The following is a 72,089-nucleotide window of genomic DNA, read 5'->3' on the forward strand; positions in this document are numbered from 1 at the left end:
TGGTTATGTAATTCAATTCAGGCCAACACCCACGTGTTCAGTGGGGTTGTTCCGAAAGACTTTCTGTTCAGGAAGCCCTGTTTTTGATTCTGGAAATTAATTTTCTCTTAGAAAAGGGGCAATAGAGGAGATTCTGTTGGGGCGCTGTAGACGATGGTCATCCAGCCTGCAGGGTTTGGATGGGCCAGTGGTAATATTGGCACATAAACAGTCTAGTGATGTTCACTGTGCTTTAAAGTTTTTCAGGACAGTCATGTCCTTATCCAGTCGGACAACAGGATGGTGATGTCCTACATCAGTCACCAGGCAGGACTTCTCAGGCCATTCTGAGGGCTGGCATGTTGCATTCTGCTGTAGGCACTGGAAAATGTGCTGTCTCTAAGAGCCATGCATGTTTGGGGCTGGTTGAATTTGGGGGCAGGTCTCATATTCAGACAGAGCTTGATGCACAGATAGTGGACATTACATCCTCATATTATGGAACAAATCTGGAGAATGTTTGGCAGAGTGGAAGTGGATCTGTTCACTTCGAGCGAAACATTGCACTGTCCCCACTGGTTTTTCCCTCTCACCCCCGGTACCACTGGGCATCGATGCATAGGTGCATCAGTGGATGACAACGCGTCTTTACGCATTTCCACCAATTCATGCAGTTCTGCAGGGAGTTTGGGAGGATCGGGTTTAGATTCTGTTAGTGATGCTGTTTTGGCGTGATGCTGATAAGAGTTTTAGACCATGTGACACTCAGGGCATGTCCCAATGCGATTCCGCAGCATCTCGTTCCCACTCAGGGAACCAGCTTCCTATGAAGAAAGGTCCTTTTCTTGAAGGAATACTTTATCATATTTTTTACGCTTATGCCGAGTTTACACTACACTATTTTAAGCCTGATTTGATACTCTCTGATTAGAGAGTGTAGCATTAAGTACAGTAAATGTTATATCACCCCCTTTTGTTATCCCAAATCTGTTACACCAGACTACATTAAACTGAGGTCCAACTGACTGTGAATTGGAATGCACACAAATTAGGCTTCTAATTTAAATATCAGCTAATGATAATATATTGGTGCCTCAAAAATATATGCTAATCAATAATAGATTTATCAATATTTTATGACATTCCTACATACAATCAACAAACATATGCTGTTCACATGTTTTAAATGTACATCTTTATGTAAAACATACAAGCTACCTCGTTTTTTCCCCTATTTTGGAGGGGTAATTTTTATACTGGAACAAATAATTTAAAATTAGGATTACCACCATCACCTGCAAGTACACATTGCATGCAGTGTTATATGCTAAATCATTACATGTTTTATGAGGTCGTAATATGATGCATATATGACATCATATACAGTATACTCTTTAATGGAGAAGGGAATTTTATTTACTCACAATTTGATTTAACTTTATACATTTGAACTTGTTTTATTCCTCCTTTCTGTATAAATCTGATAAATAAAAGCATCAAACTGGGGAAGTCACCTTGATGATTTGTTGAGAAAATATTAAATAAATGTTCTTGAAGAATGGCTTGTATTTGAATCATAAAGTTTAGTTTATTGAGTCTTTCTTTTTCTATTCTTTCTTTCAGTATTGTAGGGTTACCGCTTAGGATGGCCTTTTCACCAACTCTACCATGTGGATATTAGCCATGTTTTATTATAGTTTTGTTGCACATGTAGTTAGTTATTGAATTAGAAACTAAAAGGCTTTGTACTTGTATTCTGGACTGCATTTTGCCATAACAAAATGCTTTTGTGTAACAATAAATGTTTCATGTCTTAAAACGTATATTGAACAGTAGGCCTACATATAGGAGAGAGGCCCTACAGAATATTATCATGATGGTTGTTTGGGATATGGCTAATTTGAACAAGAAATGGCTGACTGAGAATGTAGGGCAGTAGCAAGAGCAATGCTGAGGGTAAAGAGGCTGTAGTCAATGAGAAGACCTCCCTCTGCTGGCCATAGTAGTGATATGAGTGCATTTAGATTCGATGTTTTAAAAAATAATGTTTGTGTGTGTGTTGCAGGGACCAGCTGCGCTCGGCTGTGGTCTGGGTCTTCTCGTCTGCCTGAGAGCATGCACAGGAGGTATCACCTCCCGCCATACACAGGTATTAAAACACATTCTATGTATATATTAGTAATATATCATTGTCGGAGGCTTGTATACAAAAATGGAGGGGAGTCTGTGTGGATACTGTGACTCCCGGGGCGGAGAGGTGCGGTGGTACCAACGGATGTAGCTCAGCTGTGCAGTAATGGCAGGCTCAAATCGCGGCAGCGGCACTTCCGGTGTCATGCTCAGATGCCGCTGACTTTTCAATATGTAGCCTACCGCTGTTTGTGGCTGGTGCCACTGAATATAAACGGCAAATGCTTCTGTTTATGGATGATGGCAGTGAATTTCTACGGCATCTGCTGCTGTATATGAATGATGCCAGTGAATTTATATGGCATCAGCTGCTGTATATGAATGATGCCAGTGAATTTATATGGCATCAGCTGCTGTATATGAATGATGCCAGTGAATTTATATGGCATCAGCTGCTGTATATGAATGATGCCAGTGAATTTATATGGCATCAGCTGCTGTATATGAATGATGCCAGTGAATTTCTATGGCATCTGCCGCTGTTTATGAATGATGCCAGTGAATTTCTACGGCATCTGCCGCTATAGCTATGAATGATGCCAGTGAATTTCTATGGCATCTGCCGCTGTATATGAATGATGCCAGTGAATTTCTAAGGCATCTGCAGCTGTATATGAATGATGCCAGTGAATTTCTAAGGCATCTGCAGCTGAATATGAATGATGCCAGTGAATTTCTAAGGAATTTCTAATTATTTCAGGGATCCAAACTCATTTTTGTGATTGTGAAGAGCAATGATTAAATGTGCAGAAGTGAGTGATATTTATACGTGTTAAGGGTCTTTCAAATGACTCATACATTGAAGTCTTTGAAGTGACTTTACACCAAAGTGTTTTTCACACCATTTTGCTTCACCAATAATGTCTTTGAGAGTATTAAGAAACAAGAAATATTTAAAAACTTTTAATGACCTAAATTAAAAATGACCTTATCGTTTACGAATATCAGAGACCCCATTTATTGAACTAATTTAAATTCACAAAGAAAACGCTTAGACCTAAACTTAAACGAGTCCTTTTATTACTTTCTGCTATCAAAGCAACTGCAAGCTTTTTTTTCTCTATTCCAAATGTTTTCAATGTTTTTTTGTGCACACCTCCTGCTTTTTTATGTGGCAAAAACCCCCTGTGATGCTTTCTGCAACTCTTGTCATGAGAACGCTGGGTTCAGCCTCCAGAACCAAATTAAAACTGTCACTAGAAGTCGACTGTCCGAGGTAAAGATGCTAAATCTATTGACAATTACCTCAGCATCAGTCTCCTTTGATGCGTTTGATTATGCACAGGTGAGCACACAGTTTAAGTCGATGCGGACCAGGAGGAAGGTTTGAGATGTCGATTGAGTTCTGTTCAGTTCATCTTTTACGTGTTTTGTTCATATTTTAATCGTATTTGTTTTTTGTAATATTGCGTTGTTCATATGTCCTGTTTTAGTGGCCTCTGCTGTCACTGCGGGGGAAAAACATTAATCTGCTTCGTGTGGTCTCTTTGTTGTTCATCTGTTCTCTTCATAAATAAATAAATGCATAATCTGCTATATGCTCGTCAAGTTCATGATTAAAAATTAAAATGTGAATGAAAATAAAAGCTATTAAATGTCTTACTATCATTAAATTATGAGAATTTAAATTGTCTTGTAAGAGTTTGTAGAGCAAATAAGTCAAATACAAACTTGAACTGTGCCCAAGAGCAGGTTTATTGACACTTTAGAAAAATATCTTCTACATCCCCATGAAGAGAGGAAAGCACACAGATAGTGCTCCCAGAACTGTGACGTGCTGCTGCTCCCAGACATGAAACAAGTTCTTTACAATGTTTTTTCTGTGTGCTCTAAACTATATATATTTTTATTTAAAAAAGAATCACAGTGGTTACAATTTCTCCGGAAGTGACGATTATGTTCTATTGAACACATGGCATTGAAACACGGCTTTATTCACACATTATTTTTTTATATTATGTTTGTTTGTTTTTTTGCATAAATTAAATTTGCAACTTGGATAGAAACATAGCGATTGATCTGCAGACCCTGACCTATTTAGACTATATGTTTTAAGACATGAGCAGTCATAAAAGCATTGGGGGAAATTTAGGCTTACATTATATTTGCAGGGCCTTTACTAAATTGGCTGTTTTGACAAGCTCAATTCATCATTTTCTGTTGTTGCCCAGTGTGTAAAATGCACCGCAAAAGTTGAAATGCCAAATACGGTTCGTATGTGGACATTAACAAGAAAATGCAAGATCTTGGTTAAATGGATTAATCATTCATGTCCCATTGTCAAATGTATGTGCACAATAAGTGCAGTACCACCCTTTTAACTAAGGAAGTTATATTTGCACTGTAATGACCTGAAATGATGGCATGAATGAATATTCCAACAATTGCACAGAAAAGATGAGACTCTTTTTAGAAGATAAGATTTTAAACTGTGTTCATCAGTACGGATATTACACCAGATAAAACTGGGAAACTTCAAAGGCAGACAGTCGGGATAATTTGCAGAGGAGAAACACTTTTTTCCCCACAGTGACTGTATCCTACATTGGCCTTTGTTATGTGGTCTATTTTTGTATGGATTGAATTATATTATGGTCTGGATTGCCACGTTGCCTGTCAAAAAAAATATGAAAGTGATTTAGTTGCATTCTGATTCACTTTTACCATCTGTGTGTAATAATCAAATAGAATGAAGTAATTCAGTAAGACAATGGCAATTAAACTGATTAAATATCCACAGGATGAGCTGAAGTGGCCATGGATATTTGACCATATGGATTTCATAGATGTATGAGACCTTTTCACTGATTATGTACAAATTTCTCTCCTTTTCCATTTCTGTTCTCTTTCTCTGACTGTCCTTCTCCTGTGCTTGAAGGACAGCAGTAGTTCAGAGTCTCTGGATGGACGAAGCTTGGACTGTGCCAATAGTTTTGATGTGGTGGTTTTTGACATGCTTAAAGTGACACCTGAGGAATTTGCAATGAGTTTATAAATGCTCCAATTCCCATACACAAACATCATCAATTTATGGTTCAGTAAAACCATACCGATTCATGTCAAGAAATCTCTTTGGTTAAACCTTAAGTGCACAATGGCCTAACTATGATATTTCATCATTTAAAATGTATATATATTTCCAACTCGTAAATATAACATGCCAGCTCAAGAGAACCAATTAATTACTCATTCATTATTGCTCTTTTATATTTATGGGAACCATTAAAGGTCCACTAAGTAACCTTTCCCACTGTAATTTTTTTTTTAACCTTAAACTAAATGTATAGTACTTTAGATACTATGCACTTTACACTGAAGAGATAATACTCCACTCATGTTAGTGGCCTATAAAAAAATGTGGTACTATTCTACATGGTGTGGGTAGTCAAACACTGCTGACTTTGTCTCAGTAATTGCCTTTTAACAGACATTTTTGGTTGTGGATAAAATGTATCATGGGATTCTAATGCCATTTGTGCATGGTAACCAAAACATTTTGCTTTTGCTTGATGCTGCCTCCATGCATGTGACAGTATGTGTCAGTATGAAGTCCTATACAACTCTTATCAGCCAGTGAAACATACAAAATACTGCACTTTAAAGTATTCTCTGTATGTAAAACACATTTAATATTAGTATTTTGTCAATTTAACAATATAGATTTATTTTTATTTATTTGTTGATTTGTTGCAGAGTCAGATCACTTTGATGGATGCTCCTGTATTCAAAGCAATACAGCCTGAGGAGAGACAGATATCCGTGGCAACTCAATACACGTCCTCTGATCAGACCTGTAAGGTTTATCAAATGAATACAGGGTTTCAACAGTCATAAAAAACATGGAAATATCATGGAATTTAAATAATTTTTCTTTAATTTAGAACTTGCTCGCAAGCCATAGTGATGTCCATTTCATGAGAAAATAGCTCGTTTTAGCTGGTTATTTTTAATGAATCTATCTAAATGGTTCACAGTTTAGATTTCTTATACAGATGACTAGAAAGGTCATGGATATGTATTGGTCAAAATGTGTGGGAACCCTGAGCACAAATTTACACAGTTACACATGAGCACATTGTACAGAGGGCATGAACTGCACCGTTTCATTAGGACATTTAAACTGAAGCCACACACGCAGTTCTAAAGAGCCCTACAGATGTGTACTGATCTCATATGCACTTTGGTGCTAGAGATTAGTATGACGTGGCAGCCCTCACTATAGCAGTGCAATAAATGACACGCACACAGTTCCAGCAGACCACAGTACCCACAGCATCGAGCTCCACTTTCTTCCATTACATTAGCCAGAGCTAATCCTCTGCTCTGAGTTACAGGGGTCTCAGAGCTTTCCTTAATTAACAATTTATGTGAAGATGAAAATGGAAAGGCACTCATAACATGCATGATGTAGATTTGGACTAGAATCAAATTGGATTCCCAAAAAGAGTAAAAGTGCTGGGTTTTTCCACTAATGATGAAAATAGGTTTGCCAAGGCATTTTTAAAGATTCTGCAGATTACAGAGTTAATAAGGTTTCATAAACATTTACATTTAAATGCCTTTAGAAAATGCTTTTATCAAGAGTGTCTTACATAAACTTGTTTTATTTGAATATGTAAGACTGCCACATAGTGGCCCCAAAAAATATTTGGGCTTTTAAATCCGTTTGAATGTGGCTTTAACAAAATTTCTAACAAACACTGTAAAACTCGTTAAGTTGTGAATACTCAAAACCTTTGTTGTAACCAATTACCCAAGAATATTTAAGTACCTGAAATAATTATTTTTATTAAACTGTAATTCAAAAACAATACATTTTCAGCTATTTTATTTTTGTCCTTTTACAGGCTTTTAATGACAGAGTTAGTGGAGAGGAGACAGGAAATAACAGGGGAGAAGAATGGAATCGGGAAAGGACCTCATGAGGTGGGATTCGAACTCGGGTCACCTGCGATGTATCAGCACCACATGTCATGAGCGCAGCCAGCTAAATGTGAAAAAGACGTTGTGACATCAGAAGCTGCGTGACTGTATATGTTAATAAATTATGATGCAGTTGGCAATGTTTGCTCAAAAACATAGATTCAAGAGCACTTGTGGCTCAACCTTGCGGAGATGCATGACGTCCACTCCCGGTCCTCAATCATGCAGCGGATGCGCTCTCACGACAGGTAATGCTTCGCAGAGAATCCACCTCCATGCAGTCCAGCTGATTTTGGAGAGATTCGGGGAGGCGAAGGTGGATTGTTTGCCTCACAAGAGTCCTCTTATTACCACCTTTGGTACTCCCTGTCCGAGGCTCCCCTCAGCACGGATGACTTGGCACACAGCTGGCTTCGGTGGGTGCGGAAGTACGCGTTTCCCACAGTGAGCCTCGTTACACAGACATTGTGCAAAGTCAGGGAGGATGGGCAGCATGTCCTGATGGTTGCACCGTACTGGCCCAACCAGACTTTGTTCTCAGACCTGATGCTTCTGGCAGTAGCCCCTCAGGGGCAGGGCACTCTCCGACACTCGTGGCCAGACCACTGGAACCTCCTGGATGGGAGCAGTGGTATTGTGTCCTCCTGGGCACTGGCGAGGGTCGCCTCTCTAACAGACATATGCAGATCAGCGGGTTGGGCAACACCCAATACCTTTGTGAGGTTCTACAACCTCTGCATAGAACCGGTTTTGACCCGAGTGTTATGGGGTAATAACAGGTAGGCCAGGCAGCTGTTTGGGCCACTTAATTTAGTCTTTGTCTAGCTGATTGTCTGCACCTATCCCTCATGTGTTTCCCTCTATATATTGTGCCTTCTTCCCTCTTGTGTTTGTTGAATAGTTTTGTTAGTTTGCGTGTTGGTGAGTCTATTCCTGTTCTAGTGTTCACTTCTAGTTGATACTTGTTGTCAACCTGTTCTGTTTGTTTTATTCTAGTTTGTTGTTTTTGTTGCTCAGGGCCCGGCTGCTCGGTCATTGCCCTGGTCACCTGGTCTTCCTCCAGCTCTGCCCTGGTCTCAGTTCTACCTTCTGGTCCACCTACAACCTGGCCCAGATCATCCCTCTGGTCTCCCCCACCTAACATCCCTGGTCTGTCATCTGTCCCTCGGCCTGGCCCATTCCTTTCCCATAGTTTCCCCACACACCCCCTCCTAGACCTGCTTTCGGCCCTCCTGGTCCTCTGCCTGCTCCCTGGGCTTATCCAGTCCTGTCGAGTGTGGACGGCAAGAGCCATCCGTTGGGGGCTTTCACGACATTGGTCTGACAGCCCTCTCATTGTTATCTGTCAGTGTGTCTGTCTCTGTTTTGTGTTTGAGCGCATGGCTCTGTTTGTGTTTTTGTCTGCATTGTGCTCTTCTGACCCTGCCTGCTTGTTTTCCTTGTCTTGTTGATCGTCTGCACCTGTCCCTCATGTGTCTCCCTCTATATATTGTGCCTTCTTCTCTCTTGCGTTTGTTGAATCATTTTGTTAGATTGCGTGTCGGTGAGGCTGTTCCTGTTTATTTTTACTCATTCCTGCATTTGGGTCCTCATTCCTAGCTAATTATGTGACAGTTAAGGCCTTGTGCAGGCATTGGCTGATACAATAAATGAATTAGGGTTTGGATTGGTTGTAGGAAAAAGCAAAGAAGTTTGTCATTCCCTCCTTCCAGGACGCATCAGTTGAGGGTGAAAATGGGTTTTCTCTTTCGCTCCAGTGCAGCAGTTTTTGACTAAAAAGTGGTTTTAATATGTGTTCAGGGAGATTATATGATTTTGTGTAGTATGAAAACTTTTTTATGTGAGTAGAACATGATGGATTAATCCCCCATTGTTGCTTTAGACATGTTTGTATTGCTTTCTACACACATAAATCATTTGGTTAATTGATTTTGTAAAAAGGTACACAAGACATCTAGTGTTCCATCTGTTAAAAAGATTTTTCAAGGACACTATAGAATCTGAAGCACATTGAATTAATTTGCCTAAAGTAGGAGATCCCACTGGAAAAGAGCTAATTTTAAAATAGCTGAGTTTGACCTCCCCAGCCACTAATTCAGGACTAATTTGCAGCCCTCTGCTTTCCCCATGTCTTTCCAGCCATGACATTTTTGACAATGAAAGTGGTCTTGTTTTTGTTGAGACTTTTGCCTGTACATTTCTATGGTCTGTGGAAACACACATATAATTACTTTGTAGTTAAATTTTTTGTTGCGTTTGACCACGCACACCTATGTTCATTCATCAATATTTCAACCGCATGCTTCAAAGATTTTTGTGGATTTCTAAAAACAGATGTTCAGATGTTCAGAGTTGACACAGGCAACCAGATTAATAGATTTAAGATGTACATTGGCTCTTGAACCACCACAAAATTATTAGTGCTGTGTTAGCAGGCAGTGTCCCTTTTCATAATATAATGTAATATAAAGGATTCTTGAAACCAAGACATTTCACAAAAACTGTAAATTCATATTAAATGATAGTGTGACAGTTTTTGATGTGTGACAGACCAAATGAAAACTGATTGATAGCGTCACAATCTAACTCTCGGCACATAAAACAAACTGAAATCCTCACCACTTCCTTTGACAATAAAAAACTTCACTCGTCTGTCACTCTGTTGCTAAAGCTTTCAAGTTCAGGCTCATTGATGAAGATTTCTATAATAAAGGTACATTTTTAAGGTGAATTTTAGGCCAACATCTAAAGTGAAGAATTCATTTTATTGTCAGTTCAACGTACATTCCCTAACTGCATTGTTTGAAACTGTGTACAGTTTACATTTATAGTTTGATTTATGTTGCATTTTTATGTTAATAATTGTTCTGGTGTTAAAGAGTATAAAAATCCCCTTAATTGCCATTTTGGATGCTTACATTCACACAAAATGTATTTTTACATACAAACAGTTTGTTCCAATACATATAGTTTGTTCCATACTGTAAAAGTGCATAAAAGAACTAAGGAGGATTTATAAAATATAACTTCAAAACAGCACCAATTTTCCTTGGTACACCTGGAGACAGTTTATCAGTTTTATCTTCTGTTAATGCCTGATCTTCTGTAAAGCTGCTCTGAAATGATTTGTGTTGTGAAATGCGCAATACAAATTAAAATGACGACTTTTTTATAAGCATTACAGAAAAGACCACGAACAGATTGCTTTTGAAGAACACTGATTCTGTTGCACGTGGCACTTAGTCTTGTAAATCTCACCGCTGAGTTTTGCACAGACAGCAATCAGTGAGGTTTACAGCGGTTTTCATTAAATCATTGGTTCAGAAAAAAGTGATTGGCAGGCCTCATCGAATCACTGTCATACATTAAATAAAGAAATTACATCATACTGTGATTCTCTAAGAAGTGGTGGTGCTCAAGAAAAACTGCCGGTACTTTGTTGACTAAATCCCGCTTCAAGCACTGGCTCTTGTGTATGTAGATGCATTCACTTTTTTAATTTTCCGACAGGTCGGTTATTTCCCATTAAATCTGCATGTAACCGGCATAGTTCCTATTGTTTCAATTGGGTGGTGCTTTGTGCTAATTTGCAAAGGAGAAAAATATATTATATTATATATTTTATTCTGTTTTGTTTACTTTGTTGTTATTTTAGGGGTCTTCCAGCAATGACTCGCAGCAGATGCATCTGCTGCTTGCATTGTTTGGACAACACTTCCTCACTGATCAAACCTGCAAAAGTGTTGAGACAGGAGCTTAAAATCTGTTTAGAACTAGAAGAGCATGTTTTAACTATTTTGTGGAAATTCACTGCAGCATTTAATTTGACAAATCCATAGATGATGGAATTCTTGAGTTAATGAGCCTTTGGTAAATCCTAACAGGCATGTTGAAAATCTTCATCCCCACTGATGTTATTCAGTAACGCATGTGCTGTTGTATGAAAGTGTTGGTTCTTCTAGATGCTAGAGTCTTTTCATATGACAATGCTCTTCCCATAAATGAGAAATATATCCTGTGCCATCAGCACATGTTTGTTTGTCTGGAGTTTAGGCCCTGAGATCTTGGAACTTCTCTCCTAACATTAACCTCCCAATAAGTTATATATTCCCTTTTCATATTCAATGTGTATGCAGATGTCAGACATTACACTAGTTTGATTTAGATGTTTCACAGTTGATAAATAGCCCTGTGCTGTTTGTAATTTGATGAACGAATTACCTGTTTGTTTCTTGTTTGTTTTCCTACATTCTGAACAATTGATCAGTCGAAAAGACAAGACCACATTTGAGAAACTGGACTTCCTGACGTCAAAGGAGGAGAATTACAACCGCATGAGGGAGCACATCAGATCCCTCAAAATGGCTCCCTGCATCCCCTACCTAGGTGAGTTTCAGTACACAAATCTCTTCTGGCCATAGATTTTCAGCCTAAACAAAGACAAAGGTCAAGGGTCCCATGATATGTGGGACACTTTCATATTGTCAGTTGTTCTTGTGTTAATTGTATTTCATCAGCTCAGCTCATAATTGGTCAAATAAACATGAAAGGTGAATTGAGGGGAAGGAAAATAAGAGAACTTGGTGACACCAGCTGAAAAGTAAAGTGGTTCCAGAGGCAGAACAATCATTAAATTTTTATGAAATTGATTACGAAGGCTTAATTTGGAATACTGTGCACATGAGTTTTACTAGATTTGCGAATTGTCGAAATTTTCATTTCAGAGAGCAGAAGATACTTTTGTGAATCTTTCTCTTATAGAACAGTTCACTCAAAAATGAAAATGTCATAATTTACTTTACTAAGGCCATGTTCATACTGATACGTTTTTGTTTGAAAACGCATTCATTTTGCTACATTTTGTTCTTCTGTCCACACTGAAATGGTGTGTATTTTCAGCAAAAACTGAGCTTTTCAAACATTTTCTCAAAAGTGGATACATTTGAAAAGTACATCTTCACGTTGTAGTGTGGATATGGAAAATGGAGATATTTGAAAATTATGATATATTTGTTGTCATGTGACGCAGATATTTGATCCATTCAACCCAAAATATTATAAATGGCGGCCCATGTTGTAGTGGTGTTGTTGTACCTGTTTTGCAATTTAAAAGCATTGTTAAAGATAATTGTTTATTTTGTACCACCTTCACATTGCATTCCTTCAAATGAGACAGGATGTTTACTCAGAATTGCTGTCCAGTGGCAGAACATGAGGACAATTGCATTTCAGACCTTACATGGAAATGACTTGTTTTCGCATACACAGTAAGGGAATTTAAGCATTTTCAGACATACTGTGTCAGTAGCCTGTAGTTTCCATCCACTTTTCACGCTATTTTGTTATCGAAAAAGTGAAAATGTTTATAAAGTTTTTTGCAAATTTTGCCTCTTTCCATTCAAATGGACTTTTATCAATAAAATTGGTGTGCTTGATGACATCATGCCTAAAAAACACTTTGTCACATAAATTTTGGTTTATCGCAACAGAAATATGCCCTTAAGCCATTTCCATAATTCACCTCCCAGATTATCAGAAGTTTTGGTAAAATGGGGAGATAATTGAAAACATGTATTGAAATTAGCCAGCTTACTGTCATTTTAATTTCACAAATAAATGCAATCAGAAGAGGAGGAATTGTAATCAAAAAGGAACTATTGCCCTTCTGATAGGACTGTAATATTGGTCATGATGTTGCGTCTATTGCAGGTTTGCCAGAGGTTCCGACTCAAAATTAGGGATGCACTGATACCACTTTTTCTCTTTAAACTTGTATCTGGACTTTAAAGGATTCAGATCTCTTTTTTTTGTTCAATTTAGTTATAAGATATCAGCTCACTTTTAATTCACACAGTTATTTTTTGGAACCCATTCAACTTAAATATTATTATCATTTGTAAACAAATGATAATAATAATAATAATAATAATATATTATAATAGTAATATATAGTAATATATCTTAATCATGCACCTTTAACTTTAAACCCTCACACTTTTATTTTGACACGATCATAGGTGAGGGACCAGAGTCACCGCCTTCCTCTTCCACCCTCCGACCACCGGCAGGTTTCAGAGAAATACGATAATTAGTAGGTAACTGGAGGTGATATGACACAGGATTCATTTGTCTCAGAATTTTGAAGGGACCCACATACCTGGGACTGAGTTTCTTGCAGGGTAAGCGAAGATGAAGGTCCCAGGTTGAAAGCCACATCCACTGACCTGGAACGTAGTTGTGACAGGGACGGTGATGGCGGTAAGCGTTCTCCATTACCCTGTTTATGGCACGTCGTAGATGGACATGTGATTGATCCCACACAGCCTTACTTCGTTGAAACCAGTCATTCACAGCGGGCACTTCGGACGGTTCACCATAACATGGAAACAGAGGAAGTTGGTAACCCAGAACACACTGAAAGGGCATTATTTTAGTGGAGGGTTTGAGGATCGAGTTCTTTGCATATTCAGCCCAAGGAAGAAAATGGTTCCAGTCAGTTTGATTCTTTTGACAGTACATGCAAAGAAATTTAGTGAGTTCTTGATTTCCGTCTGGCCTTTAGACTGAGCGTGGTAACCTGAAGTGAGACTTTAACATTAAGTGATCGAAAGAAGGCTGTCCAAACCCTAGAAGTCAGAGACAATGTCTTCAGAAAGACCATAGCAGATGAACACATAATGGAAGAGGTGTTCTGCAGTTTAAAAGGCTGATTGGAGCTTATCCAGGTGTATTAGACAACATGCCTTAGAGAAACTATGAATGACAGTTAATATGGTGGTGTTACCCTGAGAGATTGGTAGATCGGTGACTAAATCAATGGTGATGTCGGACCATGGACATTGTGGTAAGGGTAGAGGTTGTAGCATCCCTGCCGGAGGTTGTCTGGGAGTTTATTTTTTGCTGTGGTGCAGGTGTGACAAGCATTCATGAAAGTACTGGTGTCTGCCTGTAACGTCTCCCACCAGAACCGTTTCCTTAACAAACATACTGTGGAAGTACTACCTGGATGGCCAGAGCTTGTGGAGGAGTGTACCGAATGGATTACCATTTCTCGTAGATTTGGTGGCACAAACGTTCAGTTGGGTGGGCATTCTGGAGGAGGCAGGTCTTGTGTGTGGGCCTGGGAGATTTCGGACATGATATCCCACTGGACTATAATCATTGTGGGTGAAATTATGGGTTCTGGAGAGGGATTCTGAGGAGTGGTCATATTGATGGGAAAGTGAGTCGGCTTTGACATTCTTTGATCCTGGAAGATAAGTAATTGAAAAGTTAAATCGAGTGAAGAACAGTGCTCATCTGGCCTGTCTGGGATTTAGTCTTTTGGCTGAGCACAAGTATTACAGGTTGCGATGATCCGTTAATACCAGAAATGGGTGTCTGGCCCCTACCAGCCAGTGTCGCCATTCTCCAAATGCTGCTTTCATAGCTAACAGTTCACGATTGCCCACATCATTATTCTGTTCAGCAGAGAAAATTTTGCGTGAGTAGTAAGCACATGGGAAAAGTTTAGGAGGATTACCTTGTCGTTGAGAGAGGATAGCGCCAATATCGGTGTTAGATGCATCTATGTATACCACAAAATGTGCGTTGGGGTCAACATGATGCAGAATAGGAGCAGAGGTAAAGCGATACTTTAATTAGTTGAAGGCTTGAATGGCATCAGTAGACCAGTGAAGCTTGGTGTTTCCTCCCTTTACCATGGCAGTCAGTGCTGAAGTTTCTGATAAATCTTCGGTAATAGTTAGCAAATCCTAATAATCATTGGAGTTCCTTTACAGTAGCTGGTTGAGGCCAGTTTAGAGCTGCCTGTACTTTGCCCTCATCCATAGAAACCCCTTCTGGACTGATGATATAACCAAGGAAGGAGATTGATGTTTGGTGAAATTCACATTTCTCTGCTTTGGCATACATTTGGTGTTCCATGTGACGCTTCAAAGCTGCCTGGACATGTTTGATGTGTTCCTCCAATGTATCTGAATGAATCAAGATATCAACAATATATATTATTAGGCACTGGTTTAACTTGTATCTGAATACATTGTTTATGAAGGATTGGAACACAGATGGACTATTGGACATGCCGAATGGCATAACGAGATATTCATAGTGCCCTCTGCTGGTGGAAAAGGCTGTTTTCCATTAATTTTCCTCTCGAATAAGAATGAGATTGTAAGCACAGTGCAGATCAAGCTTGGTGTAAAATTTAGCAGATCTCAGTTGTTCAAAAGCTGCAGGGACCAGGGGTAATCATTACCGTTATATCATTAAGACCACGATAATCAATACAAGGATGACGGCCCCCATCCTTCTTACCCACAAAGAAGAAGCCGGATGATGCCGGTGAAGTGCAGCTGCAGTCCCATCATATATATCTGTCTATCGCGCCAGGAAATTTGTGGATTATGGTCCTGCAGCCAGGGTAAACCGAGGATGACTAGGTTGTGAGGAGAGTGGATGATGAAAAGATAAGTAGTTTCAGTGTGTAAAGCCCCAACATGCAGAGAAAGATCCATTGTGGTGTAAAGTACCTGGCCGGTTCCCAGGGGACGCCCATCTAGCGCTGCCACTGCCAAAAAAGAGTTGCAAGGAATTAGTGGTATCTTATGCTGTCAGACTAATCTTCATCAATAAAGTTGCCCGCTGCCCCCGAATCCAACAAGGCTTTGAAAAAATGCACGAGTCTTGTGAACTACTTGTGTGTGGTGTAACTCACAGTATCGGATTTGGATCAGGCTTGTAGTGTCAGAGGTCAGTATCAGAGCGATACCGATCCAGGTATCGGAACGGTGCATCCCTACCCAAAAGCATATCGTCATGACCCTGTTCAAGCTGGCAATCTACACCAAGTAGCAGTGGAAAATTTCTGTATTAGTATAAGCACCATCATTCGATGTGTATATGCTGTGTGCACAGCTATTAAAGAAAAAATGATGCAGTGTAAAATCAGGGTTTACATATATGATACATTCCTGATATTCAACAGGCTATTTTGAACAATCATCTAATCTAAAGCATTACCATCTAAACTGCATTATGTTCTGCAGCTTTTAATGACCAACTGAACTTTATTATCATCAAAAATTAATTTTTGCGTCACAGTGCAATTAATGTTTTCTGAAGAAGCTCGGCAAATGCGATCTGAGGTAAAGAGGGTTAGATTTAAAATATTTTAACGATATAAAATGTTCAAAAACTTGTTTTCTGAAAGTGAACTCAGCATTGGACAAATAGTTCTGATCATTCTGAGAATGTTATTCAGCCGACTTTTTTCATCTACAGAACAGGGTAAGGCAAATATGAGTTTGTGTAAAGAAAAGCCATATATAGGTCTAAAAATATAATTTAATTTAATTTGGTAATTTATTTTATTTAATACAGGGAATTTTGTTGCCATTTTTTCAAACGTAAACTAAACAATAATTTAATAGAATTGGGCTGTTCCAAAAGTGTTCCAAAAAAAACAAAAACACACTGAACCTTTTCTCCTAGTATTGTGTATTTATTTTTAATTTAAAACTTCTTTGTGCATAGAAATTATATGTTTTCTGTTTTGTGGGCTAATTCTGAGACTACCATCTATTATTTTGAATGGTGTGGAAAAGAAACTTTAATAAATAAACGGATGGCTACCGCAATTAAGTTAATCACAAACAGTGGCCAGTATGGATGGTTTTTTGTTTGTTTGTGTTCACATTTATCCTGATTAATGTAGATGTAGCCTAAAAATGTTTAGCGCTAACACAATGCAAGTTCCCGCAGGAACATGATCTCTTTGTTCTTGGTGTGTTTTGTATATTTAGTTTCAGTGACGTGAGACACTTTGTTTGTTTGTGCTCTTTGGCTATTTGATGGGTTTGTGTCACCCACGTTGTTTCTTCAGCTGATTGAATACAAACGTTGTTTGTAGCGCTATTGTTTTGAATAATTTTACTCGCCGTTTTGGTAGAAGATATGCACTGGATTTAAGAAAGATCGATCTGTTTCTATTGTCCCGGTTGTTCTGTTTCGGGAGTGAAAACAGAAGATGCACTATTTGCATGGTTTACTTTAATTATACTTTGGGTCAATTTTTTTAAGCTTTAAAGTTTTTAAACTCTCAACTGCCATTGAAGCAGAATATTCATTTAAAAATGTTTTATTGCATTCCACAAATGAATACGTTGGTTTGGAACAACATAAAGGTGAGTAAATTAGGACAAAAATTAATTAATTAATTAACACATTTCTTTTTTACAGTGAATTTGTCCCGTAATGGCACCTTTTTATTTCAGTTGTTTTTTTTTTTACTAGCCTGCAACTGAATCTTCAGATGCTTTCTTTGAACAAATGTTTAATCTGGATCAGTGAGAGGATGCTAACATGGAACATCTCTATTGGAGCTAAGCAAACCTTGCAATATTTTCCTCAGTCCTCATTTAAAATGTGTCCATGCTTAAATTGCTTTAAAGATACAATGGTTTCTAAAAAAAATTAAGCTGTAGATGATTTTTGTGATGACAGGTTTCATTTCAAGTTGGTTAATTTAGGTCTTCCCTGTGTCCATTTCCTTTTGTGTCCATTAGAGGGCATTTCAGAATGCTCCTCCAATTCAGTACCCAGTGAAAAGTGTGCTTTGATCTTTAAAACAGCAGAGGGTTCAAATGGGTTTTCATGCAGTAACGACCAGTTTCAAGTTTTATTTACTTTGGTGCTCTTCATGAATTCATGTAAAAAATATTTTTATTTTTATTATTATTATAGTTTGATACTATTGCTTCATTTGAAGTCATGACTTGACCTGGCAATCTTACGTTTCTGTAAGAATGTAACACAATAGATGACCAAATAGCAAATCTATAGTGCTATGCATATTGATACAAAGGACAAATTGATTTTGTCTGCCATATTCATAATACTAAGCTTAAAGGTGCACTCGGTAATATTTCCCTTATTAAAAAAGTTGTATTCCCTGTGATGACACCTGCTGGGCTCCTGGTTTTTCTTCTCCCTGGTGTTTGTGGGCTGGTGCCTCATTTTGAGTTGATGAGCCCTGCTCATTAAGCCTACCCTGATTCACCAGTGCAGAGGGCGGTGAGGGCTTTTAAAAACCGACACACACACACACACACACACACACACACACACACACACACACACACACACACACACACACACACACACACACACACACACACACACGTTGGTCTACCTATCATTATGAGGACTTTCCATAGACATAATGACTTTTATACTGTACAAACTATAGATTCTATCCTCTAAACCTAACACAACCCCTAAACCTAATCATCACAGAAAACTTTCTGCGTTTTTACATTTTCAATAAAACATTGTTTAGTATGACTTTTAAGCAATTTGAATTATGGGGACACTAGAAATGTCCTCATAAATCACATTTATAGCATAATACCCTTGTAATTACTAATTTGTAACTTACAAAATTGTCCTCGTAAATCACAAAAACACGCACACACACACACACACACACACACACACACACACACACACACACACACACACACAATCTGAGCCTGTACCCATCATCTACCTTATTGCGACTTATGGCAAGGGGACAAGCCATTGTCTGGGATTTTTGTGGTTTTGGTGATCCCTTTGTTCTTGGTGTATTTTGTATATTTAGTTTCAGTGACGTGAGGCTGTTTGTGCTCATTGGCTATTTGATGGGTTTGTGTCGTTTCTCCAGCTTTATCTGAAGTTGTTGATTCTCCAAAGTTTAAAAGGTAAGTGATCTTTTTGGTTTAAACAGTGGGGGATTTTAGTAGCAGCTTTGTTGCTGCGGTTTTGTTCCCCTGTAAGGTCTTTGCAACTTGTTCCCTTTTGGGACAAGTTGAGCTCATTGTAATTTGTTTGTTATTTTTGTGTGGTGACTATGGGAAGAACGGTTGTCTTGAAGGCACATCTGTGGCATGGGAGAGTTGCCAGCTTCCTGTTTACTTGTACTGTGCCAGTGGGCTTTAGTGCAGAAATACCCACCACCAGTAACCGCACCAAGACTAGGGTGAAGAATAGGGTGAAACGCTTGTTCCTCAGATGCAGCACACCAATGATTGAACAAGATGGTGAGCTCTCTGGCAAACTCAACGTGAGCTTCAATCACCCCTTTGGACAATGTTCTAAACTTTTGGTGTTATGCATCTGGTACCAGTTCATAAGCTTTTAGAACAGCTTCTTTAACCATTGTGTAATTTTCACTCTCTGATATGGGCAGAGCAGTGTAAACCTCTTGTGCCTTACCCATAAAAACACACTGCAAAAGCGGTGTTTGTTATTTATCAGGCCAAACTTTTGCATTACCCACATGATCTTTATCATTAAATTTCAGTAACAACTGCAAATCTCCAACAGTGTCATATGTGGCATGGTTAACTGAAAACTATTGCATCTAATATTAGAGTATTGTGAGTTTTCTGGCTTTTAGTCAATGTATTTTTGCTTAAAGGCCATCTATATACAAGTGTATTCCTAAAAGTAGACAAACTAAATACACACACATTTTAATGCCCTTTTTATTCCCTTCCGGCCCAATGCACCAAAATATTGATAACCTCATCTCCTGCTCATAGCGTGACCAGAAGACCATGACAAACAAGTAGGGAAACATTTATTTATAAATTAATAAACTGTCAATTACAAAATAAAAGATAAAATAAAACATTGAATTAACAGCGGACATCTGTAATGTTTATAAACTATGTCTATAGGTGTGTCTACTGCATTTACACTGCCATTTCACATTATTGATCTATCAGGAAATGTATTTAGCTGTGCTGCTAATGCTGTGGTGGTGGCGGCGTAGTGGGCTAAAGCACATAACTGTTAATCAGAAGGTTGCTGGTTGGATCCCCACGGTCACCACCATTGTGTCCTTGAGCAAGGCACTTAACTCCAGCACTTTGCTCCGGGGGGATTGTCCCTGTTAATAAGTGCACTGTAAGTCACTTTGGATAAAAGCATCTGCCAAATGCATAAAATGTAAATGTAATGGAGAAAATATTAATAATATGATTATTAGAAGAACGTTTTTGGAATATTTGGTGAAAATACAACCGATTGTAATGCTGTATTTCTCTCCTGAATTAAAAAGATGGTCAATCCATTCACATTATGTTATTATATTTGTTCTTCTGGAAAATATGTCCCAAAATATGGAGCTTCACTTTTCCTAACCAAAGGAATACACGATCCTTTCTTTCTCTTTAAATAAATAAATGCTCGACCGCATATAATGCTTGAGGAAAAACATGCATGAATCCACACAGGCAACAGCCAGCTTTATACGAGAATGTGAAGCGTGTCTTCTCATTCCTGGTTTCTTTGACCAAAGACTTCAGACACGAAGATCTTCAGAAACAACGAGTGTACAGACAGCAAAGTTTCACTGGCTTTTTACCAGCATGTCAATTTGCCGTGGTCTTCCTTTTACGGGTGGTTTTTTCAGCGCATTTTATATAAGATAAAAGATGATGTAGCCAATTGTTTTTGGGCATGGGAACCTGCAGTCTGGACAGGTCAGGAAAAAAATAATGATATGCCCTTTTTGGATGGGATTAAAATCAATAAGAACCTCTGGTAATTATTACATTTCCATTACAGAGCCATGTGATATCATAAATCCTATTCTGATGAGATTAGTTTTATTCCAGGAATAAATATTTGGGTTTTTTTCTGTAATAAAACGAATCTCATCCGAAGTTTGATGATATCACATGGCTTGTTGAAAAACAGGGTTGCGATTTTACTGACGGTATGTCAGAGGATGTTATAGAAGGGGAATGCATTTTTTTGTTATCTGATTACCTTGACCTGTGCTGTTCTACTATTATCATCCCTCCCTCCCTGGTTTTTGGCTTCTAGCAGGTGAGTAAACATTTCTTATGGGCTGACTGACAGCAGCAGATTTGGGAGGGGTGTTTAGGGGAAAAGTTTGCACAGCGGAAATGGCCCAGCTGATTCTGAGACTGCGAGAATTAAAAAACATTTCATTATTCCCTGCAAGGTTCTCATTACAGAAAAAACACAACACACATGTTTGTAAAATATTAGGCCAAGGCTGATTATCGGGATAAGCGTCACGACTGTAACTCCTTATGCGGTTCGTAAAATCAGGACTGTCCCGGTTTTATCAGGACTTGTGTTCACTTTACCAGCTAAGAAGCGGTTAATTTTTTGTCCAGTGAAATGCTTTCTAGAATTAGACTGTACCATTTCCCCTTTACTACCTGCTACTGACTAGCAATAGAAAGTAGCAAATCATGGTTTTGTCAGGCTGTGACATTCTAACATTCTGTGACAAATTCGATTGACTCTTTAACAAACAGAGGAAATGGGGTCTTTCTGCAATTCTGCTTCAGCTCAAATAAAATTCTCTGTGCACTGTACTGCAAGTGCGTTGTGAATTGCATGAACTGAAAAGTCTTTTGACATTTTCTCTGTTTAATTTAATGGCCTTGGAAATTTGAAGAATGCTGTTTTTGTCAGATGAATATACAAGAAAGTCACAAGTACCAAATTTTAGGTAGCTTTCATTAAGCAAAAACATCCAGTCTCTCCTTTTGAAGCTTTGTTGAAAAGAGAGCCAAAAGTGGCTGTCCGGGCTTGCTTGGTGACCTTAATTAGATAAGACACTTTTTTTAACAGCTTTGTAATTCTTTAAGTGTGAGACATGATAGTCTTGTGGTACAATTATTGACTCCCCACATTCAAAATCCTGACCTAATATATTTTATTGAATAAATCAAGCAAAACTACTCACCATTGCTTTATCATTTAATAACTATTCCCATGTGTCATGGGGAAAAAGTCAACTTGAGGGTGGGTAGATTATCATTTTTAATTTGTTGCAAATTATCTGATCAAATTTATTGTCATTAACATTTTATGTTAGTATGTGAATGTGTTTTTTTTTTTTTGCCATAGTGTTTTAGACTTTCTCCATCATATATTTATTTGAAGTTGGATGTAATATCCACTTGGCACTGAGTGGGCACATGCAGTTTGAATGTTCATGATACTTCTGTCTGTTAGACATCCTCATCGTTGTTCAAGGAACCCTGTGCAAGATGATTTACAGACACATCTGTCTCCTCTAAAGATTCAGAAGTCAGCAATGACACAACTTGAAATGTATGCCTCCCTCAGGATTTTCAGAAAACCATTGCTATTCTGGGGAACAGGGCCCAAATCCCTCATTCAATTACACTCCATCATACTCACCAACAGCAAGATCCATATGAGTATTCCAGCTGTTGTGCTAAGAACCCAACACATCAGAAAGGGATCAAGATGCTTTAGGAGGCTTGTGGACCTGTCTTATTTTACGAGAGGCCTTGTTTGTGTTTTTTAGACATGGATATTTGATTTTATGCAGACCGTATGTCATTGCCTCATGCTTGAGTCCCAGGCTCATGGTCAGAGCTGGAGTTTTCCAGGTGCTCCCATTTCATTGTGGTACGTGAATAACTGCCAGCCAAGAATAAATTCAGTGGGTTGTAATACAAATTGTCCCTTGTTCTTGGTCGGTTACATGTTTGTTTAATTTCACAGAGGTTGAAATGCACAAATAGCCAGATATTGTAAGAAGGTAATTGTGCACATAGAACCAGGGTAATTATAGTAAATACAATTTCTGGTGAGTATTGAGTTTTTAATATCATTTTTTTTTCTGTTTTGTTTTTAATTTTTTCATTTAAATTCTGTTAAGTTAGTTTTAATCTATTTTCATTCTTGTTTTAGTTTAGTTTTTTTTTTTTTTTTAGAATATTTAGCTTTAATATATAGTTTTTATTTGCCATTTATTTATTTACCATTGAATGCATAAGTTTGCATTCCCCTTTTGTCTCTTGGTTTTACATATTTTACACTTTCAGAATTTAAACGAATATGAGAGATACTTGTTATCATATTTTATATTAGTATTTAGTTCAACCATTTAGGAACTACATAGCAGATATTGGCATACTGTATATTCCACAGGACAAAATGATAACTGAATTTAAATGCCTGAACGATTTATCTGTTGGCCGAAGTCATTGCGGGCCACTCGCATCCCAGGCAGACTCAGCGACAGGTGACGCTCAGAGGAGAGTGGAGACTCTACCCCCAGGTGGAGAGATGGAGTCTCTTGAAGTCGATTCAGCGAAGCGCAGGTAGACCTGTTTGCTTCCCATGAATCCTCCCACTGCCCACTATTGTACTCCCAGATGAGGCCCTGCTCTGTACAGACACGTTGGCATACAGCTGGTCCTGGGACCTGCGCAAATATGCGTTTCCCCCAGTGAGCCTGCTTGCAAAAACTCTGTGCAAAGTCAGGGAGGACTAAGAACAAGTCATGCTGGTGAAACCATACAGGCTCACTCAGACTTGGTTCTCGGAGCTCATGCTCCTCACGACAGCCCCTCCCTGGCAAATTCCCCTGAGGAAGGATCTCCTTTCTCAGGGACAGATTTGGCACCCATGCCCAGACCTATGAAACCTCCATATCTGGCCTTTCGACAGGTTGCGGTTGACCTGAGTGGCTTACCACCGGTAGACACTATCACGCAGGTCAAAGCTCCCTCTACAAGGCAGCTGTATGCTTTGAAGTGGCGTCTGTTTGCGAATTGGTGTTTTTCCCGAGGTGAAGACCCACAGAGATGCACAGTCAGGTTGGTGCTTTCCTTCTTTCAGGAGAGGTTAAAGGATCGGCAATACCCCTCCACCTTAAAGTGTAAGTGGCCACCATAGTGGCACACCACATTGCGGTAGAAGGTAAGTCCTTTGGGAAGCATGACCTGATCATCAGGTTCCTTAGAGGTACCAGGAGGTTGAATCCTCCTAGTCCACGCCTCATTCCCTCGTGATGACAAGAATTGTGTCACGCATCCTGTACACGAACACGCAGCATGACGCATGTCTTCTCCCATCTCTCCCACACACATCTTTCTCATTAGCTGAATTTCCTTTACATAATCCACAGTGAGTATCTGCTTCCACTTGGCAAGCATGTCAGGAAACTGCCTCTGTCCCTCTTGGTTTCATTTGCCCTCCCACTCAAACAAAAAGCCTTTTCTCTGTTGTCATAGTGTAGAAACTACGGTTTTTGTTCCCTGTACTCTGTGGTTTAGTTGCAGGGAACTCCATGCTGCTGTTTTTTAGCAAAGAGAGGTCTCTTAGCAGCAGGCCATTGAAAGCGGGATATACCGCAGGGACAGAAAGACTGTCTGGCATGGCTGAGGTTTAGCAGCATGTCACTTCTTATCTGTCAGTTTCCAATTCACTTCTCCAGTTGCCCATTACATTTCCCATTGGGACAAAGGAAAAATTAAATTAAGTTATAGGGATTTTTGTCATCAACCTGTTGATGGCTTTTTTAATAGATGCAGTGAAATGCAAGTTGTACGCACTGAAAGCAATTATGTGTGTGTATTTTTTTTTTCTAACGTTTTGATGTTTCAAATTTCCCAGCCTAATATGCAGACAACTATCAGTAATCCAGGTTGAGATTGGGGTGTGATTAACTGTTTGTCCAACCAGTGGTAGAAACTTATCTTTGTAGTTCTGTTTGCAGACATTAGTGGTGCAGAAAACAGACACTTCAGCTTTAAGCTAAATTAGCATTTGTGGCCTGCAGATGATATGTGCAAAGATTTGTCCAATCTTTCAACTCATGTCATGACCATGTAAGCCTGGTATCTTTCACATTAAATGCACAAGGATATGAGGGAGCAGCATGGCATAATTATCCATAGAACCATTTACCTGAAGGAAACTCCACCCACAGGAAATGGCTGTAATGCATAACCAGATGTTTTTCCATCTACAAAAGTAGTACCACCTCAAATGGATGATTTAGAACAACTTTGCAAAATAATAAACTTATTTTTTTTTCAGAACAATTAAAATGCTTTTCAAGCTATCCTCAGATAAAATCTGCTCAGACTTCCATTGTAACTGCATTAAAAGTGCATTACTAGTTTGCACGTGTGTTGTACTGTTTATATTTTGCCATGCAAGATTGTTATGTCAGTATACGCCAAGCCATTACAACTCTGTGATGAACATTGATGTACATAAAAGCATCCACTGCAAACAAAACCTGTAGCTGTACATACTTTATTGCAGCAGTTTGAAAATACTGAGAGAAATCTGGTAAACTGACAGTATATTACAAATTACACCTTACTTTCAATAACATTGAGGTTATATGTACAGTACATATCATGTGTTGGGTCATTTGATACCAACAGCTAATTTACACAGTAAATACAGTTTTTATATGGACTAATAAATGAAATGTTTCTCTGTTTTCATTCACCTATTACATTTATTTAAATATTCAAAAATGATATCCCTGAAATAAATGATATCTTGAGGAAACATATTGTATATTCTCTTACTTTTGAATAAACTCCTGTGTCCTGTGTCTTATTTGTAACATTGAATGAGTACTGATAATATTTATCTACACAATTTCATGGCCTATTTAACAAGATAATGTAAATCTAGTCAAGACAACTGACAACTGAATATTTAGTGATCAAACACTATATATTCATTATATTTTTTTGTTCAAATGACTTCTGAAAAAAAAATATTAAAACAAGGGAAACAGGTCAAACCATGGAACACCCCATTTCTGTTTATAGAAGTGAGTTCCAAGGCATCCCTTCGGGTTTCTTTGTCCCATGCAGTTTCAGTTATGTCAACCATAACAATTCTTGTCCTTTAGCCACATACAGTATATTATCTAGCATTTAGGAAGCAAAACCATTTTAAAAACACAGTCTAAATGAATTGCACTTTATAAAGTGGAAAGGGGTCATGTGGTATAATATTAAGTTAATTCCCTGTTTTATGTGCTGCTTAGTGGAAGGAATTGGGGTTGGGTCGTATCATCATAACAACCTTCTTGAGGGAGTAGGCGCCTCCTCTGAATTCAGCCCAGTACACTCCATCCTGATACCGGCTGCGGTAGTTCCCTCCCCTGTACCACACACCGTTCAGATTTGAGTGGGCACAGGCATTGTACCACCAGCCTCCCTTTTGGTAGTGGGCACAATTGCCTAAAAGAAAAAAATGTAAATGCTTACTATGAAATGTATGCTTTAAACAAGCTTACGTTAGATTAGTGGTTCTCAACTTGTGGGTTGCGACCCAAAAATTGGCTTACAGACATGGTGAATGGCACAAAAAAAAAATTGCTATATTTGACCAAACATACAATTGTGCATAGTTTGGATAGCAAAATATATAGACTTTTCAAAGGAGGAGAAACTGCATCCAATAGTTTGTTCCCTTTACAAAAAGCTTCACTATGATGCTGCGCTGCTAAGCGCCTGCTAAGCGCTACGGGGAACAACCCTAGTTGTGACCGAGCTGAATAATGTCTTTGTTCAGAGCGATTCTGTTTCTGTGTGTTTTACAAACCCTGTCAAAACTTTCCTTCCTCTGTTAGGAGTTAGAATTGGTTAGACAGTGTGCAGTAAATATTTTTCTCTTTTCTCTTCTGTTTAGAAAATATTATATATATTTCTAAAAAAAGAAAAGAAAAAAAGAGAGAATGACTGAAAGCCTCAAACACTGCATACGTTTTTGCTCTGTTTGTTTGGGGGTAAGAGCACGCTGCTCTCGCGTTGCAGCAGGGCGGGTGCGAGCACTGCGATTTGCTTTAACAGGCAAAGTGCTTTGATCTCGCCTCGCTTGCTTCCGGGAGTCAGCACTCACGGAAAAAAAAAAAAAAAGATCGTTCGTGGGGCTCTTGCATGGATTTGGCTGAGGAGCAAGAGACGGGTTGATCCCTTTCTCTCACTCTCTCTCCAAACGCAGCTGGTCCTTCACAAGATCTCGAAGCGCATTCCGACACTTCTTCGGATCATGAGGAGGATCGCGATTCTCTTCCTGCCTCCGAGCTTTCCGTCCGCGATAAAAATCTACGCAGGAATTGCTCGATGTTGTTACTCGTGCGGTTGCCAGATTGGACTGGCCACGCGAAAAAGAGACCCCCAAACGCTCCAAATTAGGGGATAGATTTTATCTTCCAGTCTAAGAAAGGGAACCTTTCTGGGTCCCTTCCCTTCTTTGATAACCTCCATGAAGAGCTTTTTCGCTCATGGAGAACCCCTAAAAAAAAAAAAAAAAAATATATATATATTTTCTTCCCGTGTTCACATACCCTCGACGTCATTATATTCGACTATCGTGGGTGCTGAGGCACGGGGGTATTCAGTGATGCCGCCAGTTGAAGAGACGCTTGCGGGCTATCTCTCGCCGGGCTCGGCATCGTCACTTAAGAAGCCCTCTTTCACAAAAGCCTTGTAGGACAACCTCCACTTTAGTGTGAAGGGCTTATCAAGCAGCAGGTCAGGCTGGTGCTGCTCTGCACACTATGCTGTTTTACAGGCGTACCAGGCTGACCTCCTGGACGACCTGAGTGTGGGTTCTGCGCTTGATGAGCAAGCCTCTCTACCCGCCTCGGTCCTGACTGAAGGGAGGCTCAAAAGCAAAGCGTGGTGAGTCGTGCTCCTCCTCCCAGGGATTGGGGACAGTCTCGCCGTCCTCGCCAGCCCCCGAAGCAAGACCTCAGGACTATAAATTCTAATAAGAGAAAACCCTGACGGTCTTGCACCTAGATTATGGGGTAGCTCCCCTCGGGACGGGGCGCGTGCTTCACTTCACCCCTCCCGGTACCCCCTCGAAGCCCATCCAGTCCTGCCACCTCCCGGTGTTCGGGTTGCAGAGGCTTCCATCAGAATTGGGTGTTTTCGCTGTTCCTGCATTTTGTTCAGGACGCAAAACACTCGACAACCCCTCAACAGGAAGTGTTAAAATATAATACCCATCTCAGAGATCCTGGCAGCGTGGAACCTTCTGCCAGATATATTCTTTTCTGTGGGTCTTATAAGGGCGTCAGGATTTAATTCACTCGCCGCTTTTCCGTGTTTCAACGGCGTGTTCTCACTACCGTAAACCGGATTTCTTTTTATGTAAAAAATACCCCTCAATCTCCTGGTTAAAAGGGCCATGGTATGTATTCCCCTTCCAGAGAGAGAGTTAGGTTATTACACTAAATACTTCCCGTTTCCCATGGAGGTTGAGGGGTGGCATCTGGCTTAGATCTTAAAGCTTGAACTACCCGTGGGTGTTCAAGTCAAAGATGATGCCTGTCAAGATGGTCAGGTCTCAAGCCCTACAACTCGTTTGGCTGGTCAACATCGATCTTATGACGCACTTCTATACTTCATTTAGAAGTTCTGCCACAACATGGAAAGTTCCCGAGGTTCGCTTCCGGGGGCGAAGTCTTCCAGGGTCAGGTTCTTTCACTCAGCCTAGCCCTTTTTACCCGCACATTCATAATGCATGATGTAGTGCTGGCTCCTTGTGACTCCGGGGCATCTGCATTCTGAATTATGTAGACGACTGGCTGATCCTAGCGTAGTTCCAGGAACTTGCAGTTCAGCACAGGGACATCGTCTTAGCTCATCTGTTTCTCTGGGGTTGAGGCTCAACGCCAAGAAAAGCGTCCTTTCTCGCACTCAGAACACCGTCTATCGGGGCATCTTTTGGAGTTCAATCACAATGCGAGCACAACTGTCTCCCGCTAGGATTGAGTCCATTCAGATCACCCTGAGCAAAGTCAGGCTAGGTCAAGTTTGCACTGTTATCAGTATCAACGATTTCCAGGTCTCAGGGCGACCGCGTCCACGGTGATCCCTCTGGACCTTCTGCTCATGAGACCCTTTTTGTTGTGGCCAAAAGCCAGGGGAATTCTTCCAAGGGCCAAAACCCCTAGGCTAAAAAGGGTTACGCGCCTCAGTCTTCGTTCCCTTTCTATGTGGTTCAGACCCCGGTTTTCTGCCTTGGGTCCCACTCTAGGTGCGTCTTGTTGTCGCAGGCTGCTAACGACAGACGCCTCCCTGACGGGCGGGGTAGTGGGCTTAAGTGGTCGTCCAGCTTAATGGGATAGGAGGGTCATCAGCTTGGTTGTCACAGTAACTGTCTCGGGTTGATGGCTGTATTTCTGGCCCTGAAATACCTCCTCCTGAGGCTGCCGTGTCTTGGTGCGGGTGGACAATACAGCGGTAGCCTCTTACATAAATCATCATTGAGACCCATGTTCTTGTCAGCTGTATTTCTGACACGTCGGGTTCTCCTTAGGGCCCAGGGCAAGCTCCTGTCACTCAGCTCAGTTATATCCCTGGATGCCCGTATATGGGAGCAGATTTACGGTCCAGACAGAAAATACCGACGGGGGAGTTAAGAACTCCACCCTAAGGTAGTAGTTACCCAGAGTTCACCAGCAAGGGTTTTTGCCTCTTACTGATAGCACCGCGCTGGCCGAACAGGGCTTGGTTCTCGGAGCTAATCTCTTCCCTTGACGGCTCGCCTTGGGCGATTCCGAACAGGAAGGATCTTCTATCTCAGGCACAGGGCAGTATTTCATCCCTGCCCCAAATTGTGGAATCTTTCATGTTTGGCCCCTAAGGGTACCAACTGAGGGACACAGGGCTCTCTCCTGAGGTTATCGACACCTTTTTTAAATGCCAGGCTTTTTCCACTTGGAACAAATTTGGGTGAGATCTTAGGGCAGAACAGGACCTCTTCGCCTCTATGAATAGCGCAATGTCTCCTCTACTTCTCCCTGAAATCACCCAGCCCCCTTGGGTCTGGACGTTAAGACACATACATGACCTAGAATGCGTCTGTATGTGTTTCTTTCCCCAGTTTCTCTGCTCCCGGGAGTCTTGGCAATGTTCACCAGCAAGGGTCTTGCCTCCTATTAATGGCGCTGCGCTGGCCGAACAGGATATGTTTCTCGGAGTTAATTCCTCTCCTCGACGGCTCGCCTTGGGCAATTCCAAACAGGGAGGACCATCTCATCCTTGGCCCGAATTGTGAAACATTTCATGTCTGGCCCCTAATGGTACCAAATGAGGTTCACAGGGTTTTCTCTTGAGGTTATCGAGACCATTTCAAGTGCTAGGGCTCCCTCCACTTGGAACTGATCTGGGTAGATTTTACAGGGCAGAAGAGGACCTCTTCGCCTCTGTTGATAGTGCAATGTCTCCTCTACTTCTCCCCGAGTCGCCCAGTAACCCCCCGGGCTCATCGTAGTAACGCATTCATAGCAAAAATGCGCCTGCATGCGTTTCCTTCTACTAAAGTTCTTATTACAGAACCAGCTAACTGCCAGTTTGCTTCAGTTCTGGAGTTTCTGTAGAAAGAACTGTCACCGGGCACTTGCCTCGCTACTGCCAGGTTCTATGTGGCCACTGCGGTTTGCCACGGCTTGGTGGGCGGGGTGCCCTCAAAGAGGCATCCTCATTATTTCCCGGGCCTACGAGGCGCGCGGTCAAGCTTCGCCAGTAGGTTTTAGGGTGCACTCTACCAGAGGGCTCTCCTCTAAAACCTTGGCTAGAGGTCTCCCTCTGCAGCAAGTTTGTGATGCGGCAGGTTGTCCTCTCCGCACACATTCATTAGATTTTTATAGTTTGGATGTTCTGCCACTCCAGGCTCTTATGCCCTGAGTCGACATCTCAGCCCATGCCTAAACAAGTTTGTGATGCGGCAGGTTGTCCTCTCCGCACACATTCATTTGACATTTTTGTTTGGATGTTCTGCACTCCGGGCTCTTATGCCCTTGAGTCGACATCTCAGCTCATGCCTGAACAAGTTTGTGATGCGGCAGGCTGCTGCTCTCCACTCACATTCATCAGTTTTTATGACAAGTTTGTGTTGCGATAGGGTTCTCTTCGCACACATTCATCGAACTTTATGGGCTAGATGCTTTGCTACTCCGGACTCTTATGTCCTAGAGTCGACATCTCAGCCCATGCCTAAACAAGTTTGTGATGCGGCAGGTTGTCCCCTCTGCACACATTCATTGGACTTTTTTAGTTTGGATGTTCTGCACTCCAGGCTCTTATGCCCTTGAGTCGACATCTCAGCTTATGCTTGAACAAGTTCGTGATGCGGCAGGCTGGTCCTCTCCGCTCACATTCATCAGTTTTTATGACAAGTTTGTGTTGCGATAGGGTTCTCTTCGCACACATTCATCGAACTTTATGGGTTAGATGCTTTGCTACTCCGGACTCTTATGTCCTTGAGTCGACATCTCAGCTCATGCCTGAACAAGTTTGTGATGTGGCAGGCTGGTCCTCTCCGCTCACATTCATCAGTTTTTATGGCAAGTTTGTGTTGCGATCGGGTACTCTTCGTACACATTCATCGAACTTTATGGGTTAGATGCTTTGCTACTCCGGGCTCTTATGTCCTTGAGTCGACATCTCAGCCCATGCCTAAACAAGTTTGTGATGCGGCAGGCTGGTCCTCTCCGCTCACATTCATCAAAATTTAATGGTTTAGATGTTTATGCTACTCCGGGCTATTATGCCCTTGAGTCGACATCTCAAGCTCATGTCTGAGACCTCTCGTGATTTTGTGAGTGCACTGCACCACCGTAGGGGTCCGGACAGCCCATAGTGCGGCGGCGTGGGTATTGCGTTCCCCGTAGCGCTTAGCAGCGTAGCATCATAGTGAAGCTTTTTGTAAAGGGAACGTCTCGGGTTACATGTGTAACCCTTGTTCCCTGAAAAAAGCAGAACGAGATGCTGCGCTGCTTTGCCGCACTGGGACGTCCCAGGACTGCTCTTCAAAAAGAAGTGTCTGACGACACCTGGTGACGTATCCATTTATAGTCTGGCCGCAGGTGCATCTAATGATTACATCAGCCGAGGCTATAAATTCCGGTCAATGTTCATTGACGTGTTGCACACATTATTCAGCTCGGTCACAACTAGGGTTGTTCCCCGTAGCGCTTAGCAGGCGCTTAGCAGTGCAGCATCTCGTTCCTCTTTTTTCAGGGAACAAGGGTTACACATGTAACCCGAGACGTTTTCTGATGTCAGAGGCTGTGCATTCAATGAATGTTACAGTTTTTTACTCTACTGGTTAAAAAATAAATAAAGACCTAGACTACATTAAAGCTGCACTATGTAAGATTGTTTGGTTAAACATGAACAAATTACCATTATTGATTATGTACATAAACAATCTTTGTTCAAAACAATGTCCTTACCTCTCCCGATTAATTTCGGTCAGCTTATAAAATTATTTGTATTTTGAGCTGTCGGATTAGACTTGTTGTGATATCTCTGGCTTATGTCATTCCTCTTTGCGTCATGACGTCATGTCCGTAAACACAGCTGTTCAGCTGAACGCTGTTCAGTTCATTCATTCGCAATCACACAGTTTAGGATGGCATCACTGAAGTCTGGATGGATGTTTATCTGTTATCTTTTGGCGAAGTTGTTTACCTTTATTATGTTTGGAATTGTATACATTATGTTGTCTGGTAGGGTTGTCATGCTTTTATGAATATAACATTTACCCGTGTGTTTACCGATCACGATTATCATGCTTTTTATGAATAGAACATTACCTATGTGTTTACCGATCACGATTATCATGATTTTTATGAATAGAACATTACTCATGTGTTTACCGATCACGATTATCATGCTTTTTATGAAAGAACATTACCCATGTGTTTACCGATCGTGATTGTGAGGACAATATAATATATAATTTAATATTTTAAATGTATCTGTGTTTGAACAGTTGATAGGTGTCTGTACCTGTGTACACGTCATGGTCGCGGTCTAGAGTGGTGAACTGCTTCCCGTTGTGCCAAGTTAGAGAGTCACCGGCATTGCCATGGTAATGGCCCACTCTCAGCCTATAAAAATCTGTCTCAGGCTCCAGGCGGAAACTGGCATACTCTGCAAACGTCTTGCGACCAGACCAGTCCTCCAAGGTGACCAGCAGTTTATAGGTCCCCTGGTTGGTTAGCCAATACATGTTTTCCAGACCCAGCCAATATTCTCCATCTATGTTTCCAAAACCTTGCTGCAATAAAACAGAGGAGTGCCTGCCATTAAACACTTGATGGACCAAGTAAAACATTTCTCTTAGGCTACATTACTTAGTCTACATTATTTTGTTGTATTTATGAAATAAAAAAAGAATTCTGGTTTGCCCACTATCCCCTCTTCTCTCTCTCTCTCTCTCTCTCTCTCTCTCTCTCTCTCTCTCTCTCTCTCTCTATATATATATATATATATATTCAAATGAAGCCTTTTCCAATTCTCTGATCATCCTTTTGTATACAGTCAGCTTACTATGCAGTGATTTTTACTTTTCAGATGAAACAAGAAAACCCTTTTTTACCTTGTAAATTCTTCTGAAATACTTGTGTAGAGAATATTTAAACTCCCTTGAAATCTGGATATTTGAAAGGTAGGCTGTAAAATATTTTTGTTTTACAGGTATACACCTTACATAAATATGAAGCATACATATACTGTAAATGAAGTTAAAGTAAAGAGTTTTATTTAAATGTAAATTAAGTTTCCCATTTGCATTGAGGTATTTTGGCCCATTCCTCCAGACTGGTGTCAGGTTTGCAGGTCTCCTTGCTCACACACACACTTTTTCAGTTCTGCCCACAGGTCAGGGTTTTGTGATGGCACTCAAATACCGAATATCGATGTCTGAGTTGTCCCATGGTGTTTATACTTGTGTAATATTGTTTGTACAGATGAACGTGGTACCTTCAGGCATTTGGAAATTGTTTCCAAGGATGAACCAGACTTGTAGAGGTCCACAATTATTTTCCCATGATGTCAAGCAAAGAGGCGCTGAGTTTGAAGGTAGGCCTTAAAAATAACTCCACAGGTACATCTCCAATTCAGTGCACATCCTATCAGAAGCTAACTGGCTAATTGTCTAAAGGCTTGACATAATTTTCAAGAATTTTCCAAACTGCTTAAAGGCACAGTTAACTTAGTGTATGTAAACTTCTGACACACTGGAATTGTGATATAGTTAATTAAAAGTGAAACAATCTGTCTGTAGATGTCCTTAATGACTTGCCAAAGCTATAGTTTACTAATTCGAAATCTGTTGATTGGTTAATGTGTTTTAATGTCTTCAACCTAAGTGTATGTAAATTTCTCACTTCAACTGTATGTGAAGCAGCCAGCAATAGTTATAGGTCATGTGACACAGAGTAACAAATGTAAAATGTAAACGACTTGTTACCTCAGAAAGTTTTTTAATAAAATAATTTTTAAGAGTAAAAATAACGCGTTACAAAAATTAACGCCATTAATTGCACTGCTCCCGGACCGTAATAAGGAAGATTCCTGAGAATTGCAAGCTTGTAGTACCACCTGTTTGCTCCAGAGGGCAGTAAGTGAAACTTCAGCTGTGTGGCAATGCAGTTTATACAGTGAAGAAAACAACCTTGAGCAGCAGAACAACACAAACATGCGTTACATTCTTGCGTTCAAAACACTTGATGGAGTGCAAATACGAACTAAGGGATCTCAAGATGTGTTCTAAGTATTAAACTATATTTAACTTGACACATTGATCTAAAAATTTTATGTTTATGATGGGACGCACCCGAAATGCTACACAAGCATGTCTGACGCAGATGTAAATTGACGGGCCCTTAAACAATCTATTAAATAAATCTCCAACTGATTGACAAATTCACTTGTGAAATGGATTGCTGTGAACTCTATGCCAATGATTGGCTTATGATCAATAATATGGTAGTAAACAATACATTGTATTCTAAAGCCGCTTTTTGAATTGTCTTATTAATGATTAACTCTTCTTCCACAAGAATGTAATGCATTTTAATTATCTGAATATTTTTATTATTTATATATATATGTGTGTGTGTGTGTGTGTGTGTGTGTGTATATATATAATTTTAAAATATTTAAAGTTAACTATTTATCATTATTTCATCATTATATACTGAATTATTGTTATATGAGGGGCTTTCTCAGCAAATATTTGTACATGCGATTAAATGTGATTAATCGCGATTAATTAATCGGGACACCATGTAATTAATTTGGTAAAATGTTTGTATCGATTGACAGCCTTAGTAAATTCCCTTCCGTGGTGAATTTGTCACAGTTGTCATAGGAAGAGGAGGCATACCAGCTCTTTCCACTACAGATTATAGACTGTGAATATTGATTTCACATGAATGTATACAATATATGAAGACATTGAAAATGTTCTCTTGAAAATATTCTTCCTGAGATTAATGCTTTCTTTCTCCTACCTTATAAAGGTCATAAAAGTGCATAAGAGTGTACATAATTGATCACTCTGGTCCATAAGGAAACAAGGCTATATTTTTGCTTTACCTTATATGTCTCCCAGTTTCTAAAAAAGTTGACAGAGCCGTCTATTCTTCTCTGGATGACCGTCCAGCCGCCAGGGTCCTGTCTTTGATCACACCACACCTGCATCAGCTTGTTGGTGTACTCAGGCTTCACAAGGTGCATGCCGCTGTTAGTGTGGCCATCCTCCAGAGCCTGCAAACAATCCTTCCAGGGACCTTGCAAAAAAACAAAAAAACATTTTGACCCATGAAATTAGCCTATGCTTATTTCAACAACAAGACACCACTCCTTATTTGTTTCCAATGCGCCATTGTCAGAGAGAATGTGTTCTTTTTATAGGAAGTCTCATGCCTTTTTGCTGGCTGTGTCTGAAACCTGAAGCCCAATGTGTACTTAGGTAAGACATGAACACTAAGCATCTGTGTTTGGAATAAGTGATACAAATTTTGTCATCAGCAGACTGCTCGAGCACTGAACGCACGCAGCCACATATATCAAACCACGTGTACTCTGAACGCTCTGAAATTATGAAAGCGCCTGGAATTATTTGCACTAATTAGTGTGTCCACAATGTGGCAACTCTCACAGTTGTGTGCTTTCTGTCCAGAAGAAGTGCTAGAAGATGTAATCACCGGTAAACAACAGGCGAGGAAGGTGGAAACAACAACGTTAAGACCGCATATGTGAGGAGGTCAGGAGATACCTGCATTTGTATAAATCAAGTCTGAATGAATCTAAAGACATCTGCATGTATCTTAACTACTGAAGAGACATAGTCCAGGATCTCAAAGCATTCATTGTGCACATGAGTGAACCACCTGATTATGCATGCACATTTAAATTAAGTATACTTTGAAAGGCTTGCGTTTGACTGTACGCATATGATAAGTCAGAGGTTCTCAACGGGGCATTCAAAAGATGCCAGGGGCCGCTGAGAGCAAATTAGTTGAGAGGGGGTGTTAGGTTACAAATGGGGGGCATTTATCAGTCATATTAATCAAGTCAGACAGGTGGAGTCACAACCTCCGCTAATACACCTGTATGGCTCTGTAGTTGGATTCGGCTCAATGTACAGAGCATAGCAGGGGCATTTTTACTCACAGACTGGTCTCGAGCTCTTAAACTTGCACCGTTTATCATTACAGCACTGCGAGATCTAGTGAGAAGCACGAGGCGAGACGTGGAAACCATTTGAATTCGGCACAGAATTCTACATCACCAGCCTTGAATTTACTACAATATATTAACACTAACTGTACTTAAGGGAGAAATAGATTTATAATAAATATTATCATATTACTACTTCAGCTCTATTAAATTTGTAATAGGCTACGTTAAGGGAGTGAGGGAATATAATTCATTTTTGGTACAACTTTTGTATCAAAAATGTTTTATATTTTGTATTTATTGTTTTAATTGTGTTTAGGGTAGGCCTTCTGTTTATAATAACTTTTATAGAAATCATGTTACATCTAACTGTGGTTGTGAAGAACCATGCACCATGTGCTTACCATGGTCTTGTTACAAATTCCACTGTTAAAACTATAAAATACATAAAAAAAATTCATAAGGGCAAATGCAAAATACGCTTTTTTAAAAATAGATGAAATAGAACTGCTTCAGTCCTAAATGTGTCAATACATTAGCTTAAAAAATAGGCTAAAATATATATTTTTGAATGTAAGAAAATATAACTGGTTTTGTTATAATAACCTGATGAAAGGAGTTCCAACTTAAATTAGGTTAACCTTTTTTTTATAGATAAACATTCTGTTGTGAATACCAGAAAATATATATCTGCATCCAACTCAAAATCAATGCCATACTGTAGAATGGTCATTTCAGTGTGACAAAATATGCAATATTATGGGTCTTTTCACTTATTAAAATATAATACAATATAATATATGACATTTATTATTAGTTTCTGACTTAACAGTTTCATTGTATAGGCTCCATCTACTTGAATTCAAGAAACGCTGGTTTGGTGTCACATTCATGACACGTAAGCCTGCTGAATTTACTAACAAAACTGTAAAACCCCATCTATATACAGGGGCAGCTTTTTTTAAGCTTTTGGGCAAAGCCATTGTCAAATTTCAAAGTAGCAATATGTCTCCATGACAGACAGACATAATCTGTTGTTTCGGGGAAAATGTAGATGCAAAACTGCTGCAACATTAAGCATCAATCAAAACAAAATCTAATGAGCAACTTCCATCTCTGAAAAGCAAACTCAAGTTATCTACTCTTACTAGATCTCTTTTTCCGATATGGCACAGCTGGAAAAGCTCTTAACTTAAGAAGAGGATTGATCTTGGCTGCCATTCTGGCCTGGGAAGTTGGCTCTGCTCTCCCAGCCAAACGTAATACTGGCATTGAATCCAAAGAAAGGCCCATTTGCTAAATAATGCACCAGTAGCATGCATAGTAGCAAGCACTTCCAAAGTTCCCTGGGCACAGATTCGTTTTTTAATAAGGTTGTGTCAAAATGGCTCCAACTTTCATATTTTTCCCAAAGAAATGCAGAGGAAAAGACCATTCATTATTGAGTCCTGCCTTCAAAATCATCCATTTATGTACTGTAGCTCTGTTTAAAATAGGGAAAACTGCACTGGCTGTATACATCTTTATAAAGCATTTTTTGTTTAAGATGTTTGTTGAAACAATATCAACTAACACTAAGATGAGTCCAAACACTATCCATAATTTTATACACAGGAAATGCAAAGACTGTGTTGTCCTTTAAAGTTTCCTGTGGCTTAAATGGTGAAGTGTACGCTACACCTACTAATAACACATATAAGGGGCTTCAGGGTATATATATACGTCGCTTTGGATTTTTGCATGAATGTACAGTCCATTACCTAACAAAAACACTCTAATAGTGGCAATAAAATAGCTGGAAAAATATATCCAACCCCAACATGAGACTTAATAGAAAGTTTCAATCTCACTGCTGAAGTCAAATGATTCATTAATGTATGTTTACTTTAACTGTGTACTCCTAACTGTGAAATCTGGCAGACAGTCTTGCAGTAATCTTAGATCTCAGTCTCTAAAGTGCTGCTGAGGCCCTGTGGTTTACTTAGAGAAGTCTGGAAACATTTTAATGTTTACTCTCATCTTGTAACTTTTAATAAGTATGCCTGACGGCTGGCCAACAGCACACCCCTCACTCACAGCCACTTTAACCCCATCAACACTCTGGATGGTAAGAAAAATGAGCTGAATATGTCTTTTACCAAAACATTGGATCTTTTGTAAGTTTGGGCCTTTACTGGTACTGTATTAAATCGTGGTTTGGGGCCGACTTTGTGATTTGGTGGCTACTTTAAAGATGCTAAAATATGAGATACATTGATTTTGATTTGTATACGTTTTTTGTTTTTTTTCTTTGTTGTATTATTCCCATATGTCCAGTTTTAATGACTTAATATTTGTTCTAAAATGTGGAAAATAGTAATAATAAATTAGTCATAATTTTTATTTATATAGCGCTTTTCACAACAAACATTGTTTTAAATCAGCTTTACAGAAAATCATGCATTAACAGAAAATTTAACTGTAATATATATAAGGTCTTCGTCATCATTGTGTAGTTTGATTAAATATGATTGTAAATTGTGTTTATAAATAAATAATTAAATAATTATATAATAATTGTATTTAGAAACCCAGCGAGCAAGCCGAAGGCGACTGTTGCAAGGAACAGGTTTATGGAGAAAAGTAGCCTGGATAGAAACCAGGTTCACTGCGGGGTCCAGTTCCCCTCTGTCTAAACAGCATGAATTCAATGCCAATATTAGTTATTTATGTGCAGTACAAGTCATGGTTTAAAATTAGTAAACTAAGAAAGTGTTAAGGGCCAGTGTTTAAACAAAGATTTTATATGAAATGTAAGATTAATGACTAATGTATTTGAAGTTCATCCTGGATTAACTGCAGAAGTTCACATTGATGCATTCTACTTTTTCAATTGGCTGATGAAGGATTTTGTTGGCGATTAATTGATAGTCTATTTTTTCCATTTTAAGAGCGTAGTCCATCATTAGACCAAGGTGATATCAGTGAGGTGCATTGCAGTTCAACTGGCAGGTCATTTCTGTGAGGTCTATCCTAAGTCCAAGGTTCAGGCAGTGGCATATGAAGTATCCCATGTCTTATGGTTGGAGTTGGCATAAGTTCATCCACTGAAGTCCATCGTAATAGACTGAAGTGATGTCTGGCTGGCACCGGCTGCATTTAGTCATCATCACTCAGAGACATGTAGCAGTGGAGTCTGACGCCAAGCAGGAACAGAGCTGGATCTGGCTCAATCAGGCTTTAGGTCACTGCATAGTACTGAGACTGCACTATTAAAGGTGACAATGACATTTTAGTCTCCCTGCATTCTGGCAACGGGGCCATTTTAATCCTTCTAGACCTCAGTGCAGCATTTGACGTGATCAATCACTCTATTCTTTTACATCATCTTGAGAAGGTGGTTGGCATCCAGGGAGTTGCATTAAACTGGTTTTCCTCATATCTTAAGGAAATAACTTTTTCTATCAGTATTGATAATCACTTCTCCTCCCCAACACTGCTCACATGTGGCATTCCACAAGGCTCCATGTTGGGTCCTCTGCTTTTTTCTCTTTATATGCTTCCTTTATGCTCTATCTTTCAGAAGTACAGTATCATTATTATGCTGATGACACACAATTTTACCTTCCTGTCAGGTCTAACGATTGTTGTTCCAACAGTAAACTCATCTCCTGTCTTGAGGAAGTTAAATTATGGATATCTGAAAACTTCCTCATGCTTAATGTGGATAAAACCAAGGTCATTGCTTTTGGCTCTTCGTTATGTATCACTGACATTGAAAATCAGTTAGGTACTTTGTCTTTAACCATGCATAATAGAGTTAAGAACCTGGGTGTCATCTTTTATTCTGACTTATTATTGATAAGAAGATAAATGCTGTTGTTAAAGGAAGCTTTTTTCATCTAAGGTTCATTGCTAAATTAAAATAGTTTCTCTCACAGAAGGACTTGGAAAAAGTTATTCATGCTCTTATTACATCCCGGTTGGACTACTGCAATGCCTCATATGTCTGTCTCAATCTTCTTTTTCACACCTGCAAGTAGTCCAAAATGCAGCAGCTAGACTTCTAAAAGGTACCAAGAAAAGAGAGCATATGACCCCTGTTCTTGTTTCCCTATATTGGCTTCCAGCCAGCTACAGAGTTAAATTCAAGGATCTGCTGTATGTTTATAAGGCCTTGCATGGTTTAGCCCCTCGGTACATTGCTGACATACTTCAGCAACATTCGGCACCTAGGTCTCTTTGATCATCAAATCAATTACTCCTCTCTGTTCCTCATTCCTGTTTAAAAACCAAAGGTGATCAGGAATTTGTTGTTGCGGCCCCCAGGTTGTGGAATGCACTCCCATTTGTTGTTAGGTCTTCTTCCTCATTTCATATATATAAATCTAGATTGAAGACACGTTTTTTTCTCTTTAGCCTATAATGTTGTTTGAGTCTTATGTGTAGGTTTTACAATGTTTTATTAATTTGTTCTTATGAACATTTTAGAAGTTATATTTAATTCTGTTATTAATGTTTGTAAAAAATTGTACATCACTTTGGTTATAACATTTGTTGTTTTTAAGTGTGCTTTATGAATAAACTTGAACTTGATATGCAATGCAGGAAGCAATAACATGAGTGGATGCCATGACTTACCGCAATTGTTTGTTGTTGTTATGGTTGTCCTTGAACGGCAAGTGTTTGAGATCAATGTGAATCCCTCACACAATTGTTTGTTGTTGTTGCAGATTTTGAGATTGATGCAATAATCCGTGTAAAACACAGTGGAGAAAATGAATGGAAGCTGTCGAAATGTGAGATGAAGCGGAAAAAATAGAAAAGAAAAGAAAACAGTTGCGCGCAGTAATATACACACATTTGAAACAGTAGAAAGGGGGGGGACAAAGCATGTGGTATAATGGCAATGGATAAATGGAGCAATGCTAATCAGGCTAGTAAGCTACAAACAAACAGACCAGTACAGCATGCCGACAGCGACCGGAACAGGAAAGAGTGTCTGGAACAGGAAATTATGAGTAGGCTCATCCAAACTTTTGACTGGAAGTGTATCTTGTCACTTTCATTGTCTATTGATTGTATCACTAACAATTGCTGACATTGTTTTGTGAAATTTGATGCTGTAATACACTATGCCTGTTGCTTGGTGTATTTGTATTTTTGTTTAGCGTGGCTGTCCCCAGGGAACTTAAAGAGCGAGGCAACTGTTACTTAAGGTCTGGCAGAAAAATTTAAGAAGTCTGGATGACATGTGTCTGAGAGAGGGATGGAAAGAAGCAGAGCTATAAAAGAGAGGACTCAGAAATGTCTGAAAAAGACACACACAAAAAACAGTTTAATGGCAATAAAAATCAGCTAGATAATTTGGCCTAAAGAGTCTAGCTAGCATTCCCAGAGATGGATGAGTTGATGAGCAGGTGTTGAAAAGGAATCCATCAAGTCAAAGTTAAATTTAGCGAAAATATATAGTAAGAAGGAGGGAAGAGGAAACAAGAAGGCCTGACAGATTTCCAGTCCTGTGGGTCATGTTAAAATAATATGGCAAATCCATCAGCAGGCCATCTATCTCTCTCTCTCTCTCTCTCTCTCTCTCTCTCTCTCTCTCTTCTCTCTCTCTCTCTCTCTCTCTCTCTCTCTCTCTCTCTCTCTCTCTCTCTATCTCTCTTTCTCTCTCTAAGTCTACCAGGAAGACACATGCCTGATGTTTGTGTCAGATGTCTGGGTCACCCATGTCTTTTACTAGTGGAATAAATTACTTCACTGCAGCAAATAGTGTTGCTTCCCTCCATTACTCTTACTCTTTCATTTTCTCACCACTTCAGCTTTACTATTCTTATGGCGCCACATCCTTATGCCATTTTTCAACTCAGTCACCGAAGTCTCTTTTTTTCCCTCTGTCCAGAGTTTTTCTCTCTATTTCCTTCCAAAACTCTCTTTCATACTATAGTGTAATTGTGAAAGCTAGACTCTTATTGAGAAGAGTTTGTGTAACCTGCGCAGACCAAGCCAGGAAATTAATTATATCACCAGATTGAGTGGAAATTCAGGCGTATAGGATCTTCTCAGTCAGCCCGCTCCCACACACAACTCATGGACACCCCAACTCTGGGAGGTCCTGCAGAAGTTCTGCAGGAATGCAGACATCTATTTTGAAGGACACTTAGAAAAGGATTTTGTTCGCATTTATGTGTTGGTCTAGGATGACACATGGCACATGCACCACTGAAAGAATGATAATTAGACTCACCTGAAGGTTTGTTTGTTGTAGACGGGCTGTGAGTTCCACCTGGCATGGTGGGAGGTGGAGCAGGTGGCACTTTAAGGTTCTGATCGCTCTGGATCTCGTTGGTCATCTGGTTGTTGCGGCTATAGGTCTGTGGTTGGACGGGCTTATTGATGGGTGATGAGGGTCTTGGTTGAGGCTGAGGTTGGACTGGTACCCTTGAGGCTATAACTTTTGGTCCCCTTTGACACTCCGCCTCAAGCAAGGCAATGAGTGCTGACTGGTTATTGGCCAGTGAGGCAAGGTGCTGATACTTATATTCCAGATCTTTATAGCGGTTCGTGAGCTGCAGCATCTCAGAGGTCTGGTTAAGAATCTTATTCTCCAGTTGCGACAGCTCCAATGCATTGTCCCTCTTACGGATGATCTCATGCAGCAGCTGCATGTACAGCTGTGTCACTCTGGAATTCATATTACGGGACTCCTTGCGCAAAAGCTTCACCTCATTGACAATGCCACCATCGACTTCTACTAGCTGCTGTAGAGTCTCTATCTGTCTTTTTTGCTTGAAGAGCTCAGAATTGAGAAGTTCCAGCTCCTGCTTATTGACACGGTTCTCCAGCACAGCCTCAGGCTCCTTGGAGTTCACACAGATGGCTCCAGTAACCTTCTTTTGGGGTACAATGAAGGTGTAGGAACACTTGTCTTGTGGAGGAGGCTCAGGGGCCCGCCGTGTGCGAGAGGTTGACAGGAATTCAACCTCTGGACCTTCATCACTGCTGTCAAACTCAGTGCTCGCCTCCATTTCAGGGAACAGTCCACTTACCAGGAGCAACATCAACCATACAAGATGATCCATGACCACATTTACCTCAAAGGCCTGTGAATTTCATGACAGGAGAATGAGAGGAAAAAAGCCATTAATTTCTAGACCTAATTGCAAGCAGACAGAATTGCAAAACCACTTAAGCATTAAAATACCTCTCAGGTCAAGCATGTTATTCATCTTAGCCTTAATTTTTCAAAATTGGATTTTGGAATATTACTTGTGAATAATACAACAATGGCACAATACTCTTTCACAGTAGAAATAGTCAAATTAAATACTCTTTCTAACATTAAGCTGTTAAGTTTTTTTTCCTGAAGACTTGGAATAAAGAGCTTGAGTCATGTGTAAGTTTTATAAGATATTTTAATCAATAACAAAAGTAAAACGCATAACAAGTTCATCACATTTCTAAAAACACATGTTTTGTTGTTCGATTGTTTATTTATTTACTTATTTTTGTATTATTATTATATAGTATGCAATGGTGGGCAAAAGGCCAGTCAATTAAATTGCAAGGGTGTTGCAGCATCATTATTTATCTTATGATACATTTGTAATACTAATACAAATTACTAAGTAAATTGGGTGTAAATTTAGCTTTTGAAACCACCCTATGGGTGTAAGAATATATTGTTCAATACTGTATGGAAGTTATTATGCTTATTTTTGCCTCTACCTGTCTAAACAGGTCTAGTTTAATCAGACTAACACAACCCCTACTGATCTAGACTGAAGAGCTGGCACCTCTGCCTGTTTCTCTGAACTTTATTCATGCCAGTGAGCTCATTACAACAGAGTCAGTGAGCTGCCACTGTTTCTAATATAGCCAAGGAAGTTCTTGATATCTGGGGGCATATTAGGTTTCACTGGGAGCCATGTTACTCTTGATGGAAAAGCAGAAGGCAGTGTGGCTGACCTTCACAATAGCAGGTATTTTGAGGGGAAACATCAGGCTCTGCAGCCCCATACTGCTAGTTCTTGGCTTAGCTGGAGCTTCTGGACTTGAGTCTCGCCCAGATCTTTTAATGCTTATTCAAATCATTGAGATTATGATCAACCATTGAGGCTCCCTCAACCACAAAATTGCAAGCAGTTTCCAGTCCTTTAGCATCATGCATTTTCTTTGTTACTGCAGGATTATGAAAGCAGTTAACTGCTTTACCACTATCTTTCTCATAGGAATTTAATCTAAAAGCAATTTCTGTATTGAAATATCCATCATTGCCATTATCAGGCCAATTTTGACCCCATACAAAAGCAAATATCCTGTTGTAACATGGAGCTGGCCTGTTGTAGGGTGATACTATGATTAATGCTACTGAATGGATGTGTTTGTTTGTTTGGTATGGGTGTTCTGGCAATAGCCTGCTCTGGCAGGCAGTTGTATGAATGGCTGCTCAATGATGGGACTTGGTTATCTGAACATTGCCAAAGGCTTGAACATCAATGAGGGAGAATGGAAAGTCTGATGAAGCTCTTGGTTCACTCAACACATTTGGTTTGCATGTCAATCATAAGAGTGTATTGCATGTAATGCAGTGAAAACCATGGCAACAAATGAATAAATAATTCAGAATTAAATGGTGAAATTCTCAGGGAATAATCAGACAGTTCCTGATACACTATGTATCCTGCATAGTTGCTTGGTCAGCACAAATCTTTTTTTTTTCTTCAATACAATACAATAAAATTGAATAGAAGGCTGTCTTTCTGCCTAACATCTCCTTTTGTGTTCAATGGAAGACATAAAGCCATTTGGGTTGGAACAACATGAAAGTGAGTGAATTAAATGTTTTGGGTGGACTATTCCTTTAAAGCCCTCAAATCCTTTCCATAAGGTCGCTATGACGGAGTGTGACGTGATGTATGGGCCTGATATAGTTATCTAAAATGAAGATCCTTGTTACATAAAGACCATTTTGTGAAGTCCTGTAACGACAACACAAGGCCTTTTATATTAATGAAATAATGCCACTTTGTGTTGTTTACCGCATGTTTCAAGGAGTACAAGATTATTGTTGGAAGGATGCCCAAGGGTATCATGAAGAGGGGACGCAATGAGAGGTGGTAGGAGAGATGCCAATACAGGCTTTGGAGAACACTGCTCCTAAAAAAGTATAACAACAGTGCTTCATTTTTGAGAACTTTAATTGAAAGCTGCTGGTGGATAAGATTAACAAGTGCTGCTGTGCAACACCTTTCTGACCCACTGCAAGCTGGTTTTCTGTCATAACCCTGACGCACCAGGATGCTTGCTGTAAGGAAACCCCTGCTCATAAAAATGCAAGGTCTGTCCAAGGGCTGAAGAAGTGGTGACAGATCGGCATGATTTCCACATGATAATGTGCCACGACGCCATGACCATCTCATGACTCGAGTCTGAAGCAAGTGCTGGAGCGGTCTCATGTGCATCAACCCGAGCAGTGCGGCTGTTGCTGAGGACATCAAATGCCCCAGGAGCCTCTGAAACTGTTTCAGTGGGACCGGCGTACTCCGCCTGAATGACTTTAGGCAGTTCAGCACCGACTGCATGCACTCGTCCTTGAAGGCGGGCAATTATGGAGACTTAGTCTATTTCCTTCATGAGAAAAGAGATGCTCTGAACCGGGGAGAGCTTGCTCTTTTTCCAGTTGACCCAAAGCCCTAAACAGCTGAGGTGCCAGAGCACTGGGTCCCTGTGCGCACACAACAGGGTCTCGAGTGTGAGCTAGAATCAGCCAGTCGTCGAGGTAGTTGAGCATGTGAATGCCGAAGGAGAGGACCTTGTACTGGTACACCCTTCCCTCGAAAGCAAACAGCAGGACAGGTCTGTGTCGAGGTAGAACCAAGACATGGAAGTACGCATCCTTCAGGTATGCCGCAACCCACCGCCTTTCTTTGGTACGATGAAGTAAGGGCTGTAAACCCTCTCCTCATCTCGGCTGGAGGGACAGGCTCTATCGCGTCCTTCTGCAGAGGGACCAAGATCTCCGTACACAGAGTGGCGGCCATCTTGCCCTTCAACAGGGTAAAGTGGACGTCGTCGAACCGGGGCGGGTGCCTGGTGAACTAAATCGCGCAGCCGCCGCAACAGGTTGGAAAGCGCTAGCCACAAGTCCAAGCTCCGGGCAAGGGGCACTAAGGGGACAATCGCATCTAACATACCTGTGGGTGGGACTTTGTGTCGGGGGGAGCAGGAGACGCCTTGCTTCATCTCGAACTCGTGGCTGCGCTGAGGAGGACTGCTCTTTTTTTTTTATGTGTGTACCGCAGCCCATTCGGGAACACAAAACAAAAGGGAACACAATATTTACCTCATGGCCCTCCGCCGGGGGACAGAGTGGTCCGGATACCAGCTCCAGGGTTCCGGCGGATGTTTCGCTCCCTGGGTTGTCCATCTCAGGGTCGCTTAGGAGCCTTCCTTGGGGTCCTAGTACCAGGCCATGAGGCAAGGGGCGTCCGCTTCCTACGGGGGGGCTCTCCGCTGGGGCCAAGGACTGGGCTCAGGCTGTGGCGGAGCCGCCTGGGGACACCCTCAGTGGGCAGAAGGGGTACAGAATTTTGAGCCACGCCCAGGCAAGATGTGTTGTATCTTAACTGCCAAGAACTGCTGGGCAAAGTTGAGAAAGTGAATCTTGTCGGTGTTACTCATCTCGACCAGATTCAGCCATAGGTGGTGCTCCTGGACCACCAAGGTGGACATCGCCTGCCTGAGTGCTCACTCCGTGACCTTCGTGGCCCAGAGGGCAAGGTCGGTCACCAAGTGCAGCTCCTGCGTCACATCGAGATCAGGACTACCCACGTGCAGCTCTTTCAGTGCCTTGGCCTGGTGTACTTGTAGGAGAGCCATAGCATGCAGAGTGAAGGCGGCCTGTCCAGCGGCACTGTAGGCTTTGGTTGCCAGAGATGACGTAGTCCTACAGGCCCTGGAGGGGACCTGGGCCACCCCGCCATCGAGGGTAGTGAGAGCGAACAAGCTGGGAAGTTGGGGTTAGGACAGAAAAAGGTGTCTTCTACGACCTCGTCAGTTCGTTGTGCACTTCCGCTGTGCTTTCCCCTGGAAGAAGCCACGACCGCAACGTTGCCATGGTCATGTTCTCACAATGAGAACATGAACCTTCCACGAATGCTGCCTCAACGTGATCACTGCCCAGACACATGAGTAAATTTACTCTTTTGCAGGAATATATTCTCTTTTATCATTTTGAAGCACCCAGGGGCGTACTCTGCACTGATCATGCAGAAGGAGAGAAAGCCGCTGGAATGCGCCGTATATCCCACAGCATACGCTTCTTAGAAGTGAATAGACCAGAAGTGGAATTCAGCTCGCTGACACACAACCACACGGCTCAGAAGAAAAGAAAAACTATTTTATACAGTAGTAATATTTTTCTGTCATTATGTCTTCAATTTCACGCAATCAATTGAACAGAGCGCTCATTTCAGTTGACTTTTATTTTGAAAGATCTTTGAAGTTCTTCCTGTTTGTGAAGAGTTTGTTATATCTAGCTTCCCACTGAAATCTCCGAGCTGCAACAGAGAAAGAGTTCATTATAGAGTTCACAGCTGTTTATACACTCAATACACTGATCTCTGGCTCTGCAGATGGATAAGATTGGACACTTTATGAAAAAGCATTAGTAGTGTGATTCTATTCATCCCAAAAAAAAACAATGTGTTTAAAAGTTGCCTTTAGCCCCTTCAACAGGGAGGCTTTTTACCCCAAATACTATCCTTTAATTTATGGGACAGTTATTGAAAAAAATATTTGATTTAATGACCTTAAAAACTTGAAAATGGTTAATCAGTATTTTGTCTCAAAAGAAATGTATTAATTTCAGGGATTGTCATTAGTTACGTATATTTGCAACATTTTAAAAAATATAAAAAAAAATTGATCAAGCCTCAAAATCAACCTTTAGACACCACATGCAAAGATCTCATTGATCAGGAAAATTCTGCATTGTATTGTGACAAACAGGTGTTTAGGAAATTTCTGTGAAAGTACCCTACTGCATTTGTTCGACAGAGATACAAACAGGTTTTTGCTGCACAACACATATTCCTTAGGGTTGTAAAGGTTCACTGTAAAAAAACAAACCATACGGTTTGCCACCCACGATTCGGGAAGCATTGGTGCCGCAGTTCACCTCAAGTTTATTGAGGCATCTGGAGCACAAGGCAAGATTCAAATAGACCCAAACAGTTACAACCTCCGCTAAAGCACCTTAACGGATGTGTAAATGGATACGCTCTGCTTTTGTTTCACGTGGGTCAGCTTGATGACATCACTGTTCTGCAAGGTGGTGTATAGTTGAAAATGTCAAGTGGAGAAAATGAGCCGCTGATAGAGAAACCCCCTGTGTTATTCAAGTCTCCTGTCTGGAAACTCTCCTGTCTCCTCCAGTTATTCTTCCTTTGGATTTGGCAGTAATTTTTTTTTTCTGTACACTGCAAATACGTGACCCTAAAACCGTGATACAAACCGAACCGTGAGAATGTTTAACTGTAACACCTCTTGTATTCCATATTCGGCTGTTTAGACATGTTACATTTTGATTGTTGTGCTGGGTAAAGGACTCTTCAGTTGCGACCTTCTTTTCACAGATTGCTTTTATCTCTAATCTTACTGACAGATTGATTCTCAGAGAAGCATCACAATATTAAAAGCTGCTGACTTACGAGAAGCATCTATGGAGACAGCTGTTCAGATCATATTTGATTTGGCATGAGGTTAAGGGTGTGTTCACACTTGGCAGGTTTGGTTCGATTAAAACGAACTCTGGAGTGATTGCTCTGTTAGTGCGGTTCATTTAAACAAGTGTGAACGCTGTCACTCGAACCTTGTTGCGCACCAAACAAGCGACCAAGACCGCCTGAAAAGTGGGTCTCGGCCCGCTTCCAAATGAACCGGTGCGGTTCGATTGACATATGAACGCAACTTGGACCAAAGACATATAAACGCACCAAAAACAGGAAGTAATTTGCCTAATACTGAGCATACCTGGTTCTTCTCATCATAGGAGCTATGTTGCCCATTATAGTTCAGTAGAGGCATCGGAACCGCCATCAGCCGTCCTTGCAGCATATCTTCGTTTGTGTGTGCAACGGAGGAATTCCTGCCGCTGTTTTGACTCCTTTACATATTTAATTAGCTCTTCGTTTGTTCTCAGCTGGTAAAAATACCACCATATATACATATATATATATATATATATATATATATATATATATATATATATATATATATATAAAACAAAGCGCATTTCACCCAGCAGCCAGCATTGTTTTGATTGGCAAGTTCCGTCTGAAAATATATGTCATAAAAGCTGTCTAAAAGCTGTCTAATCATTTTCTTTTTTGGTCCGGACCAAGAGAACCAAAAGAACCGAACTACAAGTGTGAACACACTCTAAAAGAGCTTGCAGACACCTTAAATCTGAGCTGTGTTATTTTAAATGTTAAAACATTCAAATACATTCTCTTATACTAGCTGAATATGCATAAAAATTATTTAAAAAAAAATAAATAATAGACATTGGCTCCTAAACTGAAATATTAATGAGCGAAATGGCTGTTTTTAGTTGCCAAATCACAGAATTACTCAGTTTAGATTGATGTTCAGAAACACGATAGAAAGCCGAAGAAAAGGAAGACAACTGATAACCCATTAATCTGAGGTTTAATATACAGTATATATAGATGAAAAGATTCGTTTTCATTCCCTTTTGTCTCATAAATGTTCACACCACTTTCATAATTTATACAAATATAAGAAATTATAATTTTACAAACATTACATTACAGATATTTACATAAAGTATAGTTTGCATGTAGTAGTGTGTTGCCTTTTATCTAGAGCATCAATGAATGTTTGCACTTTGTGTAACAGTTGTGTACAAGTCCCTCAATTGTCCTAAGTGTTAAAAGCTGGATCTCATATATTTATATATAATGTACATTTTTTTACATTATTGCCTTAGTCTATCTTTACTGATACTGGATGGCCCAGACACAGAGGCTACAAAAGTGCAAATTGTATTAAATCCCAGATGCAGTTTATTGTGCTACTCCAATCTCAATCAGTGATTACAGATGACAAAAGCGGTAAATAAAGTGGGACTTTTAATTATAAAGAAACCCAAAATATACATGGGACTCTTATTTTGAAATGTATGCACTCCTAGTTGTGGACTCACTGGCAGCAGATTCGCTGCGAAAGTGAATCTGATTCAATCTGCTAACCTTAGCTCCTGAGTTCCAAACCTCAGTTCTTTTCGGGTGATTCATGTAAAAGACCTGATTCAAAAGAGTCATTTGTTGACTTTCTAGCACTGGGTTTGTTGTTGTATGCAGTGCAGTGAGCTCATCATTACAAAAGAATAGGTGAAAAGCAGTGCGAGACACACTGGTAAGTGCTCTAAATATGTGTTCAATAACTCACAAGATGATATTTGACAAAACTGCATATGAACGCACACAACCTGACTGTCGCCAAATTGGCGACTAGATTTGTAATTATTGTCGCAATAAATTATTTTTGCTCACATTTGCAACCATTTTAGTCATGGTCTGGAGCCCTGATATAAGTCATTTTTAGTGTGATTTCCACCAAAAAATTTAAACACTAGGTCAGTGACACTATCAAAACATTGTTCTGTTTATTTGAGCATCCCAACCAACCCAACACAGCAACTTTATCTCATCCAATAGCGTATGTTTGGGGTGGGACTATCTGTTTGTTTGACCAATGGGAGATGAGGGCAGTGTGAGTGGTGACATTAGTGGTGCAGATGTTACCCACTTAATTTTTTATTAAACAAATATTCAACAGAACAAGCCTATTCAAAGCAATGTCTCTCGTCTGCCTCAGAAAAGAGCAAAAATAACATTTTGTTATTTTTCACATCATATAAAATAATAATGATAATTTCCACTGCTGTGTATTTCTCAAGAGGTGCAGAGGAACCCCCTCAAGTTGCTGTAACAGATCAGTAATGATAGGTTGGACTTCTGACTTGTTGCATATTCTGACATAGTGTCGGACAGCCGGGGTATTACAGCAGGCACTGTCTCGCATGAGCTAATGCTGCGGGTGGAATGTGGTTTCACAGTGGTGTGTGAGCATAAGTCTATGTTCATATGTTTGTGTGTGTCTAGAAAGGGCAATACCTGTGGTTTTGCTGAGAGGAACATAAGATGTGTTGTTTGAGTGAGTATGTTACAGAAATTCAATGGAGACCCCAAGTCTAAGTGCTAGGACTCCCCAACCAGCACAAAGAGACAGTGTAAATGCCATTGTTGTGGTGAAATGTCTGTTTGAGCATTTGTATGCATGGGTTTAGAAGCAGGCGCTCATACAGAAGAGAAAGCACATCTGCCTAATCTATAAGCTGACATTATGCCCTTAGTGAAAACAAAATCCTCTAAAGCCTGTCCTTTCTGACCTGTTTACTCTCTCCTCCCTATCTGAAGTACACTCAGACACACACACACACACACACACACACACACACACACACCTTGAGAAGTGTCCTAACAGGCCAAAGTGAAGTTTACCTCGTCTAGTATTCCATTATGGATGTGCCATTACAAGGTACAAGCAGCAGCATAAATAAACAGATATTTAACTTTTCCATTTATACCCTAAAAGAAAAAAAAGACCATTAGCCAATGATCCCATTCAAGGAAACATCAACGTATGTAATGACATAATTGTGAATATGTCAGGGATCTCATGTGGTCTGAAGCCTGTATACAATCACGGTTCAGCGAGGCTCTGTTAAACCATGTAGCCTCTGAAAGGAACCATATGAGCCTTGAGGATCCGGCTCTTGTGAGAAGAAGGATTGAGGACAGTCACAAGACTTTTCCTTGTGTTTTTCTCTCCCTCCAGACATATGCACTGTTTTCATCATCGAGACATGCTCCTTTATCTGGCACGTGGCCTAGTTCGGCATCGATACGCATCATGCAGGCCGTTTTCCATCAAGAAATGCTCATTTGGAAGTGTTTCATTGCGGGAACGATGGAAAAGGTAGGCACTTGTTAAAAAACCAAAAAACCATACCAAATGATTTCTATTTTTCACCTTAGAGAGTTCACGGAAATGTAATGAGGCATGGTGTGTGGCCCGGGCTCTCTTTCTTTCTCTCTCTTTTTGGAGCGCTGTTAAGTGGCAGGCGAGCTCCCGCATGATTGGTGGACTTAAGAGCTCAGACCCGGGGACTTAAGAGTCTCAAAAAAGAGCATTTTTCTCAAATAAAATATTGTAAACCGACACGCGGGATGCTTCATCAGCATTTCTATTCTATGTGGGTCCCAGGAGATGGCAAAGCTGTGGTGCGCGGCTGTCTTTTCTTTGATGGGTGAAGAGACGCAAATGCTATCTCTGTCCCTGTTCAATGGCGGCATGTACTTCACGCTCGTTTTAAGATGTGTTAGTTCCATACTCTCTGATTTTGCCATCTTTCCGTTGTTAAGCAGTTGTGTTCTTTTTAGTTCTCTGTCAGTCACGCACTTGCTTCATTATGCCTAAATATAAAAAGGCAAACATTGTTAAACCCCATTAAATTAGTGACAATGATGGAGGCGTAAGGGCTTCCCTCCACTGTCTCACTGATGCAAGGCGGCCACAAAGGTAAGCCAAAAGTGCCCTCAAGTGATTACTTGTTGCACTGCAATAGAGTATCATGCATTATTCCTCTGCCTGCCTGTGTGGCTGCTTGGAAGCAGTTACAAGGCATTCTGAATTGGGTAATCTGAATGAGAGAATGCATTTTTGTTGTATAGCATAATGTCATAAGTGCAGCCGGGGCACTGATTTGTGACAATAGATTTGAAGGATGCTTATTTCTGCATTCAAATTATGCCAAGGAACAGTTGTTTTCTCAAGTTCCTTTTGGGGGTAAAGTGAACCAATTTTGCATCCTTCTTAACAGACATGCGCTAGCACCTTGTATGTTCACAAGATGCATGTATGCAGCACTGATGCCATTTTAGCTTCAGAGCATCCACATTTTGAATTATCGCGATGATTGTTTGGTGTTGGCTCACTCACATTGGCTGCCCAATATCGAGATGTTGTTCTCAGTTACTTGTACAATCTAGGGTTGCGAGTCAACTTAGACAAGAGCATTTTGTTGCCGAGGCAGCAGACGCTGTTTCTAGGGTTTGAGCTAGACTCGCGGAAAATGCAGGCGGGCCTGTCTCCAACTCACGTTCTGTCATTCCGCCAGTGTCTAGCAATGTCCAAAGTGGGACACAGGCTTTAGGGGCTTTTGATTGCGCCATCTGCTGTAATTCCCAATGGCACCTTATTAGGGCTGAATGAACTCCGTAAAGGGACCCCAACCACTGACTCATGCGTTTCTTCACATCAGAGTGATGCGCGGGTGCTACCAAGCTCTGTTACATAGAAACAGAACCTCTTTCTGCGGATGGGTATTCCTTTGGTACAGGTGTGTTACTGCAAAGTGATAACGACAGATGCCTTCTCTATGATTTGGGGCACTGTGTACGAGAACCATCCTGCTCAAAGTGTATGAACAGGTCAGCGGCTTAATTGACACATAAACTGTCTAGAGATGCTAGCGGTGCTGTTGACTTTGAGGTTTTTCCTTCCTCATCCGATCGGAAAACAGGTCAGATGCTGGCTATATTAACCATCAGGGGGGGATGCGCTCTCGTGCCTTCACATTCTTCTGTGGGGAAAAGATAATGTGCTGTCTCTACGATCAGTACATGTTCTGGGCCTGTTGAATTTGGGGGCATATCTCCTGTCCAGACAGGTTCTTATGCCTGGAGAATGGACATTACACCCACAGATTGTAGAACAAATCTGGATGAGGTTTGGCAGAGCGGAAGTGAACATGTTTGCATCAAGCAAGACGTCACACTGTCCCCTCTGTTTTTCTCTCTTGCCCTGGCGCATCAGTGGGCAACAGCACGTCTTTACTCATTTCCAACAATCAACCTACTGCTCTCAGTTTTGCATCATTTTTACCTCTTGGTGTGCAGCGTGGAGTGAAGATCCAGTCCACTGTTTAGTTGGTTCATTGGTGTTTTTTTTACAAGAGTGTTTTGGGGCCGGAGTTTACATGGCCACTATAGCATCTGAGCATGCTGGTGAATGGGGTTTCTATTGGAAGACATTATCATGCACGGAGCACACAGGCTTAGACCTTTTCGTCCCTTTATTTGGTTTATCTATGCTTTAGAGTCACTCTCGGCTGCTCAGTTCGAGACTTTAACATCAGTATCTGATACATTTCTGACTCTTTTTTGCCTGTATTTTGCGCCAGGGTTATCTAAGGTCGTGTTGAGACCTCGTTTGTGCTATTTGCCTAATGTCATCTCTACGTCCTTTCAGTCGCAGATTATAAATTTGCAGTCCTTTTCTCCTCCACCATTTGAGTCTGAGGAGTATATGAGGCTACATATGCTATGCCCAGTATGTTTATGGTTTATGTTGAACATACTAGCTAATGGCATAGTCAGAGCAGTTGTTTGTGTGTTTCGGTGTCCAAGCAGAGACTGTCTCATTGGATTGTGTGGATCAATGCAATCTCGACTGCTTACGAGGTGCGTGGTTTGCATTCGCCTCTGGGTATTCAAGCCCATGGTAGCAGGATGGTCCTCACCACATTCTTTTGTTATATTTTATCATTTGGATGAGAATTTTTCTAACCTGGCAAACTTGGGCAAATTCTGTGATAATTTAGTCCTCAAAAGCACTCATTGTAGTAACACTGAATCTTGACAACTCGACTCGTGATTCCACCCAGACCAGCGCAAACTAGGTTCTCGAATTCCTGTAGAAGTTAGCCAATCAGATTTAGATGACTGAGAAAACTTGTATTCTTAATTGTCATAATAATTCAAATAATGTCATAATGCAAAAAAACTAGAAATAGAAAAGTCTTAATGGTCCTTAAACTAGGCTTCATTTTCTTTTAGCACAATACATTTTTCATAACCTTGACATGTTCTTCACAGATTTTGTGAGATTCAAGCAATCACATGTTCACAGTTCATTACGTCTTTGCGTCTCAGTTTGGACGTGTCCACAGTAACACCATTCTACATTAGCAGGCATTACACCTCATAGATCAGACTTTCACTGACACAGTAACAGTATTTGTGTCATTAATTAGAGTGTATGGGGGCACAACTGGTAGATGTCTTCTCTCTCTTTTCCTCCCTCACTCCCTCATTCGCTCGTTCTCTTGACTGCCCTTATCATTTCAACCTGAGCGTGGCATTCCTTTAATTCTGCCCCTCCACATTAGGGTGAGCCAAGCTGCCACACACACACACACACACACACACACACACACACACATGCCTGTGTGCCCTCATACTTTCACCCCTTCACAAATTAGCTCTGACTGCAGAGTTATATGTAGGTTAACAGAGCACACAGAGTAATGAGACTATACACAGTTTTTACAAGTTTAACAATAGACCTATTTGATGGTCATTAGTTTAATTATGTTCCACAGAGTCACATTCGGTATAAAGGTATAGTTCACACATAAATTACAATTCTGTCATCATTTACTCATCCTCATGTCATTGTATTATTTTTTTTCCCATGCCCTATCAAAGGGGAAGTTAAGCAGACTGCCCAAGCTGTGTAAACTGTCATAAAAGCATCATAAAAGTAGTCTATGTGACTTAGACTGTAAATAAGTCCTCTGAAGCCACATGCTACCTTAGCAGGACTGAAATTTAAGTTAACAAATGGATTAACTAAAAAACAAATTAACCTTTTATTCACAATGTACATTGTTAATGTTTTCACAGCTATATTATTATGTTGTTGTGGCAATTTTTAGTGAAAGGTTTTTTTTGTTGGAGTATCTCTATGTTACATCATTTTCTAGAGCTGTGTTTATTATCTAGACCAGTGGTTTTCAACCTTTAGAGTCCCACAGACCCCCTACGCCAACCCAGGACACCAAAGTTTTACTTAGCAACGCTTTAGGTTATAACAAACATTTCTACAGAAGATTAATGCACCACATTTAGAAATGAATTCTGAAATAAATATGATAATGTTAAATAAAATTCAGAAGTATGTCTCCACTCTGATGAAAACAGCTTCCTGAGGGATGAAACAAAGAGACGCACACACAGTCATCTCTCCTGCGTCCTGTCCCATCCAAAAGTTTCACTCTGGGTAAAGGATTTGTACATTTCCCACCTCTATCAGTCCCTGCCCTGCATCCCTCTGTGCAAATACAGTATTTACATTCTCTTACTAATTCCAAAAATAATAATTTGTAAACATAAAACTGAAAGATGCATTGTGTGAAACATTCTCCCCAACTGTGCAGTATTGATCCTCCCAATGCATTTTGTGCTGTTAAATCCACTTTATCTTTCTTTTTATTCTTTTCACCAAATATAATGTCTTTATAAACCAATCTAAACATTGAAAGCACACTAGAAACAACTCTTTTTGCTCTAAATATGACAGTTCTCTACAAGCTTGCAACAGTTGCTTGGTTGCTTTATATTGTGTGCAGCAGACCCTCACTGATAACAGGCATTGTGTGTTTATTATCAATTAATTGCCTCTTACCTCTGAAAACTACCATCCCAAATCTCCCACTTGCATTGTCCCGAGCAGACCTGTAGGACTTCATTTCAGCCCGGCAAAGATTAACCCTCAATTTAAAACTCAGAATTCAATGTTGCCTGGGGCAACAGACCTAATCCACGCAGCCCATGATAGATTCGAGATGGGGGGCAAAGCTTTAAAAACATTTAGGACAGCACACAGAATAACACCTTCTACAAGCACAGTGTTCAAACTCTGCATGTAACACAAAAGGAATCCCATTACCCAACATAAACTTACCACTCACCGTAAACAGGTGTTTAAAAGTTCATTCCAATATTAGCGCAATCACTACATTATGGTGAGCCAGTTGCATTTGCACATGTTTATAGGACCCCAGCATTTATTACAGCAAGTAGAGTCTTTAATTCAACCTTACCAGATTATTCCAGTTTATTGCACGGCACCCTCTTCAAATCAGTCAGTGTCCTGGAGAATCTGTGTAAAGTGCTCCTGTAAAAAGAGTCATCACAGTTTGGAGAGATTTCTCGGTGGGGTTTCCCTCTTTGCTCTTCCCACTATCTCTCTGTCGTAATCCCCCACTGTCTCTTTTTGTTACTGTGTCCTCTGTGCCAGAGGAAAGGTCTTCACTCTTAAAGCCCTCAATTAAACATCTCTGTCTGTGTGGGGATGCAGAGCCTGTGAAACATTGCCCAGGACTTAGACAAGTACCAGTCACTCCAAGCCATATTCTTAAGGAAAATAAATAAATAAAAAAGGTAAAAGTACTTAGAATTAAACACAAATGTGACCTTCAGTAAAAATAAACAAAAATAAGCCAGAAGTATCCCTTAGATCTGAGGTGTTAGTAGAAATTCTTACGTTTTCTAGAAAATGTTATAATATTTTAAAGATTTTAAGAGAAGTGGTCATAATTTGTAAAGTCCTTAGGCTTTGAAGAACTAAGAAGATCAGTAGATATTTCTGTTAAGAGAAATGGATGTGGGTTCCTCAGTGCGTGTGGGGTTTTGAAGGCAGTGAAAGTCCAACTGCATGGTCTGCTTGCTCTTCTCAGCCCAAAGAAGGAGTGTGTATGTTCCTTGTCACTCTAACTGGATTAGTCCATCACCTCTGTTGCACTTACTTTTTCTACTGCTCACTCTTCCTCTATTCCTTACAACAAGCAGTGCATTTGCGGTTGGTCCACCCCCCTCTTGACTTTTCTCCTCCCCTTGGCACAAAGGGATCTGAAAGCATGAGCTTTCCCCACACATATTCACAACCCTTGCCTTCTCCCTTTCAGTGGCTATTTCCGGCCAGTCGTCTACCAGCTGCAACTGTTGTCTGGAGTTCAGTGATGTCACAGCAATCTGAGTGTACATGTTATAGGGTTAGAATTAGGAGAGTGAGGGTAAGAAATATTTTGCTTTGTTTTTGTTTTGAAATTAGGCAATTTACATTTTTCTAGGGCATAATTTACCAGCAGTTTGTTTATAAGGAATAATAAAAGTGCATCTCTTTTATAGCTTGAAATTAATTCTAAAGCTGCATTTGCTTTCAGGATTTTGGGGTTCAATTGATTAATACTCACAACAGTTTATTTGTTTTGTAGCATTAACACACTTTCCTCTTTCAGAGTAAGCCTGGATTCTGTTTGTTTTATTGGTAACATTCTTTTTTTTTTTTTTAAGATCAATGGGTTCTAATTTTCAGTCAGTTTAATATTTCTATTGGGTCAGGGTTTGCCTGGTGTTTATTTCTAGCAAGCAATTATGTCATTTCAAGGTCCTAACAATAAAGCAATTAAATTGAATATCTTACCAGATGCTGAAAAACGCCAGAAAAAAAGAAAATGGTAAAAAAGTTAAGGAAATCAAGGCTAATATTGCCAAAACAGTCTACACAGTACTCTGTAAATTTAGTCAAATTAATTAAGCATTTCCCCATACTTCAAAATCAGCCTAATGAAACCTCCAGCATACTATAGGGATTCTGTTCAAATTCATAATTTCTCCTAACAGGAACTCAGTTTGTGTTTAATTACAAGCTGTTTGATGTGGGATGTGTCCCCATGGAATGTTCACACTCAATAAGAATGCCTCACAAGGTGTTCTCGGAGCAGATGTTGAACAGAAACTTTGCTTCTTGTTTAGGTCAAAGCTCATCTGGATTTTACTTATCAATATGAACAGCTAAAAGCAGGACTTTTAGAGAGTTGTAAACCACATTGATTGACTGTATGTGTTCCACTACCATTTATCTCAGATCAATATATCCAGTTACTTTTTAGACTGTGAAAAGTATTCATCAGAAGACTTTAAAGAAACATAAAAAAGGTTGAAATGGAATTTATGGTACCCCTGATAGATCTCTTAATTCGATACCAAAAGAGAAATGTTCTCAAACAATGCACCACACTTTATTTCAATTGGCTTTTACAATAATAAACAGTTACTGTATAGAACATTTCTGCAAAAGCTGGAGATGCATATTTTATCATAACAGAACCAGATTTCAGGCCTCTTTAAGAGCATTTATTATTCTTGATTTTAAACCATATAAAAAGGAGGAGAATGCTGAGAAGGAAAAGAAAACAACCCATAAATTACCACTTGGAATTGATCTATCTATATTTCATGGGACATAAATTCACTGTCCGTGAATTTGGTCTCATTCACAGTGCCAGTCAGCATTGTGGATTGTGAATAGAACTCTCTAATTTGAGTCATAGAATGAGTTTACTGTCGGATTCTTTGCAGACAAGTGTGTGCTTGTATTTCCTTCAAAACCAGTGGGTAACTGTGGGTTGCGTCTCTTTCTCAATTGCTAATACAGAGCAGGTATAACAGTTTCTGTAGATATCATGATACTGCAATCAATGCTATTCAAATACAAAATTGGGGCATGCAGGGTAAATCAGAAGGAAAAGCATGTTCTCACATGAGAAATATATCACAGCCATTTCTGCTGAAGTTGTTAGCAAATGCGCAGGCACTTAGGGAAGCTGCTGGGTTGTTAGCGATTACCCTCCAAGCGAGGAAAGGAAAATAAAAAGTGATTTCAAATGAATAACTCCCTGATTGCTTCTCACCTAATGAAGACAGCATCAGATAAGCATCTGTTGCTGTAATGTAATCGTTCAACTGCAGAAATAATTATGTGACAAACACAGGTGAAAACAATATATTTGGCTGTTATCTCTTGCTTTTTTGTAGATGAATTTAAGTCTACACACTGTGAATCATCCCATAACGTCCTTTATCATTTCCTTAACAGATGTGTTTGATCTATTCATTAGTATTAGATGTGACATTTGCCAGCATTATCTCATGACATAGCCTTGCTTGTAGCTATTTAATGTATTATTTAGTACCTGAAGAATTTGTATTGCTCAAAGGTTCTTTAGCTCTTTCATAGCTCAGGAGACATAATTAAGTTGTGATTTATGTTTCATTTAGTATCAACTTTGTCTGAAATGTTTTTCCTAAAATTCCATTTGGAGAAATACAAGACAGATGAGACAACTGATGAAATAGAGTAAGATTACTGAGCTTTAAAATGAATGTGGATGGCATAGCTCTTATAATTTGCTCTTGGAAGAATATGATAAGAAATGTTTTGCATTAAATTAAATTTTTAATTGCAGTCTTTGGTGTTTCATTAAATCTGATTGTATTTTTGTTGTTTTTACAGTATTATTGCTGTATATTCCTCCATGACTTACTGTACAAACTGTTTACATTGTTACTGTCAAACTGATCTGTATTCTTTAGGAAAAAATATTTACACTATTTTGCTGTTAAATTGCAGAACTGGCCTGATCTCAAACCTGCACGTCCACAATTTGGACAGGAAATTTGTGGTATTATTCACTGATCTATTATCAAAAAGACGAAAACCAGGAGGGATCTTCTCTGCATTGGATTTACTCATACAATCGCATAAAAAGTAGAACTGAATGGAAATTGCACCTTGCAAGAATGTTGAGCCTGCAGTCTTCTCCTCATCACTTCAGCCTTGAGAGGAGCAGAAGAAAAGTGATCTCTTTTTGACTGAACCAGATGAGCGTCAAAAATCACACAAAACATATTTTTGCAGTTTATAATATTTTTTATTTTTTCAAACATTCACCATTTGACTATGAAGATCTGCATGTTATTTTTGCTTGGTAATGATAAAGTTTACATTATCAAACATATAATGGCCATTCTGTTTAGTATTGGACTAAGCAAGTTTTGAAATACTAAGTAACCAAATGGCCTTGTGTGTGAACAAATTTAGTAGTTAAACCTGCGCAACTTGTCAGACGCCCCATTTTGTTATTTTTTATTTTGATGTTTTGAATTTGCTCTCTATTTCTGTCTAGGAGAAACAATGGAGAGCTTCAAGATATCTAACGTGTGATTTAAATTTAAAAAAATTGTCGTTCTATTAGGAGCGACACATGGTTAAGCATTTCCCCATACTTCATATACAGCCTAATGAAACCTCCAGCATACTATAGGGATTCTGTTCAAATTCATAATTTCTCCTAACAGGAAATCAGTTTGTGTTTAATTACAAGCTGTTTGATGTGGGATGTGTCCCCATGGAATGTTCACACTCAATAAGAATGCCTCACAAGGTGTTCTCGGAGCAGATGTTGAACAGAAACTTTGCTTCTTGTTTAGGTCAAAGCTCATCTGGATTTTACTTATCAATATGAACAGCTAAAAGCAGGACTTTTAGAGAGTTGTAAACCACATTGATTGACTGTATGTGTTCCACTACCATTTATCTCAGATCAATATATCCAGTTACTTTTTAGACTGTGAAAAGTATTCATCAGAAGACTTTAATGAAACATAAAAAAGGTTGAAATGGAATTTATGGTACCCCTGATAGATCTCTTAATTCGATACCAAAAGAGAAATGTTCTCAAACAATGCACCACACTTTATTTCAATTGGCTTTTACAATAATAAACAGTTACTGTATAGAACATTTCTGCAAAAGCTGGAGATGCATATTTTATCAGAACAGAACCAGATTTCAGGCCTTTTATGGTGAATGTGGAAACAATGTATTTCGATTGGCTGAAGAGCATTTATTAATAAGATAATCCTTGATTTTAAACCATTTAAAAAGGAGAAGGAGAATGCTGACAATGGAAAAACAACCCATAAATTACTTCTTGGAATTTATCTATGTATATTTCATCAGAACCCATTTTGTTAGTGTTAGGTAAAAAAATCATGCTTTGCTTGGCAGAAAGCTCTGCTCTGGAACACAGTTCAAAGGACCAGACATTATACCTTATATTCAAAATGTCCTGGAAATAAATTTATTCTTCCTGATATGATTTGCCATGAAGCAGCAGTTAAATGTTCTATGGTAAAAGATTAGTAAAACATTCTGAAATTAAAGGTATAGTTCACCCAAAAATTGATTTTCATTCTCTTTCAAAAAAATCGTATCACTTGTTCACCGTCATACAATCCTAGATGTTTATGACTTTCATTCTTCTGCAGAACACAACGTTTTTTAGAAAAATATCTCAGCTCTGTTGGTTCTCACAATGCAAGTGAATGGTGACCAGACATTTGATGCTCCAAAGATCACATAAAGGCCACATAAAAGTAATTCATAATACTCCAGTTGTTAAATCAATATATTTAGAAATGATATGATAGGTATGAGTGAGAAACAAATCAATATTTAAAGGGTTAGTTCACCCAAAAATGAAAATTCTCTCATCACTTACTAAACCTCATGCCATCCCAGATGTGTATGAATTTATTTCTTCTGCAAAGCACAAGCAAAGATTTTTAGAAGAATATCTCAGCTCTACAAATCTCCACTTTCACTTTCACTTCCACATTCTGCTGTGGAAGTAACTTTTACATTAAGCCACCTACTGGTCGGTGATGGTCAAAAGTGGAGATTTATAGCCAAAAAGAAAGAAAGAAAAGGACTTAAATATTGATCTGTTTCTCACCCACACCTATTATATTGCTTTTGAAGATATTAATTTAACCACTGGAGTCATTTGGATTTCTTGTATGCTTTCCCTTGAATAGTGAGGACCTACAGAGCTGAGATATTCATGTAAAAATATTTGATTTTTGACTATTCCTTTAAGCTTTTAGAATAGTGGTATAATGAGAAATTATCTGTCTGTCTGTCCGTCCGTCTGAGCAAATCAGCAACTTTTTTAATTTTAAATGTTATTTGATGTGAACATACGTTTTCCACATGCAAGTCATGGCACAGTCTGTGCCACGTGCTGGTGAATTTAAATATGTTTGGTCTCATTCACAGTGCCAGTCAGCATTGTGGATTGTGAATAGAACTCTCTAATTTGAGTCATAGAATGAGTTTACTGTCGGATTCTTTGCAGACGAATGAGTGCTTGTATTCCTTCAAAACCAGCTTGTAACTGTGGGTCTCTTTTTCAATTGCCTCATTATTAAAAAAACTAAATTGGGGCATGCAGGGTAAATAAGAGGGAAAAGCATGTTCTCACATGTGAAATATATCACAGCCATTTCTGCTGAAGTTGTTAGCAAATGCGCAGGCACTTAGGGAAGCTGCTGGGTTGTTAGCGATTACCCTCCAAGCGAGGAAAAAACTCCCTGATTGCTTCTCACCTAATGAAGACAGCATCAGATAAGCATCTGTAGCTGTAATGTAATCGTTCAACTTCAGAAATAATTATGTGACAAACACAGGTGAAAACAATATATTTGGCTGTTATCTCTTGCTTTTTTGTAGATTAATTTAAGTCTACACACTGTGAATCATCCCATAACGTCCTTTATCATTTTCTTAACAGATGTGTTTGATCTATTCATTAGTATTAGATTTTGCCAGCATTATCTCATGACATAGCCTTGTAGCTATTTAATGTATTATTTAGTACCTGAAGAATTTGTATTGCTCAAAGGTTCTTTAGCTCTTTCATAGCTCAGGAGACATAATTAAGTTGTGATTTATGTTTCATTTAGTATCATCTTTGTCTGAAATGTTTTTCCTAAAATTCCATTTGGAGAAATACAAGACAAAAGAGACAATTGATGAAATAGAGTAAGATTACTGAGCTTTAAAATGAATGTGGATGGCATAGCTCTTATAATTTGCAATTAATAAGAAATGTTTGACATTGAACTCCTTGATTTTTGATTGAAGACTTTGGTGTTTCAGCAAATTTGAGCATTGTTTGAGACACATTATTTGTTTTGACAGTATTATTTCTGTATTTCCAACTGCAACATACTGTAGATACTGTTTACAGTATGTTGCTGACAGTTTTTTTTGTTTTTACAGTATTATTGCTATATTTTCCACCATGCCTGACTATACAAACTGTTTACAGTATGTTACTCTCAAACTGAGCTGTATTCTTTAGGGAAAAATGAGCGGGGAAAATAATTACATTCATTTACTGTTAAATTGCATGAGAACTGGCCCAAACTCAAACCTGCACATACATACTTTAGAGGAGAAACCTATGAAAGCTGAGCCTACACTCGACTCCTCGTCACTTCAGCCTTGAGAGGAGCATAAGTGTGTGACTGAACCATGTGAGCATCAAAAATCACACAAAACATATTTTAGCAGTTTATAATAATTTTTTCAATTATTCATAATTTGACTATGAAGATCTGCATATTATTTTTGCTTTGTACTTGTAAAGTTTACATTCTTAATGTAGCTTAAATGCCATGTTGATATAAAAACAAGAATGAAGTTATGATATGAATAGATTTTTGTATTTGTTCTCCAGGTCTGGACAGGTAAAGAATTGGAGAGCGTTCACTCAGTCATTAGAACATATGGTGAACATAATATTTAAGTTTTTGAATAGACTTTGATGTGTGTAGTCATAATTTACCTTTATGAGTAGCATTTATGTGATTTTTGAGTTGTCATTGTGTAATAAATTTTATGTTTGCAAAAAGGATTCAATTGTTTCATTCTCTTTTTTAAAACTTGATATAGCTAGAATTTAGTTACTCTAAATCTGTAAGGTAAAACTGTGCTTACTGTGGCTAGTAATATGGTATGGACACTGCGATTTAATATACAACATACAAACAATTACTGTAATTTTATGGTACAGCTAATATACTGTATTTTAAAGAGCCCATATTATGCAAATTTACAGGTTCATGCTTTTATTTGGGGGGGGGTCTAGTCTACTAGAATAGATTTAAATGCTTTAATGTTAAAAAAAAAACTCGTAATTTTTCTCATAATGTACATTTCTGCAAAACCTATTTTCATCCTCTGGCTCAAACACTCTGATTTAGGTCCTGTCTCTTTAAAGCCCCATTTCCGAAAAGCCCAGTCTGTTAAGATTGGTCAACCACGTAGAGCGTGTGTCAGAAATGTAATGCCACTTACCATAATTGAGTTTCAGGCTTCCTGAGCAGCTGTAAATAATATTGTAACTATGGTAACAATGGCATCGGTTTTTGCCATACCAGTTCGAGCCTGATAAAAGAGGTTTTGCTTTTGCAGTGAATAAAACAGTGTCTTCTTGACATGTCGACAAAACTAACCCAACTCATTCTGACCTCTGCTATGACTATGTTTGTTTGAGGGTGGGCCAAAGTAGCCCTTTGGTGGGCATTATGCAAATGTATTACATATTGACGTAGATACTTTAAGAAAGAAATGAGTTCCTGAGAGACTTTTTCGTTTCGTTCATCGCTAAAGAGTGGACCGTCTGCACCTTGTTTATTGACCATGGCGTGGTTTTGCGCACAGCCATTTCTTTTCTCACAATTTGAAAGTCACGTGAACAAATGATACTGCTATCGCTGTTACTAACTTTAAAACTAGCGTGTTGATATCACGTGTCGGAAATCCAGTCATGCTGGTAGTGACGATTCTCCCTGACCAATCAGTGATCTGCAGAAATTTGACGTCACCCTTAGTATCGGCTTGGCTCGCTATGAACCTCGATTGAGGTGGTACTAAAAAAAAAAGTATCAGGTACCAGGTACTATCCACAGTGGAAAACCCCAAAAAAGTGAGTAGAGTCGAGTTGAACCATGCAGTGCAAAAGCCCCAATACAGTGTGGTCCAAAAGTCTAAAGGCCAATTCACACCCAACAAATACCAACATCCAACAGGTGGGTTTTTTCAGATCAGTGTGATCACCCTCTTGGAGTTCATTGGCATTCATTGGCATCTGATTTCACAATTTCATCATGTCTAGTCTTGAAATGTTTGAGCAGTCTGATATGATTTTCCAACAAACACCAACAAACTTGGATGTAATCTGACTTCATTGTGAACCGTTGCTATGACGGTGAGGTAAGCATCACAGTCAACTCAAAGAAAATGAACGTGCTAGGGTGCAGCTGTATTTGGTAGAGCAGGAGAAATGCAGTCAGTCACAATTAATCACATTTTTGTAGTGACCTTGTTAAAGCATAAATAAAAGAAAACAAAATGGTTCAACAGTTTGTGTTGATGACAATTGTGAGGGGATATTCAGTACATGCACAACTAGGCTATATCAAGATACGGATGATATGCTGAAGTGCTCTTCTCACTCACAAAACACAGGTATTTTTTTTTTCTCAAAACTGTGTCAAACCACGCAGAAAATGCAAACACTAAGCTAAATGTAGATCTACCATCAACAACATATTATGGACAATCTCGTGTTTAAAATAGTTTTGCTGCTGGATTTCTGTCATGCAATGGAACTCACAGAATGAGTAAGTTATAGCCCAATGTCAGATTGGATACATGTTAATCATGTTTAATCAATCGTGCATATATATTTAGATATTAAATCATACGTGTTTGGCTTTATCCGCTAACCTTCAACCATCTTATTCAAAGGTGTACAACGACAAGCAAAGAAGCAAGTTTGTTGGATCAGCACACATGGCAGTTGTGTTTCTTAACGTTCTAAATGCAACAGGCAATTTTAGAATGGTTGAAATGTTGCCGTCTGTTGGCGTTTGTTGGAGCAATCTGAACTGGTTTTGATTTTTCTCATTTAAAAGAAAATTTTTGATTACAGAATATTCTATCACTTAATTTCTGAATTTCTTAGAATAAAATTTTACTTAAATGACAGCATGAACCAGAGTTGACATGGATTCCAGACGGTTGGGCAAAATGTATTGATCCATGTTATTCCAACATGATTTCAGAATGTTCCAAAGAGCACCTTGTGCTTCTGTGAAATGCACAGAAGGGGCAGCAGGGGCCCCTTTCATTCACAAATCTAAAGATGCCCTTCTGGTCATCCAGAAAATTTTTTGAAATTGTAATAATTCAATTAAAATGGTTAAATAAAACAAAATTCAAATATTGAAATAACAGTAATAATGTTTCTTTGTAAATCGCTGGTGTATTAAAGAAAATTAAGCATATGTGCCTTTAACAGTGCGTGCTACAGCAGAACGGGGGCAGATTCTAATCACAAGTGGTCCTCCCTATGCCCTACTCACTCTGAGGTGCAGAGCCCTTGAAGTGGGTACTCTGAAGGGAACATGGAATTACTGTATGAAGGTGCCCTTCTTCTTGTCCACTGTCACAGTTCCGGCATTTGTGCCAGTTCATACTGTGGTTTGTTTATTTCTATCCCTCTTGTCTCACAGGTGGACCCCGTTCCCGGTGAGGCGCTGATTGTGGCAAAGATTTACTTGCCCGTTCCACCTGCCTCCCTACTTATTTCTTGTGTTTTCCCTCTTTTTTTGGCAGTTTATTGTTTACTGTCAAGTGTTAACCTTGCTCTCCTGTTTAGTTGGAGATTTCTTGTGTGTCTGTTGGTTGCTTGTATCTAGAGGTTTGATTACCTTCCTGTTCACCGTCACCTTCACCTGTATTGTCGGCTAATTGCCTTGGAGGAGGATACCTCGGTCTCTGCCTGATTGTCAGGGGAGAAACTCACCTGGGCTTTGCTTTGCACCACACCAGCTTCAACTGACACTCTTTGGATTGCTCCTGACTTCCACAATGCACGCACTCATCATACTAACACACTCATTCCTTATCCTATTAAGTGGCTATAGCTTTTGACTCTCCTCATCACTGCAGCCAGTGCCGGGTGAACTGTCCTTGTTTACGAATGTTGTTGTTAAACTCATTGACTCTGCATTTGGTCCCTTTGTCTCCCCTCACCCCCTGACAGAATAAACAGGCAAACATGGACCCAGCGGAGGAGACTATTCTTTGCTCCACCCTTTCACACCAAGGAGCTCTGCATGGACTACACTAAGATCAAATCTCTGCCTCTAGCCGTGCTGTGGAAATTACGGCTTTGCAGCTTGCAGAACTCACCACGGTGGTCCAGCAGCCATCCTCTTGATCCCAGTCTCATGCAGGACACACCCCCTTGCTCCTTCAGCAGCTTCCCATGCCCCATGGCGCCCAGAGGTGGGCATTCTCCCTCCAGCTCCGTTCTCAGGTGAGGAATCTGTTAGAGATTTTCCCTTGTGATGCTCACTGTTCTTCTCCTTGCAGCCCTCCACGTTTTCCTCAGACTCGATGAAGTAATCTCACTCTTCTCCGGAAGGGCTGGAGAATGGGGAACGGCAATGTGGGATAACTGACATCTGTACTGCTCCACATATGAAACTTTCTCCTCGGAACTTAGCAGAGTGTTTGAGCATGCAGCTCAAGATCGTGCGGCTGGGAGGATTTTATCAGGAATGTCCCAGGTAATTGCTCAGTAGCCGACTATACAATAGAGTTTTGCAACCTGGACGCTTCTAGCGACTGGAATGATCACGCTATGTGGGACCTGTTTGTGCAGGGACTTTCTGATAATATCCAGGATGAGATTTATCCTTTTAATATTCCCCCTTGACTCAACAATGCCAAGTCGATCAGCCAAGTCTCTTGGCATCGAGATCATCATCGATGCCTCTCTTCGCCCGCTCTTTACCTGCTCTGGCAGCTGATCTTCACCCATGACCAACTCCTTCTACTAGATCACCTGACTCTCATCTCGACTCTGAGCCCATGCAGGTGGGTAGACTTCCGGTGTCACATAAGGAAAGGCATGGTGGCACCTTAAGGGGTTATATTTTTCTTGCGGCTGATCGGGCAACCTCTCTGCACCTTGCCCATTAACACTCGTCAGTAGTAAGGGGGTTACTGGCGAGCGCAATACCCTTGGACAAAGCTTCCTGATATCACATACTTCTCCCGGCCCGACTGCAGAATGTAATGGACAGTCATACGATTTCGGCTTTGGTGGATTCCGGTGCCGAAGGGAATTGACACAGACTTGGCTTCCAAATGGCGGCTTCCCAGGGTCCGATTGGATGAGCCCATCACCACCCACACACTTAGTGGCACGCCCCTATCAGTTATCACCCATTCCAGGAATCCAATCACCTTTGTCTCCGGGAACCACTCTGATCTCATCTGGTCCCCAACATCCCTGGTTGGTAATGCAAAACCCACACATAGATTGGGCAACCAACACAGTCCTTGCTTGGAGCTCATTGTCTTAACTCTGCTGTCTCCCCTGCCCAGTCTTTTGTTTCGTTGGAGAATGAGCCAGCAGATTCGTCCGGATTGCTGTTGGCGTACCACGACTTGAGGGCGGTGTTCTGCCGGTCCAGCACCACGAACCTCACTACACATCTCCCATACGACTGTGCCACATAATTTCTTGCAGGCACCTCAGCAATATAATAGACAATTTGTGAAAAAGGAAATAATGGAAAAACTTGATGTTTATTGTAGCAGGTACGGCCGGTTGAGGATAGATAGTGCGGCGGCACCAGCCGAGGGGGGAAGCTCGCTGCCGATGCCGCCACGAATACGACAATAAAAGAGCAGACCACGCCACCCTGTATTTAACAGGGAAATAATAACCCAAATCGAAAAGGGCACACAGGTTCGTTGTTTCAAGAAAAGAGGGCAAGAGACGTGAATACCAAGGTACAAAATATTTTATTCATCTATACAGATTAATCATAATGGGCACTGAATGCTCATTTCGTGCTTTAAAAGTGTATTAAAATTATGAGTACCACAATCAGCTGCGTGGTTTGTAGTAGGCTTCACACACCCATTAAACATATAGACACTGACGCAAAAGGCTGAGGCTTACCAGGAGCAGGAAGGCTAGCCGGGGACAGCAATTCCCTGATAAAGACACGTCACCCCCAAGTGTACACTCTCTCACACGCACATACACACACAAACACAGGTGAGTCAGTTGTAGACACACAGCACTCCACAGGTGAAAAGGGGCACTCCCACCATTTAGCGTGGGGAACAGCTAGCCCCCTGCACTAGGCCTTCAGCTCCTGAAAACACAGAAGAGGAAATTAACTAAATACACCTAAAAACAAAAAGACAAACTGATTTTCAACATACAACACATATGTCAGTGAAGGGCAGAGATAATGACAAATCACCATAACAGAACCAACTTCACACAAACAATAACAAATTAAAATGGTTTCAATGAATACAAAACACCATTTACAAACTCTGATGATCTCCGTGGCTCAGGATACACACAGAGGACGAATCTCACTTCTCTGTGAGAGAGGAAAAAGTACTTCTGAAGCCAGAGACAGAGATTATAATGTAAACATACAAAAACAAAATGTATAACAAAACAGAAAACAAAACAGCAGCGTAGTTCAGCCCTGCAGCTTCAATCCAGACAGACACCTTCTGGTGAGCAGATTAGATCATCTATAGAAGAACAAACAATTAAACATGAAACCCACACGAGTTTCACTCACCATCATATTTAAGGCATTCACTTACCAAAAGTGTTGAAGCTACAGCCATAATTACAGCCGCACACACACACACGGCTGTATGGAAAAGCTGACTGAAGGAAGGCAGCAATTGGCCAGCGGAGCTCGATACGAGCCTCGCGCAAACAAACGCTGAATCACATATAACGAAACTAACATTAACACAAGGTACCAGAGCCAGGCAGTTAGCCTAACGTTGAACATGAAAACAATCAATGACGACAACACATACCTATTGAGCGGAAAAGCCCAATACCTGAGAAAAGGGGGGAGGCCATTAGACCATGACGCGCATCTAGGCGGCACATAGCCGCCCTAATATACCCCACGAATGCACGCTGATAGGCTATAAACGAAACCATCGAATAAGGGGTGGGATATAATAAAACACAGACAGATGCGCTGTTCTTATGCACGCCGCATAATACAAAATCGCATTAAACACTACATTTATAATACAGGAAACATTCTTAAATTCTCAAAGCATCAAACATGTTATATTTATGAATCTAAAAAAAAAATATTTCCAGGTTTAAAAAAAAAAATGCTTTCAGTGTGGTCTTAGACTTTTGGGCCCCACTGTATCTGCCTCATAGATAGTAGCTCTCATACCATATGACAGTATCTAACTGCAGTGCTGTTGTTAAGACTCTAATGTCGTCTTAGTGTTACCCTCCAACTATAGTATACTGTACTTTTAAGGCCTTGCAAAAACCAGCTGATTTTAGTTAGATGTTATTATTCTTGGCTAAGCATACATTATAGGAATCAAGTGTTTATTTTAGTGTATGATCCTATGATCGTTTAATTGATTAATAAGACGTATGCTGCAGAACATGTTATATGTGCAGTTTAGTTCATTTGTAAGTGAATTGTTTACAAATGGTTGAAAAGTTTATGTGAATACAAGTGGTTGATAAGTTTATAGAAAAAGCAGTGATACAATATGTAAAGTGTGGCACAAAAATAAGTTCACACTCAACTGAGCTCTGAACTGTTGTGATTGTCTGGTCATGCTTGAAGCTCTGTGCACTCAAGTTTTCCACGCCTGGAAAAAGTGAGCTTCTGAGGTCAGGTACAGTTCTTCAGAGCAACAGATGATACTGGCTTGTAAAGTAATGTGCTGAAGTGATAATTCAGTGTTTTCTGACACAGATCTTTTGTTCATGAGTTCATGCCTTTCAGTTAGGATAGAAAGGGCTTGCCGGGGGAAAGTCTAATTACAGCAGAGGTGAATTAAATCAAGAAAATTATTTGTGACCTCATCCCAGCTGCAAGGATAAAGAATCATGTGGGATGTGTATGTAGGAGTAACTTTCATGTACTAAAGCTGTAAGACCTACTTGTACCCTTGAAGTCTTGTCAA

The 72,089-nt window shown here is 39.9% G+C and overlaps 1 protein-coding gene across 1 annotated transcript; it reads right to left on the reverse strand.

The window, feature by feature from the left end:
- Positions 1-25,107: 25,107 nt before the first annotated feature.
- LOC127630409 (angiopoietin-related protein 2-like) lies at positions 25,108-58,129 on the reverse strand. The gene is made up of 5 exons (XM_052107879.1): positions 57,424-58,129; positions 42,634-43,489; positions 35,319-35,512; positions 32,724-32,994; positions 25,108-26,153 (listed from the first exon to the last, which is right to left on the reverse strand). The coding sequence occupies exons 2-5, from the start codon at positions 43,466-43,468 to the stop codon at positions 25,954-25,956; spliced, it is 1,500 nt and encodes a 499-aa protein (XP_051963839.1). The 5' UTR covers positions 43,469-43,489; positions 57,424-58,129; the 3' UTR covers positions 25,108-25,953.
- Between the last annotated feature and the right edge of the window lie 13,960 nt (positions 58,130-72,089).

Source organism: Xyrauchen texanus, chromosome 37 (genome assembly GCF_025860055.1).
Source record: "Xyrauchen texanus isolate HMW12.3.18 chromosome 37, RBS_HiC_50CHRs, whole genome shotgun sequence".
Lineage (NCBI taxonomy): Eukaryota > Metazoa > Chordata > Actinopteri > Cypriniformes > Catostomidae > Xyrauchen > Xyrauchen texanus.

What these genes read in the sequence shown, in the direction of transcription:
- LOC127630409 (XM_052107879.1), bottom strand. Translation starts at nt 43,468, where the DNA reads ATGGATCATCTTGTATGGTTGATGTTGCTCCTGGTAAGTGGACTGTTC. An exon ending in TACAACAAACAAACCTTCAG is followed by an intron (nt 35,513 to 42,633) that starts GTGAGTCTAATT and finishes TTTTTTTGCAAG; the next exon opens with GTCCCTGGAAGGATTGTTTG. An exon ending in CGACCATGACGTGTACACAG is followed by an intron (nt 26,154 to 32,723) that starts GTACAGACACCT and finishes TTTTTCTTTTAG; the next exon opens with GCAATTGTGCCCACTACCAA.